This window comes from Chinchilla lanigera, unplaced genomic scaffold (genome assembly GCF_000276665.1).
Source record: "Chinchilla lanigera isolate Chin_1 unplaced genomic scaffold, ChiLan1.0 scaffold00141, whole genome shotgun sequence".
Taxonomy (NCBI): domain Eukaryota; kingdom Metazoa; phylum Chordata; class Mammalia; order Rodentia; family Chinchillidae; genus Chinchilla; species Chinchilla lanigera.
This window is the reverse complement of record NW_004955542.1, coordinates 1,440,158-1,498,892: the sequence shown is the minus strand read 5'-3', so window position 1 is coordinate 1,498,892 and position 58,735 is coordinate 1,440,158. Positions and strand designations below refer to the sequence as shown.

Here is a 58,735-nt window from a genome sequence, read left to right as displayed (position 1 = left end):
CCCCCGCCCCGGCCACACACACACACAATGGGGAGCTCAGATGTCGCTGCAGCCTCTCCAAGCTCCCCTTCCCTGAGTGCCTGCCTCAGCACCTTACACTCAGTGCAGCTCCTTCTCCTACTGCTCCAGCCGGGACCCTCACCTCCTCACCCTCATCAGATCAGTGCTTATAATGACTTCCCCCTCTCTCTCCCACAGCCACTGCAGCCTGGGGATTCTGCCGACTTTACAAATAACAAATGGGTTAATAGACTGAATTCAGGATCTCAAAGTACACATGATCCCTCTCCTTTCTTCCTTAGGCATCATGGTTTTAATGCATGAGTTATAGCAGGACAGTAACTGCCTGGTAAGAGCCCAGCACTCAGGACTCTCTGCCTATTAATTTAGGTAGTTCTAACTAGATCTCTTTCAGCCTAGTACCGCTGTTTTCATCTCCATTTACAGGTGGCAAAGCTGAGGTCCAGTGAGGATGAGTTTTGCCAAAGCTACACAAATGACGATGGTAGATGCCGGACTCTACCCTAGGTCTCTCTGAGCCTGAAGCCTGCACTCTCACCTATTACAGCATCTGTGTTAGTCGGCTTTTCCATCACTGGACACAGCCGTCAACACCCACAATTTAAAGGAGGAGAGGTTAAATGGGGCCCATGTTTTAAGGAGATTCAGTCCGTGGCCAGCTGACTCCAGGGCAGGAACATGATGGCACAGGGCATGTGGAGCAGAGCTGCTCAGCTCATGGCAGCCAGGGAGCGGAGAAGATGGGTGAGGGGCCAGGTGTATTACCCAGGGTCGCACCTTCCTGACCCTCCCAGGTACATCCAGCAGTGCACTGCAGCAATCTGGTGGCGTTTCTTAATCCAATGAAACTGACACACCAGAATTAAAGGTCACGGTGTCTGAAATGCAGCTGCGCATCTGTGTGCCCTAGACTGAGCTCCTTGGGACAGCACGTCTCCTGGCTGTCTCCTTCTCTGGGAACTTGTCCGTGGCCTTGCATCCTGTGTGCCCGAGATAGTCGGTCGCAGGAGGCTAAAGCGCTGGCACCTGTGCTGCTGTTGGGATGGTGTCTGAATCGGGCCTTGCCGGTTCCAGCCCTATACGGTACAGACCCAGGGAGCGGCCGAGCCCCAGAGCGGGGCCTGTTCCGTCTGTGACAGGCTCAGCCTGCGCAGGAGGCTTGTCCCACCGGCAGACAGACACAGCGTCTGAGGCTCTGCACCAGGGTCCACAGGCTGCGCCTCCAGAGGGCACCAGGGACCTCACGGGGCTTCTGCCGCTGTGTCCCGCCTGGAGTCCAGTGCTCCTATAGGGGCCGGGCGCCCGCGCGTGCTACAGAGGCCTGGAGACTTTCCTCTTGCCCTTGACCTGGGGGCTCGCTCAGAGGTGGGCTGCTCTGCATCTTTCATAGAAGTGAATTCCTCATTGATGGGCGCTGCGAGCACAGTAGGGTTTAGGGGAGGAAGGGATCAGGAATCCACAAGGGGCCTCCACAAGCAGGAAGCTGAGCAGGTCCTCAGTGGCCAAGAGGTGTCTTTGCTCACCAGTACCCCCGGGACCCGGTACGGCACAATATGTGGTTTTGGGCTGTGTGCTAAGGCCTCTACTACAACTGTAGTTTCTTTAAAATATACTTCTTCCCATAATTTCATCAGCTGTTGCTTTTATCTTTTGACTCTGCAGCCTTGGTACATCTGTGCTCTGTACAGCCTCCTTTGTCTCATGCTTGCTCAGTGCTGAAGCTGGGTGTGGGGCACCCTCTTTCACTCAGTGTGAGCTTTATTTCAACACATATTTTAATCTTGTATTAAGAGTTTGGCTGTTACACCTTTAATTCTTTTGCTTTTTATTTCTTATTTGTTTCATGTAAATATTAAATTACTGCTGCTGCTGCTGCTGCTACTTAAAAGTACCGATCCTGAGAGTTTTTATCACTTGATAAATGATCAGTATAACCCACTCTCATTTATTATACTTAATGCTGTATTCAGAATGACTTCATCCATATTATTTCCCAATTTTTATTATTGTATCTGATTTTAATTCCTCTTTTTCTTCTTTTTTCTAACTTGCTTTGAATGGATCATTTTTACTGCTGGTTTGAATATAATGCACCTTATCTTGATTCCTTTTCTGGTCATTCCTAACTCCTTGAGATCCATATTTATGCATAGTCTTCTGATTGTTTTTTTGAGACAGCATCTCACTATGTAGTTAAGGCCTTCAGCTTGCTTGCGTAGCTCAAGCTGGCCTCAAACTCACAACAATCCTCCTGCCTCAGCCTCCCAAATGCTGAGATTGCAGGTATGCTCACCAGGCCTGGCCTATTTATTTTTAAGTTGATCATTATCCATCTCTTCCCTATGAAGAAGGACAGTGGCTGGTGCTTCCATTCCCTACTCCTGGGCTGTCTCACTTGTACTCTGTGGGTATCACTTAGGATTTTGGCCAAAGTTTACTGTGTACCAAATTTTGTTTTAGTCCTTGTTTTAACAAGTTATTTAATTACCATGTGTCTTAGCTACTTTCTTCATTGCTTCATACCTGACACCCACAACTTAAAGAAGGAAAAGTTTATTTTGGCTCATAGTTTGTAAAGGTTTCAGTCCATGGTCACCAATTGCAAGGCAGGGCAGCATGGCAGAGGGGCTTAGCAGAGAAAGCTTGCTCATGGCAAGGAGGAGAGGAAGCACTGAGGAACCAAGGGAAGAGGAGGGACAGATACTATTCCAGGCCACACCCATGGCAACCCAGCTCTTCCACCAGGCTTCTCTCAACATCACACCCATCTATGAGCTCCTACACACTGGTGAGCACCACACACCCATGATCCAGTCACTTCCCAAAAGCCCCACCTATGAGTGCATAGGCTTTGGGGGACATCTAGATAGAAACCATACTATCACATTTTCCGTATTTATAGTATTTTTTCTTTTCTTCCTACAGGACTGTTTTTTAAGATATCTCAATAAAATTGTAATAAAATTTCCGAGGCCTAAAATGTCTGAAAAATACTCTTACTTTGCCAATGTATATAAATGATAGGTTAGCTGGGTATAAAACTCTTGGTTTAAAGATTGTTTTCCCTCAACATGGAAACTGTCACTGTACTATTTCCTGCCTCCAGTAACATTGATAAATATAATATCCTTCTGATTCATGTTTACATTAGTTCATTTTCCATTGCTATAAAAAAATGAGTCTGGGTTTTTATAAGGAAAATGAGCCAGGCATGGTAGCACACGCCTATAATCCCAGCACTCGGGAAGCTGAGGCAGAGGGATTATTGTGAGTTCAAGACCAGCCTGGGCTACAAAGTGAGCTCAAGGCCAGCCTGAACTGTGTAGTGAGACCCTGTTTCAAAGAGACCAAACAAACAAACAAACAAACAAAAAAAAACCCAGGAAAATGCATTTATTTCTTTCACAGTTTTGGAAGTTGAAGGCCAAGAGTGGGGACTCACGTGAATTCACTAGCTGCTTTTTGTGCACCATGAGGTTGCATTTGGGCCCTGGCACCAGTGGGTGCTGATGTTCATTACCATCATGTCACGAGTCAGAGTTACCCCAGGACTCTGCCCTGACACGTCGCCTGTCACCTTAACAAAGCACAGGACTCTTCCCCAGCCACCATGCGAGGTCTGACTGAGTCCTCACCCCCTCACTGGGGAGAAGTGCAAACTAGTCCCGTGAGCTGGGACGGTTCTGCTGTGCAGGGAGCCCGTAATTCTCGCTCCCTGCAGACCATGCTGCAGGGCTCTGCCCTCACCTCCCCAAGTGTCCCCGGCTGTGACTTCTCTTCCTGGCAGGCTGCGTCCTAGTTGGAAGCACAGCTTGGTGGGTCAGTGCTGCCGGGCTCCTCAGCACTTGCTCGGAGCTGAACTTTGTCCCCAACTTCACACTGCGTTGCCCGGAGGCTCGGTGCAGCTCAGCAAGCCCAGTCTCCCTGTTGGGAGGATACAGGGTGAGGTCTGGTCTTCTCTTCTTTAAATTTTTGTTAGTGCATGCTTGAGGTACCTCTTGAATACATACATCACTGGGTATGTCCACGTATTGCACCTCAGTCCTTTTTATTTCCTTCTTCTCCCTTGCCTCCCTCCCGCTCCATCCCTGTGTCCACTTCCCATCTCCAGAAAGCCTACCTCCCCTGCGTCCTGTCATCTGTATTTTATTTTGCTCTTTATTTATACTTTGGGTTTCCGATACAAGAAATCATGCTATATTTAAGCTCATGTGTCGGATTTATTTCACATATTATGATCTCAAGGTGCATCCATTTTCCTACAAATGACTTAAGTTTATCCTTCTTTATGGCAGAGTAATACTCCAATTGTGTATAAATATCACATTTTCTTTATCCATTCACCTGCAGATAGACTGATAGGCTGCTTCCAACATGTAGCTATTATGAATAGTGCTACTATAAACATGGTTATGCATACCCCACTGTAATATGATGTCTTTGACTTTCCCAGGAAGATACCTAGAAGGGGAATAGCTGGGTGGAATGGATTTTCTACTTTTAGTTTTCTGAGGCTTTCATTTGCCATGAGCCATCTCTTGCCTAACCAGGGAGAGCAGGCACTGAGCTGTAGGCATGCCTCGGGCTTGTGACTGCTACTTCTTTTCCATTTAAAGTATATTATTTGATCTTTTTATGGATTTCTTTTTCAGGAAAGCACAAGGTTTTAGCCAATTCAGTGAGAAAATACATCCCCAGGGCTCAAAAACGTGAGAAAGCTTGCACACTCACTCTGACCTGGAGACACGACTGCCACACGCAGCCACACGCAGCCACACGCAGCCACACACAGTCACGCACAGCCACACGCAGCCACACGCAGCCACACGCAGTCACGCACAGCCACACGCAGCCACACGCAGCCACACGCAGTCATGCACAGCCACACACATAGCTGCCTGCAGGAGGGGCCACCTGCTGAGGAGATGCCACGTTTGCTAAGGCTTCCCCTTGAGTTTTCTGAAGCAGGAAAGTCAGCCACAGTTCTGTGTCATGGATGGGCACACCACTTATGCCCAGCTTGCTTCTACACTATGGATGAGTGAGTGGACGAACGAACAAACGTGCGCATATCTGAAAAGAGCGCAGGTGCTCTTCCCTCTTTGAAACCTCCCTGTGGTGAAATCCCCCTTCCGACGGCCCTTCAGGACAGCCCTGAGGGTGCATCCACCTGACCCCTGGGAGGCCAGAGCTGCCTGGTCCGGGAAGGGCAGGACAAGCCCTCCCTGGGGCAGCCCACTCTCGCCAGGAGAAGTCAGGGCCATAGGACCTTGTCCACCCTCACAGTCTCTCCCTTCTTCACTTGTGTGCGGTCCCAAGGACGCAGACAGACTTCCTTCTCTGTTTCTTTCTAGTGCAAGGAAAACCTGCAGGTGGGCGACAGCGGCTGGCCCAAGGGCCCCTCCTCTCCGTGCACGTGTACTGCGTGCCTGTCTGTTCCGAGTACCACGCGGGACTCCGGGCTTGGGAACAGGGATGTGTCTGTGGCTGCCTGGGTGATCTGGTGGGGAGAGGGAGGCTGGCGTCACAGAGTGTGCACAGAAGTGTGGGGTTCGCCCTGGCAGGCTGGGGGCAGGCAGGGACAAACCCCGCTCTCCGAACAGAAGGAGAAATCCCTTGAAGGAGATGCCCCCCAGCTGGTGCTGGGAGGAGGAAGATGGGGCTGGGAGGTTGGAGCAGTGTGTTCAAAGGTCCTGAGAAACAGGACGTGGAATTTCTACAACTCACATGCTTTGTGGAAGCCTGAGGAGGTGGCACGGTGTCAGCCAAACTGGAGGTCCTGGGCGACTTGAAGATGTCCCCGGATGTGGAGTGCCAGCCATGCCTCGGCACGGTAACAAAATTCAGCTTGTTAGTTTGTGACCTTCTGTTTTGAAATCTTTCAAAAGGTGCAAGAGCAACACAGAGAATTATAGGCTTTACCCAGAGCCATCAGCTGTGCGTGCTTTCTTCACGGGCCTCATCGTGCTGTGCAGGTAGGTTAGTAACGGACAGGTGGACAGAGGCAGACAGATACCTAAGTTATGCGCGCACATATACATACACTGAAATGCCTCACCGTGCATATACTGTCCTCTAAATTGAGAGAAATGGTGGACACCACGGCTTCCCCTCATTGCGCGTCTGCCCTAAGAGCAGAGACTTGGCAGGAAACTAAACAATAATCTAACACTCTTAGCAATCCAGAGTTCATATTCGTGTTCTACCAGCTATCCAACATTTCCCTTTCCGCTATGCCTACACAGCCTGGCACTGGGCAGGGGACCACATCTGCCTCATCAGCATCTTTGCTCTGGAGCAGGTGCTGGGCACCTGCGCCCTGGACTTGACAGTGGTGAGGACGTGGTGGTCGTTGGCAGGGTGGCCCAGATTAGGGTGTAGAGATGCATTCTGGTCAGGACGGCCCACAGCAAGGTGCCGGGTCCCTCTGCCCTTGGGTGGTGCCCCAGCAGTCTTTTCCACGAGTGAGTGACGTCGTCATTCTGGTGAGCCAGTGTTTACAAAGCCAGATCCTCTTCCCTCATCCAGGGACTGCTGAGGTTCCGCGTGTGAACCTCGTGTAACTACTAAGTTGCAAAGCCTCGATCCTGACCTCCAACCTTCTCATTCACCAGTGCCCACTCTACTGCGGAGAGGAGCCCTTCGCCCCCAGGTGCAGGCTTGGTTCTCACACCAGTGTGGCCCCTGGGGTCCTGCTTTGTCTTGTGGGTTACAAGCTGTTGCTTCCATGATGAATTCTGATCCTTAACTGGCCCACGTTAGCCATCAGGGGACCCTTTGTGGACACACCTTCTGAGTGACACCCACTTAGGACCTCATGAATGTCAGCAGCGGTGAGTGTTTTTATAAAATCCCAGCACGTGGTCTCCAGCAGAGCGCCGTCCCTCCACTGAGCCTGCCCACCTCAGGGACAGCCCCTGCCAGCCGAGGCTGTCTCCCTCCCACCTGCCACATACACCCTACCCCCGTGTCTGGAGCTCTGGGTCAGAGCGACCTCCGACGTGGCCCTGTGCTCTGAATACCCTGCCACATCCTACCTGCCCGCTGCCACGTTCCCAGGCTCTGCAGAAGGAGACAAACTACTGGAAAAGCATTTGGCAGCACATAACAGGGTTCGTGAAATTGTTTGTTCCATTTGACCTCATGGTGACATTTCTGGGAAATCATTCTAAGAGAAAATTCCAAAAATGGACAAAAGCCTATGCATGAGGAGGTTTACTAGAGCATTGTGCAACTCACCGAGTAACTTAGATGCATGTCGGAGAGGAATGCTAGGTGATTTACGGTCCGCCGAGCGCACTGAGAATTACATGGCCTCTCGTCCATTTCTGGAGATTGCGGAGCAACGAGAAAACTGTTTGTAGGGCGCAAAGCCTTGTGTGTCTGAATAACATTATGAAAAAGGAAGCAGATTTTATTTTTCCTGGGTGGCTGACGTCAGAACTCCTGCTGGGAGAGGGGTGTCTTGATTGCCCAGCTCCAGGCTGTGAGGTGGCCACCTCAGCCACTACAGCCTCGATTGTCCTGAAGGTAAAGGCACACAGGCAAGAACGGTCCCTCGACCAGGCAGGTGTCAAAGGCCAGCCTGTGGGAGCTGCTTCCTCAGAGCCAGCCCTGGACCCAACATACCCAGCATACCTCGTGTGACACTCCTGGTGCAGAGGAGCGTGGCCTCCCTGGACTACTCACGGGGCTGAGTTCTCGTGTCAGTCACAGGAATGCCCCACATGGTGCGGTGGGGACAGCTGCTGCCGTTTCTTGGCACCATGGGCTGCGGTGCTGCGTCTGGGAACCGTCCGAGGGGCTGCTGTCCTCAGTGTACCTGCAGCATCGAGAGATAATCCACTTCACAGGAAAACCTCCCCTTCGATGATAAACACCTCCTGAGGGCCCCACAGCATGATGAACAGAGACGGCAGGGGAAGGTATCTGGCCAGGAATATTCAAGAATCACAGATGGAACACGTGTGTACAGGGCTATGCATGTGTGCTCAGGTGTGTGTAAAGATAAAGCTGAGCTCAAAGGAGAGGATGGGAAATATCTGAGTAGCCGACTCAGCCCCACCACAGGGAGCAGCCCTGGACCCTAGGAAGGGACCACTGAAAACATAAGTGCCCTGTAGGGCACAACGCACAGCCTCCCCTGTATCTGACTTCATGCGGGCCTCGAGCTTTGTCATCTCAAGATGAAACATGAATCCCAGTTGGGCTGTGCTCAGGCCATTCCGTGCTCTCCCGCAGAAACAGACCCTCACCCGTCCATCTCCAGGGACCAGCACCAGCCGGAGGTCAGCAGGCTGCCCCAGGCGAAGGTTCCACGGAGGGTAGAGAGTGAGGGCAGAGCGCATGCGCACGGAAATGCAAGTGGCACATAGGGAGAGGAAGCACGAAATAACCTCAGGGGCGTGGCCGCAGGGTGGCGCTTGCAGCCTGTCCACATCTATACAGAAATGTCAAAGACCCCTTCTTAGCGCATGCTTTTTTGTTAGGGAGGAAGATTTTTAAAATTAAAAATGAAGATGCGTTCTGTACATGTACCAGCTCCCCATGATGAAAGTTATCATTTTGTACTGCAAATGTGCTAATAACCATTTAAAAAATGCTAGCATGAGACTTTCCCAGGAGATACTCTGTTGGTGGATATTGCCCATCACTTTTTATATTTTTTTCAACAGGAAAAAAAATCAGTATTTTTTTAAGGAAAACAATGGAAAAGAAATAGGGCGGGTGGTGTGGGTCTTGCAGGGGTGGGGCTGGGACACCAGGCTCTGCCACTTGCCAGCCCATCCGTGATAGAGGTCGTTGAGACTCTGCCCTGGCCTGTCCTCCTGTGCCAAGTGATGGCCCTGGGAGAGCACAGCGAGGGCCTTGGGGGTCGGCGTCACCGGCACCGTCACTGTCAGTCACTGTCACAAGTGTCCAGACCTGCTCCTCCCAGGAGTGTGTTGGGATCGCACACAGCCAGAGCACTGCTGGGCACAGGGGTCAGTGCATTTCCGTTGCTCACAGGGCCGCTTGGCCAGTGCTTTGTGACCACACCATGGGGCCAGGATTGGGCTAGGTGGGAGGAGGAAGGGTGCATGAGGCCGTCGGGGTTCTGAGCCTCGGGATGCGATTGGAACACAGATAACATGGTGGAATGCACCTCCTCCCTCCAGCGCTGTGACCTGACGTGACTCCCTGCTGGCTGGCAGCTCTGGGGGGCAGGGGGAGCAGCGCCAGGGCATCTGTGAAAGATGAAGCCGCCAGCCACGGCAACCTGAGCAGCCGGAACACGTAGTTGGCAACTGGCAGCCAGGCCGACCGGGCGTCCAGGGCCTCCCAGGGGTAGACAGGACGGCAGGCGAGAGCCAGCTGGACAGGGTGGGGAGGGTGGCGGTACACAGAGCGGGGCCTTTGGCCTGAGGGGCTTTTCCTGCTTTTCTTCTTTAGAAAAGCATGTATTTCCTGCTTCCTCTGCAGAGTGCGCCCTCTCGTCTGGTCGGAGGAAGAGGCTAAAGTCATCAGGACACTGGGTCTCCAGCTCAGGGACCCTCCATGGCACCCAGGGGGCACTCATGGACTCCTGGACAGCTGGGGGTGGAGAGCCGGGGCAGCCCCCAGGAGAAGACGGTCAAGGCCGCTGCCCACCATATCCGATGTGAGATGGGCCCTTTGGAGCCTCCACTCCTGGGCCTGGGGTCCCCACATCCTGGGGGCCGCAGGCAGCACAGGCACCTGCTTGGTCTCTGGGCGAGGGGAGCCAGGGTGGGCAGAGCCCCTTCTGGAGGGACAGTTCCCTCAGCTGCCCCATGTTTTGCACTCAACTCAAAGCCAGGCTCCCACAGCCCCCCAACCTGGAGTAAACAAGGCCTGATCCCTAAGAGAGGGACCCCATCCCTGCCGCCCCGTGCAGTGCCCTGGGAAAGGGGCACAGTGAGGCCTGCAAGCCACGCAGGCAGACAGGGGTCACCTACGCTGCCTCCCTTGGCATCCAACCAAGTGGCTCCTCTTGGTCGCTGATCCCCGTCAACACAGCAGGGCCCTGGCTGGGCAGCCGTGCAGGGCCAGGAGACCTGCTTGTGTCCTCATTGGCTGACTACTCCCCTGGGCATGTCCTGGCATCACAGGGCACCATAGAGTCCGAGAGGAGGCTGCCCCAGGCAAGAGGGGCCCAGGGCCTGTCTGCGACCCGGGTCCCGTGCATTCCTGACCTGTTTGGGCTGCGCTGCTGCCTTCGTACCTGTGTGGCTCACGCAGCCAGCCAGCACCCGGCCCAAGGGGAACGGTGGGGGTAGCAGCCCCAGGCATCGAGCTGCATTGCGTTTCAATCTTCACAGAGAACCGGCACGCCATCCACACAGATGTGTTTTACGTGGGCCACTGAACAGTTTTCCACTAAGAATTCCAATAAGCCAAGGACGGGGGCTGCAGTGTCTTCCCACCAGGCCTTCCAGGACCCTGTGGCCGGGCCTCATGTCCACACCTGATGGGGCGTGACCGGCCATGGCGCCAGACACTCGGAACTCGGCCCTGGACAAGGCCGCGTGAACTGAGACACACAGAGCCAGGACAGGGCGGGGGCGGGCACACAGCACCTGTCCCCACAGCCACCCATCACTCTCTCAGGGTCCCCCCCACCGTCACCTCCACTGCCACGCTACAGCCTTCCCTGTGCACAGGCCAGGGCCAGTCCTGGGGCAGCAGCACAAGGTGCACCGCAACCAAACCGCCCAGAGGCTCCGCAGCACCAGGTGCACATCTGGTGCTGAATGCGAGGACGACCCCGCTGTCCCTCCAACTGCAAACCGTGGGATCTCCATGGAATCGGTGCAAACAGCTCAGCCACGGGGTCTGCTGAAAGCACTTCCCAAGTGCGTTCTGGGTCTGCCAAGCCACAGCACTTAAAAACCAACTCTAGACCTTGCCAAACCCCTAAATTCCGTGGGATATTTTGATTCCTATTAAAGTCGTATGAAATAATACCACTTGTGAAGGGGCTTCTGGCCCACTCGTGGGCTCCATGGTATCAAGTGTCTATTTGGCAAAGCAGTGCCTGCTCAGGAGGGCATGGGTGGCCCCATGCCAGGCCCCTTGAAATGGGCACCTGGGCCTCCTCCCCAGCCTCTCGTGGACCTGGATCTGTGACACCACAAAGAGCTGGGGGCCTAGAATCTAGGTTGGAGCCTGCATCCTGGACCGTATCTCTGTCATAGCCACGAAGCCACCATGCACCGGGGACAGCCACCCTGCCCTGTGTCCCCAGTCTCCCTGCCCTCACTGCGTGTGTCCCTTCTGTGGAGTGTATCACACTGTGAGTTCCCGTCTCCTCCCACAGATATGACACGAGACCTCCATCCCGGTCTCTCCTACTGCCCACCACAGCCCTCCTTCCTTCCCCCAGCCCCAGGCACTGCCAATCTCTCCTTTGTGTCTGTCTTCTGGTCATTTGGAGAATTTTACCCACTACTAACATTTTATGAGATGTGATTGAAAAATACAGTGGTACCTCGTTTCCCCTACCTGGACAAGAACCAATCAAATGTCCCCATCAGGTCAACCTTGAATCTACCCCCCGAATTTGATATAGTTCTTGTCCAGTTCACTGAGGGACCAGAATCATGGAAGGAACTAAATTTGTGAACTGAGGCACCATCAAATGGTGAACATTTAAATTTTTAAAAACATTATTGCACTAAAAGACGCATTGCCATTAATCTCCCTCGAATCTTCCTGAGTTTGAACACACTCATCCCATCTTCCTGCCACTTTCTGAAGCAGTCTTAGAAGTCCTTTCTCGTGTCTTTAGATGTGCTATTGTGGCTGCCTTAATGTCCTAAACTAATTCAAAACCTTTGTTTCCCTTTCATAGTCATTTAGACTTCGGGGAATGGCCAGAAGTCACACAGCGCCAGGTCCAGTGAGTAAGGCGGCTGAGGACACCATCTGATTTTACGAGCTGCCTCTTTGTTAGATGACCTTGATAGCCGCCTTCACCATATTTTTGACCACACCTCATAAAGACACTCAGGAAAGAGGATTTCAGAGCTGCTTGTTTCCCTCCTGGTGCTGCTCACTAAAGCTGTCTCATGGAGGGACAGTGTACCGTTAGATTTTCTCAGGAGAGCGAAGTTGCTGAGAAGCAAGGTGGTGTCATCTGCGGGTCCCTGAGTGCCAGGGGTGTGAGCCATTGCTCCACTGAGAGTCAAGGCCACAGGGTGCTGTCCTCGGGCCCACGGTCTCCCTGCTGGAGTAGTTGGGGAAGGTCGGGGCCCCGGACCAGGGCACCTCTGCTTGAACATCTCAAGGCCTTGCAGGCCAAGCCCAATTCCTCTTCCCTGCATGGACTGAGAACAAGGGCAGGAACCTTTCTACTCAGGCTTCAGCATGAGCCCGGTAAGACCGGTATTTCCAACGCACAGATTTTGAATACAAAGCACTATTGGTGTTTTTTTTTTCTACCAGAAATAAAACCTTGGCTGTTGACACCCTCTCTAGAACTTTCCATCTGACTAATGCTATTCCACACAATGAAACACACATTTCTACACCCACAGGGCCTCTGATCCAACGTGGATGCATGCGTGGCCACTTTGCACTCTTGGGTCCGTGCCTGTGAGCCCGCATCCCCTCTGTGGGATGGGGTGAGGAAGGGTGCTTCCTCTGGGGTCGCAGCTGTGCACCTCCAGGGCTCCAAAGTGCCGTGAAAATGCCTGACCCCCAGCCTGGGCCTGTGGTTCAGATGGGTTACATTCTTCAGTGTATACTGTATCATAACACTGGGCATCTGAAGTATTTATTCAGCAAGAATAAGAGCAAACATCATATGCTAGCATAAATCACAGGCTTATGGAAAACACTTCACTTTCCATTTTAAAGATCAGTGAAAATAATGATATTGCTTTACAAGTTTACCACCTCTGGATTCTCACACCTGCATCCGCAGCCACCAGTTGAACGTGTTCTTTTGGTTTTGATACGTGATGAAAGTGAGATGCATAGATTTCGGGAGGGGCACATTTTAGTAGTGTTTTACTAACTGTGGATAGTAATCTTTGATGCTACGCTAGGCAGGACAATGGGCTGTTTCTTTTCTTCCTATTCCATTGTATTGCTGTAAGAAGGCACAACACGTAGTCGGCCCTCCTGAGGGATTTGTAAGTGCGTGACCCCGCGTGTGAGCCATGGCACATGTTGTGCAGCAGGGCTCCAGGACTTGCTCGTCTCCCGTGACCATGATGTTACATCTCCCAACAGCTCCGCACAGCCTCCGCCTCAGCCTCGGCAACCTACCCCATTCCCTGCGAGTCTGAGTCCGACTCCTCTGAGGACCGCGCACAAGTGGGGTCATGCAGAATGTGTCTTCCTGTCAGTGCAACATCCCCAGGCCCATCCATGCTGGAGCAGCATCAGAACGCCCTTCCTTCTCAAGGCTAACGACACCTCTCTGTATGTGTACACTGCATCTGCACGACCCCTTCACCCAACGGGACGAGTAGGGAGTTCACATCTTTATCGGAGGGAACAATGCTGCAGGGCCTTTAGGGGTGCACTAATCCCTCCCTAGATCCTGCTTTCAAATCCTTTGGACAAACACTCGCAGGGCCAGGTGGCCGTTCTACTTTCCATTTTTTGAAGACCCTTCATACTGTTCTCCATAGCAGCTGCACATCTTACATTTATCCTGACAATGCACAGGACTCTGATTTCTCTGAATCCTCACTAATACTTGCGTTTCACTGTCTCTTTTTAAACTGGTAACAGCCATCCTGACAGGCACGAGGTGGTCTCTTGTGGTAGTTTTGATATGCATTTCCTGGATGATCAATGACATTGAGTATCTTTTCAAATACCTGTTCATTCCTGTGTTTTTGGAGAAAGCTTGGTTCAAATCCTTTGTTTATTTTAAAGTGGTTGCTAGGGTGTTTCTTTTTTGCTGTGAACTGTAGAATTCCTTCTATATTCTGATAATTAGCCTCTTAATCAGGTCTGTGCTTATTTTTTCCCATTCTGTAGATTGTCTTTTCATGTGGTTGATTGTTTGCTGTGCAGCACTAGTTCCATGTGTCCCCACAAGTCTACTTTTGCTTTTGTTGCCTTGCTTTTGGTGTTACACACACGTTTATTTCCAACACCAAAGGCACAAAGCTCTGTGCCTTTGCTTTCTTCCCGGAGCTCTACCGGTTCTGGTCCTATGTGTAAGAGCCCAGAAATACACCCACACATAAACGGTCAGCAGATCCCCAAGAACAGTGCCAGGAATTCACAACGGGGAAAGGACAGTCTGTCTTTCCAACAAATGATGTTGGGAAAACTGGATACCTACAAGGGAAAGAATGAAACCGAACCCTTATCTTACACAATACACAAACACTGATAGCTTCTTGAAGATGAGTTGTAATGTGTAACCTGAGCTTTTTCTTCTCAGTTACATTCACACATTGGCCTGTCTTTCACTTTGGGTGTGTCCCTTACCTTTGGTGAAGTTAGATCATGAAGTCTTGGTCATGTGGAAAATAACGGGTCCCTCAGCATTTCAGATGTAGAAACCACTCATTCTACAACACGAGATGCTCATACCACTAATACCTCCACTCACTGCACTGGCAAAGGCTTTAAGTCATGGGAAGTGATGAGGATTTTGGTGGTGGTGATTTCCAGCATTTTAAATTTCATGTGAAAGTTCACCTTTATCACTGGCAACCAACACCACTAGTGGTTTTCTCTGGACTGACCAGAGCACTTCATTCACGTTGAAGAAAATATCTGCTAAGCACTAAGCTCTGAGCTGTTTTTAGGTCATTCTTTCAAGTAAAATTGAGCTCCATCAACGCAGTGGCTGGCCCAGCTCTGACCCTGGCCATGGAGCATTTCCATGGGCAACACCAAAGGGATTTCAGGCACTTTCCATTCTGGAAGAACGTCAGGAGGATCTGTGCTTGAGCATTAAGGTTTAGTAAAATAAACACTCCGCTAGCTCATCCAGAACACTCTCAAGTGGAACTATTTCCCTTGTCTTTTTCCCCAGTGCCGTCAGCATGGGCCGCTTGCCCCAGAGCTGTTTTGACGCCATTAATCTGAGTGGCTGCACAGGCAACAATGAAAGTGGCCTCTTCGCATCGTGAATATCAACTTGACCTCAGGAACGCCTGAGAAAGTCTTAGGAAAGCCCCGGGGGCCTAGACCACACTTCAAAACTTACTGCGTTAGCAGAAAGATCGTGGGAGGAGCCTAGATTATTTTTCTCCCTTGTGAGAATGCAGCATAAAACATTTTTAAACACAACACCTATTTAAGAGAAGCCCACTGAGCTTTCTGACAACTCCAGCAGCAAATGTTGCAGGCTGAAAATCAGTGGTCTTCCACATTATCAATGCTTTTGCTGTAGATGTATTATACAGCAAAACCAAATTTCAGAGCATTTGAAACAACTAAAATATATGCAAATTTTTGGGCCTATGAAAATAAATAGCTAACACTATCATGTGCACCATGAACCAACAATCTGCTTAAGAAATGGAGCATTCAGTCCATGGCTGAAGCCACCACATGCCTTGGCCTGTTCCTGAGAGCTCACCTTCATCCTAGTGAGATGATTACCATCACCTGAATTTCTATGTCCCAAAACAAAACGTAATATTTCTAGCAAAAATATTTCCTGTGCACTTGACATTTTTGTAGGCCTCTGCCAGATGCCGGGAGTGGGGCTTCTTATCACTGGGTGCATATGTCTTCAAATCCACAAGCTATTGGCAATTTGATGCCCAAAGTGGTTATATCAAGCTGTATTCCCTCCAGCAGTGTACAGAACTCTCTTTTCTCCACATTCTCAGCAGCATGTGGGACAATGGGAATTTTAAATTCCTGGTTGTTATTTTGGGTGTAAAGTGCAATTTTATTATAGATTAATTTGCCTATCTCTGATTATCTCTGATCACATTTGTAAGTTTATCCACCATTGGAGAGTTTTTCCATAAATCATCTTGTCAAATTTGTTACAATTTTTGCTGTTGTTTATCGTTTAGTATTTTTGTAGGACTTCTTGGAATAAGTTGGATTTTAACCCTTTGGTCCTTCTGTGGGGTAGAGATACAGTCTACGTGATGATGAGTTTTCAGTTTTTTACAATGTCCCTTGATGGACCATTTGAACTTCGTTACGATCCCTTTTACCATTTGTGTCCTGTGTGGCTCATGTCTTTTAAGACTTCCCCAGTGCATACTCCCTTCTCTAGAGCCACAAATCATGTCTGTATTTTTAAATAAAACTTTGCCTTCCATGATTAAACTCAACTCACCCAGATTTTGTCTCCGGGGATCCTATGAGTAGGGGGTAGAGTTTTATTTTATTTTTTCGATGTGGACAGAAATGTCCCAGCATGATTTGTTGAATTCTTTCTCCACCGACCCACAGAGCTCCCTCCACCCTGTATCAGGGCTTGTGTGTTTGTAGAAAGCTTCCTAAAAGTGTGGCACCTGCTGCATTGCAATGGTGCTTGTTAAATTGCAAGGGTCAGATGGTTTGTAGGGCTGCTTCTATTCTCCATATCTCCACTGGCTTTGTTGGCTGGTGTGCTTGTTCTGTTAGGACAGAGGTCTGTGATCTCCAACTGCACTTGTGAATTTGTTCCTTTGACTTTCCAGTCCTGCAGGGTTTCCTTCCTGTGTTTAGGTTTATTATGTCCTCTGCATAAACTAACACTTTTATCATTATAAAACATCCTCTGCATCCCTGGTAATCTCTTTTCCTGAAGTCAACTTTTCCTGATGTTAATAGACCCACTCCAGCCCTCTTATCCTTTTAGGTCTACTTTGGGTTTTTATGTTTGTTTCTTCTTTGTTTCCTGAGACAAGGTCTCACTATGTGGTTCAGACCAATCATAAACTCATTATGTACCCCAGGATGGCCTCACGCTCTTGGCATCCCCTTGCCCAAGTCTCCTGAGTGCTAGGATTAAAGATGCGCACCACCACGCCTGAACTAGATCCTTCTGCTTCTGACCTGTGTCTTCATATTTAAAGTGCATTTCTTGTACTATGTATGGTTGGGTAGTTGTTATAGTTTAAATGTAAAAAATCCCCCAGAAGTTTCATGTGTTCAAAGGCAGGGCTTTTAGAAGGTTACTGGGCCACTGCTGGACCCCTAGGGAGTGGAATGACAGAAAGTGGCCCAGCCAGAGCATGCAGGTCCCTGGAGCCATGTCTTTGAAGGATACATCTGTTCCTCCGTCACGTCACTTCCTGTCTGGCTCTTGCCCTGCTGTCTGCTTCCCAAGCGCTGCGTTTCCTTGTCACGCCCTTCTGCCATGATGTCCTCCAGGGAGCCAGCTCACCATGGACTGAAGTCTCTAAAACTGTGAACCAAAACAAGCCTCTTCTTCAAGTGTGTGTGCTAGGTATTTTGTCTCAGCAATAGAGAGGTGACTAATGCAGTCATGTTCATTTATGCAATCCAATAATCTTTGCCTTTTATCTGTTTAGATCATGTATAGTTATGGTATTATTAAATTCATTTCTACTTTTAGCCCCTAAGATACATTGTATAATTTTAGTGCTAAACAGCCAATTATCTTTTTCCTCCAGTACTGGGAGCTGAACACAGGCCTTTCACACTGAGCTACATCTCTAGCCCCTTTTTTTACTTTGAAATAGGGTTTTGCTAAGTCTCTACGTTACCTAATCTGAGCTCAAACTTGCAATCTTCCTCACTCAACCTACCACAGTACCCAATTATCTGTTAAAGAATTTCAAAAGTGCCATTTCCTTGTTTTGGTTTCTTCTGGTACCGGGAATCAAACTCTCGACCTCACGCTTGCCAGGCAGGCACTGTGCCACTGAGCTAAATCCCTAGCCCCAAGAATTTCAAAAGTGAAAGAAGAAAAGTTTTAAATTTACCTACAATTAGCCATTTCTGGTGCTCATCGTCTCCTTGTGCAGATCCAAGTGTGTACACTTGTGTCCGAATGTGACAGGTACTGCCTCAGGGACATCTCATGCGGTCCTTGTGTTACCCCACTTATCAAGAGGAAATCGCAGGGCTCCAGAGTGATTTTAGAGTTGCCTGGCTCCACAAGGCAGGTCCAGCGTTGGTGACAGCTCACTGGTCTGTGCAGCTGGTAGTGAGGCTGGCAGGGGTGGGTGGGCCGAGGGCACTCCCACCTGCCTGTGGGTGGGCAGGGTCACTGCACAGAAGAGTGTGCAGGGGAGGAGGGGTGAGGCTGCAGCATGAGCTGTGTGTCTGCGAGCTGCAGGGAGGGGCAGGGAAGATCAGATGGCCCAGGTCAGGCAGGCTGGACAGCAAAGGACAGCCAGAAGGAGATCCTGTCCCTCACCCAGACCTCGGAGCTGGCAAGGCACGAGAAAACCACGCAGCAGGCAGAGATGGAGGGAGAAAGCATGGTTGCCAAGGGAACGAGTTGGATGCTCCCACCTGACCCAGACCAAGAAGCCACCTGGCTGGGTCCTGGCTGGGCCTTTTCCTCAGTTTCCTTCTGCACCCATGTGCCACCTGCTCAGGGCCCTACAAGGCAGCCCCAGGACCTGGCATCTGACCAGCACCCTCCTCCCGTGTGCCGCAGCTTCTTCCTCCTACACAGGCCCTTCCTGTCTCGAGGGGAGCTCAGGTCATTGACACCTCTGGGATCTGTGTGGTGCAGACTCCTAGGGGTCCAGAAGTCAAAAGAGCAGCCCTGTACCCTCTGCTCAGCAGCAGGCTGTGCGGGTCTCCGGTGTCTCCTTTGCCCCATCCTCATCCCTGTGTTCATTCACAGAAAGACGAAATCTACATGGGAGCTTCCTGAAGGCTTTTGGACATCGTTAGAGTCCAGATAGAGTCGTGGTGTCCAACCCTAACAGAAAATAAGTGATAAATAGATACACTGGGCAGACGGGAAGGAGGGGCCCTGTGCTCGTGCCTGATGCCAGAACCGATCACAGAAGACCCTGCCAGGCCTACAGCCTCCACACAGGCCATGGGATGGTGTAGTAAATACTTCTGCAAAGACGTCAGCCTGCGCCAGCTCTGCCCAGCCTTGGACAGGAGCCACCCTTGCTGCTCATCCTTGAGCACCTTTGCTCTTACTCCTGCAGCAAGGACTGTGGCTTCGGAACCGCTTATGTCAGCCTTTGAAACTGCCTGCCTCCCTCCCGAGCACGCACAGCTCACTGTGCTCTGCGTTCACGTGGGGCTGCCCCAGAGAAAGCCACCCTGCCGGCCTGCTGTTCTGGCTGATGGGAGACAGCAAGCCCCTTTCCCAGCTATACTCTGTCTTTTGATCCTCGCTTCAATGGGGTCATGTATCAGTCAGCGTTTCATTGCTGGAATAAAATGCACAGCACCTGCAGCTTAAAAAGGAGAAGCTTAATTTGGCTCTCAGTGTCAGAGGTCTCAGTCCGTGGACTAAGGTGGGAACAGCATCGTGGATCAAAGATGTTCAGTTCCTGGTGGCCGGAGCAGGGCACAGGGACAGAGGGCCAGCCAGAGACACGCCTCCCGAGGCCCATGTCCAACGTCCTGCCTTCTCCAACCAGCTGCCTCCTGACAGCACGTTCAGCCTGACCTGCCGTGGATCAATCCAGCGAGGAGCACAGCAGCCGTGACTGAGGGCCGCTCCAGGAGTGTCTGAACCCATCAGGTCAACGATGAAGGTTAACTGGCACAAGTGCTGTGCAAGGTCAAGGCGAGTCCCTCGATCTGTGGTTTGAAGCATGGAGAGGGAAGGGGACCCAGCCCCCGACGGTATGTGGGGTAAGAATTAGGAAAACAGAGGAAGCAGGGTCACACACATGACCTTGTGTGCCCGCTTCCCGTACTCTCACGTGAGCATGAGGCACAGTCCTCCTGGTAGGATCTAATGGGCCAGAGGAAGACGTGACCAAGAAAGCAATCTTGGGAAGGGCTCGGGGTGGGGAAGGGGAACAGGGGATTCCAGTCTGCATGGGCTGCAGGGTGGAGCTGAGACCCTGCCCCCAGTCACCTCGGCAGAGGACAGGGCCCTGTGCATGGGGTGCGGCACAGCTGAGACTGGGCGACCTCTCCCTTGCAGAAGGACTCCCCATGCAGACTGTGAGGCCGGCCCCGCAGGTGGAAAAGAGTGGTGCTCCGGGAGGGAGCACTCTGCAGGAAAGGCACTCTGTCCCGGCGCGGCCCAGCCCTTGTCCTCCTCCCTGACCAGAGACTCTCAGGAGCAGAACCGGCCCGCACCCATGTGGCTCGCTGAGCCTCTAGGTGCTTCTGCCCAGAGCGCTTCCCCCCAGAATCTGCTGGAGGCCCGTGGCAGTGCTGCCCCTCCCCCTTTGCAGTGCCTGGACCTCTCCCGCCCCGCCCCCACCACACTCACCTGTGCCCGGGCTGCCTAACCTCACCCAGTCTACTCTCCTGAGCCACAGCGGCTGCGCCTGCCTGCATGGCCTCCTGTCTCCAGCTGGTTTCCCAGCCTGCCGGACCCCGCTGTCAGAAGGGCCGTGCCTCTTTTCTGCCACCACCCTGCCCAGGCCAGCGAGTTCTGTTACAGATGCCGGGAACAGTCTATCAGTCCTGGGTCCCTGCCGTGCATGCCAGCCAGCTGGCAAGGGGCACAGGGATGGTCTCACGATATTCCGGCCGCAGACCAAGACAGGGAGAGTCCAGGGGGCAGGGAGAGGCGGTGTCGGAACAGATGCTAAATCTGTCACCAGGTTCCAGGTGCGAGGGCCTGGCCAGGTCTCAGCCTGGGCAATGCAGACGAGAACAGAATCTTGCCCGCCTGTGTGTCTCTGCAGTTTCTCCCATTTCAGAGCTGGTGAGAGAGCCGGGCCTGTCCCAGGGCAGCTACCCGGACCGGGATCCCTGTCACCAGAGCACACCCACGTCAGCGCCATGATGGCACCATGTGGGCACCATGTGTTCCACTAGGCCACAAAGACGCTACCTCTCCTGGGACATTTCCCTCTGAGGCCCCGGGACCTGTGCTCACTCGGCTTCATGACGCCCACCAGGAAGGTCTCTCTCTGGACACCAAGGGGGTCATGGTCTGCAGGGCTGGCTGCACTGCAGGCCAGGTCAGTGTGTCCCAGTACTGGCTTCTTTTGGGGGAACTCTCATTATTCCTGGCCCATCAGAGCAGAGTCTTTTTCAGTTCCCCACCCAGTGGTCAGCATGGGGTCATTCACATGGGCTGAGCTGGCCACATCTGCCTCTCCTGATGAACCCCACCCCACCCCACCCCACAGAGTGACCCACATGCCTGGCACCCTGTCTCACTTCCCGGGTCTCTGGCATCTTACGATGTCAAGGGCCAAGGATATCTCGTGAGACTCTTGCCTGGTCCTCCTGGTCTCTGTCATAGTGAGAAGCACACATCCTCCCGGCCAGCCTGGGCCCACGGCCCAGGACACCTGCAGCCCAGCTCCCACGTTTGGCTCTGTCCCCCATCAGCCTCCCCTGGCCCTCCTGCAGTGTGGGGAATTTGAGCTTCTGGGACTGGACCCTTCTGCTTGGCATAGTGATTTTCAGTTTATCACTCTTCAACAGTGTCACCATTTGGGCAAATGTCCCCGAAGTTCTACACGTTAATGGCTGGGTCCCTGGGGCGGTGCTATGGGAGGTGCTGTGAGGTTTGGGCACAGGGCCCTGGGGGAGGTCCAGGCCACGGGGGTGTCTGCAGAGTCCATGGGAACTTCCACCGTCTGCTCCCTGGCTCAGGAAGGCAGAAGTTTCTCTACCATGTGCTCCTGCCATGCCCTGCGGCCCTAACCACAGGCCTAAGCAACGTGGCCACTTGATCATGGATTGGAACCAGGAGCTGAGTTCACCTTTTCTTTTTATAAGTTACCTGCCTCAGGTGTGTCATCAGAGTCACAGGACGCTGGTGCGCAAGCGGAATCAGACTTCGTTTCTTCTTGTGTGTGGCCCGCGTCTCATCCCTCCATTCCTGCGTTGACAGGCATTGGAGTTCTTCCCTTTCAGCTGCTCTCGACAGTGTGCTATACACTTTCACGTGCAGGTTTGTGCGGACTTCGTCTCTGTTTTCTTGTGTGTACATCTAGGAGAGGAATTGCTGTGTCACCCAGTAACAATATAGGTAACCCTGGAGGAACAGCTAGACTATTGCTCAATGTGGAGGAGCCACCCAACAGCTCCAGTAGCGGTGTGCTGGTTCTGTTCCAGTTGTCCACATCCGTCCCGCAGCCCAGATGGTCCCTTCATGGCCATCCTAGTGGGGATGAAGTGACGTTTTTGGGGTTTTATTTGTGCTTCTCCGGTGGTTCATGATATCCAATATCTTTCAGGTGAGTACTGGGCATTTTTGTATCTTCTTTGGAGAAATGCATATCAGCTACTTTATTTTTAAATTGAGTTGTCTTTTTATCATTGAGTAGTAAGAGTGCTTTATGGATTCTATATACATATCTTTGATGCAATGTACAATTTGCAAGTACTTTTTCCTCTTCTATAGAATGTATTTTATTTTTTTATAGTACCCTGTGAAGCACAAACAGTTTAAGTTTTGTTGAAGTCCAATTAAGCTATTTTTCTTTTATTAGTTAAGCTCTTTGGTTCCCTAAGTGTGTTAGTCAGCTTTGTAGTCCTGTGACAAAATAGTTGAATTTGACACTTGAAAGGACAAGAGCTTTATTTTGACTCACAGTTTCCGAGGGCTCAGTCCTTGGTCAGCGGGGTCCATTGCATGGGGCTGAGGTGATGTGTGACGTCACGGTAGGGAGGGCAGGGAGGACAGAGCTACTCACCTTATGGCAGCCAGGAAGCAGCCAGGGACTAGATACCATCCCTAGGTCAGAGCCCCATGACCTTCTCCCTTTAGCTCCACCTCTTGTTTCTGCCTCCCAATAACGCCATCACCTTGTGGTCTCATAGTGGACGAATTCACTGAAGAAATGACAGCCCTTGCCTAAAGTCCACCAGCACCCCAGCCTTCAGCACCTGAAACCTTTTGGGGGCCATATCATACTACTCTTACCTACTACCATGCAAGAAACCATTGCCCAGCCCAAAATAACGTGGATGTACACGTATGTTCACGTCTAAGGGTTTTAGGCCTTACCTTTCCGTCTTTGATTCATTTCTGAGGTTTTTACATCGTCTTGTGGAGTAGCAGGTCCACCTTCATTCTTTGGCATGCCATCATTCACTTGTCCCAGCGCTGTCTGTTCAGAAAGCGTACTCTTTCTCTGCTGAGCTGTCTTAGCACTCTTGCTGAAAATCAGTTAATTACTCTGGACTCTCCATTCTATTTCACGGATGGACAATTTTAGCCTCACGCCGGTGCCACGCTGTCCTGCTTCCTGTAGATTTGTAGTGGATTTTTAAATGAGGAAGTGTGAGTCTGCCAGCTTTGTTCCCCTTTTCCAAGGCTTTTTTTTTTTCTTGGTTGGCCTATCAGAGTTTCTATGTAAATTTCAGGATCAGAGGGGTAAGGCTCTGCAGGAGAGCCAGTTGGGATTTTGGCAAAAATCGGTTTAAAGAATGTTGCCATTTATCCATCTGAGGTCCGCTGAGAAAGTAAGCCATAGAATAGTCGTAGAATAGTCAAGAGATTGAAACCCACGGGGCAGGCAGGCCTCAGGGACACAGGCTGGACCTGGGGCACACGTTGAAGCTGCCGTCCCCAGCCGAATTTCTGCTCAGAGAAGGTTCAGCTTTGCTCTTGATGTCTTTCAGCTGATGGAATCAGGTTCCCCACAACCCTGTGGACTCGTCTTCCTTACTTAGAGTCAGCTGACTGCGGACTTGATTAAAGCCAAATGCCTTCACAGAAACACCTGGCTAGACCTTGGCTGAGTACTACTTATCACAGGCTAGCCAAGGGGAAGTGTAAAACTACCATGTTACCAATATTACGTTTTCTAATCCGTGAAGACAGGATGTCTTTCCAGTTTCTTAAGTCTTCTTTAATCTCTTTAAAAAATGTTCTATAGTGTTCAGAGTGTAAGTTTTGTATGTCTCTGAAAAATCCGAGTTTTATACTTCTTTGATAAACTCTTAAGTATGTATTCTTTTTTGATGTTATTATAAGTGGACTTGTTAATTCTGTTTTCATATAGTTTATTGCTGGTATATACAAAGAGAATTGATCATTATATGCTTTTGTGTCCTGTTCTTGATATTAGTTCTCCATTTATTAGTAATTTCCTTAGAAATTGCTGCATATTGTATCATTTTTGAGTTCGTGTAACATTAGTGACTTTGGAGGAAAAATGAATATGACCCAAATCATTACACTTTTCTCTTAAAAGTTGACAGCTCATTATTTTAGAAACTCAAGTAATTTATTCTTAACTAATAGCTTCATTTTGTTTTAAAAGAAAGCTCACAATATGGTAAAATTTGAGGAAATCTAAACACCTAGGCATATGGTAGATACGTTACGAATCAAGTGTCAGCATCTCTTAGTTACTGCTCGTCCATTCGCCTCCCCATTTCTTCTGTTAGGAGCTGTAATTATTAAAAGCTTCCCCAGTGGAGGCCGCTGTCCCGGACCCAGCCGTGGGGATGTCCCCTGCTGATGGAACTGACCAGTCTTGCAATGCCCTCTGTGAAAGTCCTTCGATGGCTGCCCTTCCTCTTCAAGAAGAGGGAACCCCACACAGCACGTTGGTTTCTGAGGGCCTGCTTTTCTGAATTGCGTGGATTTCCTTGCAGTCCTGGCACCACTGTGGATGAGTCATCCCCTGTCCCACATGGGCAGCACTCCGTGGAGGTGTCTCCTGTAATGTCATGGCCCTTTGCTGTGCTCCCAGCTCCCTCCCCAGGCTCCCAGGGCTCACATCTGGGTCCCCTCGGCTCCGCCGTTTTCCTTGGCTGTCTCACACACAGCCTCACCTGTAGGTGATGCCCACATGCTACCATGCACCTTTTGGTGCAGGTGATGCTCACAGGTTATGTACCTGTGGATGGTGCTCTCGGAAACTGCCCCTGCTCACAGCAGGTGGTATCAAGGGATACAGCCTTCTGCTCTTTGTCTCCTCACTTTACACCACTGCCCCAGGCCCAGCCGCGGCCTCTGCCCAGATGATGACACCGGCATCCTCATCCGGGCCCTGGCTGCTTTGCCTCCCTGGAATCTGCTCCACACACCAGAGAGGTCTTTCAACCCACAGTGGACAGGGCCTCAGCTCCAATACCACCCACAGGAATCCCTCTGTTCTCCAAATGGAGCAAATGGCCACCCACGGCTTCCTGGAGTGTCCCGGACCCTGCTCGGCTCCCCTCAGACCTTCCTGTCCACCCTCTGGTCTCCTACCTTCTCTGCAGATCCTGCACACACAACGTGGAGGAGCTCCTGATCCTGCGCTTCCCCCAAACCCAGGCTCGTTCCGCCCAGGCAGGCCTAGCAGCCTCCACTTTGAGAACCTTCTCCCCAGCATGGCTGCCGCAGGTGGATACATTGGACGATGACCCGGTACGCGTCAGAGGAGTTGGAGACCTCAAAGGCCACCTTTGTGAGTAGGCCTTGGCTTCTGCTCTGGGGTGGGTGAGGGCCACCTTCCTCCTAGACCAGCACAGCTGCTGGCATGTCCCCTGGGTGATGGGCACAGGAAGTTGTTGGTAAGAACTTACTGGGGTGCACTCAGGGTCCGTGGCGGACTCCACACGTGGGAGGTGCATGTGGGGTTTTACCTGCGTGTGAGCCTTCTCAGGTGCTTGAAGGCTGCTGGACCTGAGCGGGGGGCACAGCAGAACCCTGGAGTCCAGTCCAGCGGGATGCAGCCAGGCCACGAGCCTCGGCTGGGCCACAGCTAGCATCCGAGAGCGGAGGTGAGAAGTGGAGGCAGCAGAGCCCACTTCCTTCACTGCCCCTGCTGTGGCAAACGAGCTGAACCCCGGGGGGTAAACAGTGCTGCTGTCCAGGGCCCAGGGACCCTGGCTCAAACCCAGGCAGCCCTGGGTGGGCTCTCTAAGGCAGGCGCCCCGCTCGCCTCTCCTGCTCTCTGGAGCCTGCTGCGCTCTGGGCTGCGGCCGCCTCACACTGGTCCTCGAGTAGCCTCCCCTTGCCGTCCTCAGCTCAGCCCATCTGGATAACCCGGCACCACCTCCTCGTCGCAAGGTTCTTGCTGTAGTCCTGTCTGCCAAGGCCCTCTGCCAGACAGGCTGCGCATTCATGGGGCTTAGGACATGGAGCTCGCTGCGGGGCTGGGGCCTCCTCTGCCTGCCACAGCTCCCCTGCTAGGCGGCTGACGGTGCACCGTCCTGGGTAGTATCTGTGGAATACACGACTCTGCCCTCTCTCCAGCCATCTGAGCTGAAGCTAATATGAAATTTCATTCTTGCAAGACTGCCCCAAAAATCATTGTCCAACAATTCCTGCAGATTTCTGATGCCCTGCGGGTAGCACAATAACAAAATCAGCGAGGCCTGTTCTTAGCCTGGGGTCTTCATCTTTCAGCAAAGTGATGCAGAGCACCCGCCGAGGCACGGTTTTATCTCCTAAAGCCCGAAGGTAGCTGGGCTTGGACTTTTACAACATTTACCGAATACTGAAGGATATAGTGGAGTAAGGAGTACCTCTCCAAAGGCCCCACAGCTGGAACCTGAGAACACGGCCTCATTTAGAACAGGGTCATGGGTGCAGTTAAGTTAATGATCTCACCTAGAGACTATCCTGGGGTTTAGGTGTAGCTGAAAAACCTCGTGTCCTTGGAGGAGCTCGATTGCTCCTGGAAGCAGCTCAGAGGGGGCCTGTGGAAATCAAGCAGCCACCACCCCCCAGCCTGGGAAAGTTCTGTTTCCTAAGCCACCCTGTGAGAGACGACCTGTTACAGCTGCCTGGGACACTAGCTCGGTGGACAAAGACTGAAGCGCTGTGAGAAGTGGCTGCTACCGCTTCCCGTGACCCCGAGGAAAGGAGGCCCATGAGAGGGAGAGGACGCTGTGGAGCCTGGGCTCGTGGTCCTAGTGGACGCTGACTGGACGCCGTGGCCAGTGCCCCATAAGTGTGCTTGGTGTCCTGCTGCCCAACTTCCTCCCCTGGCCAGTGAAGTGTCTGCTCGTCCTGCTTGCTTCTGAAAACACATCATATCCGGGAGGAACCACTTGTAGATTTTTTAAAGTGAGCTCCTATTTAGAGTAGTTTTGGTGTGCAGAAGACTCAGAGTCACACTGGCTTCCCTTGGGCACACATTCTGGAAGGACACCTTCGCCACCTGAGGAGCCATCGCCGGTGCAGGTGTTCACATCTCCCGGCCTGCAGGGCACCCACACTTCCTCAGCTTTCCCTGGGGCCCTCCTCTGCCGCAGTGTCCCACGGGGCACCCCGCATGGCGCAGCGCTGTTGGGTCTATTTAGGGTCACGGCGGTCCTTGCTCTTCCTGAGCGAGGCCGCTGACGGCCTTCACAGGTTGTCCTCTCACGCTGAGTGTCTGATGTGTTTCTGGCAGTGAGACAGGCGCTGGGTGCTGAGTGCTTGCAGGTGAGTGCCACTTCCCGCAGTTCCAGGACGCAGGCGGTCAGCAGAGCCCACCGGGCGATGCTGGCCTTGACCTCCTGGCTGAGGCAGGGTTGCAGGCTTCTCCACTCTGCCCTCCCTCCCTTGTCTCTCCCTTTCCATGTCGGACCTTTGGGAGGGGGTCCCTGGGCTTGGCCCAGCTCAGAGCGCGGCCCCGCACCTCCCGCTGCGAGGTGGGAGCACAGGCTCTGTGGATTCCACGCAGGAGGCTGGCTGCTCCCCACAGGGCTCGTTGTCCAATCACCTGTCTACTGGCTGTGACTCCCGTGTCCGCTCACCCTCCAGGTTGAGAGCTGCCCTGCGTTACGCATTGTTTGCGCGGTTCACCGTGGCCATTGCAGCCCTTCCAGGGCTCCACACCCTCCAGCGCACCTCGAACGGATCGTGTCTGTCTGTCTGCGTGGGGCACTCCTTACTTTCTGGGGCTGCAGGAAGCTCCGGGCTCATCCTGCGCCTTCCCTGCCCCAGCCCAGCCTCAGCCACTTCTCCAGGAGCCCTGGTTCCTCCAGCTGAGAGCAGCACTGGGCGCCAGACCTGGCACCAGGCCCCCTATCCCTGCTGCAGCGTCCTTGCTACTTGGCCCTGGGCCTCACACAGCACTGCTGGGGACAATGCAGCCACCCCAGGAGGGAGATAAACGACGTGTGATAAAGACCCCCACACCTGGGCGTGAACAGGGGTGACGGTGGCAAGGGGATGATTGGGGACGATCTCCGGGAATAATCGAGTAAAATGGTGGAGTTCATGTCTCTGTCAGCCCTGAGGAATGGAACAGAAGAGTCAGAAAACATTCTGAGTGAACAAAAATCAAGAGAGTGGATTCTCCCCACTTTGCTTCTGTGGGCAGCAGTGTGTGTGTGACTGCACCACAGCACCATTTACTACATGTTAATATGTGAAGAACATTTGTCCAAGTTGTGAGCCTTGAGGTGATTGTTAGCGGCTATATAGTACTCCACTGAGATGTCACAGCCTGACTGATGTGTGTCCTTATACACTTCACTCTCCCCGGCTTTTTCAATAGTTGTGGTTGTGTGTCCTGCCATTCTACCCTGCACCCTGAAGACTTGATTATACTAAAGCTACATCTGTTCCTTTCGGTTGTTTTCTTAGAATATATTCCTAAAAATAGCACATGAGGAAGCAGGTGCGTTGCCTGTGATGTGTGAAGCCGGCTCCAGCCCTCCCCAGTGGCCAGGCTCCCGATGGCCACTGGCCCTGGGCACAGTGGAGAGGGAGGGCTGTAGATGCAGTGGACAGTGCCGTGGGCCATCTACGCAGGCTTACTGTGGAGACACTGAGAATGGGGAGGGCAGGCAGAGGCTGGCCGGGGCCCATGCTGCAAACAGAAGGCAGAATTCCTGCTGGAAGCTGCTGGGACAGCTGGTCCACCCAACCCGTGTCCTCCACATCATTTCCCAGCTCCTTCCAGGAGAACAGAGAGCAGGTGGACAGGGGTAAGTGTCTCCGGAGGGGACCATAGGGGCTATCATCTCACGAGGAAGGCTCTCCAAACTCGACGGTGTGGGAAAGACCACGCAAGGGCCAGCACGTTTGACTACATGGACGTAAAGCACCTGCATAGCACAGCTGGAAGGAGGGCAATCAGCTGCGAAGGACCAGCTCCCACCAGACGTCCCAAGACTCGGCCCGCACCCTATGGGCCACCACCCTATTGGCATCCCACTCATGGCAGAGTGGGAGTTTCAGCGGGCCATGGAAAGATACAGGGAAGTTTTACTTTACAAAAACTTCTTATAGTAAAAGAGACGTTCCCAAGAATGATAGGACACATGTACTTGAAGTGGAGAGTATTCGAGTGTGTTCACGGCAATGTGTCTTTTACCGTAATAAATTTAATTTAAACATTCAGTGTAGGTTTTGAATGCCACTTGTTGATCAAATATTTATGGCTAGTTCTGTGAAATACAAACAGCACGGTGTGGCGTCATTGTCCTCATTCACCGGATCGGGCACCCGGTGGTTCCTGGCTCTTCCCCAAAGTCAAGATGACCTTGAAAGGTAAATGTTCTGAATCTACTCAGGACATGGAGGCAGCCTCGGCAGCTGGCAAGAGGACTCCAGAGCTGCTCCAGGAAGCGGCAAGAATGATGGGATGAGTGTGTTAGAAGAGAGGGAGGTGTTTTTATGGGGATTAGTGGCATTGTGTCTTTCACTGTAACACGTTTTCAAATGTGGACATTCTCCACAGATGTTGATCATGCCGCATGCAGTTGACCCACAAGGCAGAGCCTCACCCAGGCATGCACTTCTTGGCAGCCACTCGGGCGAGCTCGGATACCCCCCCCCCACATGCTCCCCAGGTGGCCGCCTGCCCGACACACAGAAGGCCATCCCTCCTGCCTTGTCCCGTAGCACAGCTGTCTCGCTCCTGGCTCTGTTTCCCTTCTCTCCAGCACTTGCTAAGCTCTTGCCCAGGAAGAGCCCCATCCTCAGGCAGCCTGCGTGTGCTTGGTCCCTGGTGCTCAGATCTGTTTCTCTGACCCTCAGGGTGCCAGGAGCCGAGGCTGTTTGTGGGTGACCAAAGTGGCCCGTGTCACACAGTCTGTTGGGTCAGAGCCAGGTCAGAGGATCCTTGATCATGCTGCAGGCAGTCCACTCTGAATGGGGCAGGACCAGGCTGTGGGCATCATGGGGCTGGGAAACGTGGCCTCCTTAGTGCCAGCCTGCCTTGCCGCGCTGTGCCTGCAGCTCACCCATGGGACACGGACCCCAGCAATCCTCGGACAGAGTTTTCATCGGGGCTTCCAGCCCTAGGAATAGATCCAGGAAGCCAACAGCAGACCAGGTGCCCTGGGGATGGTCCTGGACCCAGGCCCAAGACTCTGCAGAGATGGCTTTGTGAGTACAGCTCTCTTGGAAAGGAGAGAAAGCATCTCCTCTCGTCCAAGGCCAGTCCCTGCCATCTTGCCCTGCAGAGTGTGGTGCCCGCCAGCCAGGCCGTCTTCAGCAGGGACTGCGTCACAGAGCTGCTGCTAGGACCTGTGGCTGGGCCAGGATGCCACTGTGCCACCCAAGGTGGAGTGAGTGTGTGAGTGTGTGTGTGTGAGTGTGTGTGCATGTGTGTGCATGGCTGACTGAGGAAACATTTGGAAAGTGAAGGAAAATCTTGCAGAATGGAAACAGTTGTCCTGAAAGCCAGGCCAGCATAGGCACCAGGGCTGGGAGAAGGTGGGTCCTGCTGAGGATCATGGGTAAAATGCGGATCTGTCTGGTGCTCCTCCCTGTGCTGTGGGGCCTGGACCACGGCATCCTGGCTCCTCGGTGCTGCTGGGCCTTGTCCCCTCCTGCCCCACCACATTGGAAGTTAAGGGCAGGTCCAGTGAGAAGCAGGCACCCATTCTCAGATATCAAAGCCTCTCAGCTGGGCACCCTCCTCGTGCGAGCTCAATGCAGGAGGAAGTGACTCCCACCCAAGGCTTCCCAGCAGACCCTGTGAACCGAGGAGCACCGCGGCCCATAACTGGTTTTCCCTAAAGCCTCACGGTTTCGTGCGTCAGAAGCTGGCGCTTGCAGCCAGGCCCCATCGCTGCCCTTGCTTGGAAAGTTTATGGCCAACTCCTTGATCTCGCATGCGTGAGGTTTTGACCTGGGCCGGTGGCCCGTGGTGAGGCTGCACCTCCGCAGATGCACGGCGACAGACTTCCCTGCAAGTGCGTCCTTGTCAAATGCCACCACTCCTTTTTCACTTGGTAATTCTGTTTTTGACTTGTGGATCTCATTTGACTTTCAGATGAATTTAATCCTTGCTTTAAAAGGAGAACTTGGTACCGTTACACAGAGCAGCTTTATCGAGCCCCTGGCCATCCCGGAGCTACACTGGCGTCATCCTCTCTGACGCCACGGCTGTGTTTTGGATCAAAAACACCTGCCTGGCCTGCCAAGAAGTGGGTGCGGAGCTGATCTGCTCTTATTTTTCTGGATGCCACAGAAGTGGGGGGTTCTGCTGGTGGGGGGGACCCAGCCATTCAAGAGCAGGCCACAGTGTCAATGCTGATAGGCGCCGGGCCAGGGTCCTGCCTTCTGCAGTGTTTTTCCTTACTGGGAGAAAGAGATGCACACACAGGCCGTTCTCGGGTCCACACTCCATGCCTCATACCGGGCGTTGATACTATGCACACGCACGCAAGGCCCGCCTGGATCAGGGCCCTGGGTCAGATCGCCTGGGTTCTCACCTGCACCCTACCCACCCAGGCACCCCAGATTTGTCTGAACCTGTTTCATCATCCAGAAAGCTGGGAAGGGCGGGGACAGTCCGCGGGGGCGGGGTGGCAGTACAGGGCAGCTCATAAGCTTTCATCAGTGTCTGCCACAACGCTGATAACAGTCGTCCACACGGATGTACCAGGATGTCGCCAACACGGTTCTGCACACTTGACTTCTCTAGCACAACAGGCTCTTGGGGACGTGGTGGGGGCAGGCCGGTGGCATTCCACTCCACCCAGGGAACTGGGCTGGGCCGGGCTGGAGAGGTGTCCCCAGGTGAGTGACTGCAGACCCGGCTCAATTCTGGATCCCGCCAGCCAGGCCAGGCTGACCGGCAGCTGTGGACCACCAGGCTGCTTTTCCTGGCTCTGTGAGGCCACCTAGAGGTCCCCAAGGCCTAAGGTGTGTGACCCCAGGCAGTTAAGGGCCCAGGGGATCCAACCAGGGCCAAGCTGTCTCACCAGGCCAGCTGCCAAGCAGCAGGGTGCTGGGACCTGGCCAGGGAGCTGTTGTGGCAGGAATGACGGCCTTTCGGGGCAACGAGTGCTGTTTCCCACCTGAATTAACAATGGGTGTTGCTGAGGTCAGGTGGGCTGGTTTGCTGAGGTCACACAGCGTGAATAGCAGAGCTGGGTTGAGTGGGATCCTCGTAGCCCTGAAGCACATAGCCAGGACTGTAAGGCGCTCACAGTAAAGACAGATTGCTGAGCCAGTCCCAGACAGAAAGGTGATGATACGAACTCTCCGCACTGTTCTCCACTCGCCCAAAGAGCTGAGCTAGGGAAGAAAAGAATGGTCACTGGAGCTGAGGAAGTGGAGCTTTGGTGGGGTGGAGGTTCTACACTGGACCACTTCCGGGTCATGACCTTGCCTAGGACAGGCACAGGCACACCCGGGCCCAACAGGGGCAGAGTCACGAGAGTGGACGTGGGCAAGTGGGCAGGCAGGAAGGCAGTGGCCTTGGGGCTGGGACGCGGGCGGGCCAGCAGCAGCCTTCATCCTCTGCATCTCTGTAGACGATAGTGGCCACCTCGTGGGTGCCCCCAGGACACATGAAGTGAGGGTCCTGGGGGTGTCAAGCCTGTGGGCCCCTGCAGGGTGTGTTCCTTAGGGAACAAACAGAGCAAAGGCTGCGCACCCCACGCTGGGCTGGAGCGTGGACTCTTCATGTGGGCCGCATGGGGACAGGAGAAAGCAGAAAGAAGAGCGAGGAGCCGCCCGCCTGCAGCCATCCCTGCTGCTCTTGGGCCGTGGCCTCCGCAGCGGTCAAGCTCGGCACCGTGGCGGGGACACGCATCTTCTCCTTGCCCTTCCCACTCAAGGCCTTTCAAGTGGTTCCAGGCCGGAGTCTGCCTTGAAACCACAGAAACCCAAGCCCGGGTCTCACGGGGCCAGCACCTCCCCAGGGAGCTCACGGCGTCCAGGTTGGACCCCTGCCTGGCCCTGCCTGACCCAGGACTCCGAGAGAGGAATCTGCCCCCACGGAGCCTCAGGCAGACCTTTTCCGGGCAAGGCCACCCACAGTGCGACGGCGCCTGGGAGGTTTGGGGGAGACACATGAGCGGACAGGGCCCTCTGACAACTTGCCGCACTCAGAGTCAGGGAGGCCCTGCGGGCGGGGTGCATGGCCTCCGAGCCAGGCTCAGCCAGGGGACTTAGGTTATCAAAGATGGGGGGGAGAGAGGAGGAGCTGGCCCAGCAGGTGGCAACTGTGGGCGTGGGTGGCTGAGGACGGGGCTGAGGAAGGTTGGAAAATCCCAGGAGCAGCATAGCACAGTGTGTCGCAAGCCCAGGGCCCAGCGAGGATGGATCGCTCGTGTCTCAGTGCGCAGGGCTGGGTGGCGCTGGGTGCTGCCCTGTCCCCCTCAAGAGCCAGGCCCTCCATCCCTGGCCACTGGACATGGCAGCCTCCTGCTTCTCAGAGCTGGTTTCTGCTGGAATCAGCCTTGCCACGTGCAGCAATCTGCTCCAGCTCCGCCCCGCCCAGGACTGCCCATGGCCCACGCCTGGTCACAGCACCCGCACCTCCACGGGGCGACCCGAGGATGCACTCAGGATCCAGAGCCCCAGGACTGCAGCCCCTGCAGCCACTACATCCTGCACGGCTGCCCCTCAGCCTGGCTCAGCTCCGTGCCTCTTCGAGGGTGCGAAAGTCACCAGGCTTCTCCAGTCTCTGAGTTGGATCTGGGATGGGGCTCACCTCTGCCCTCCCCTCGGTTTGTCACTGGATTTCCTGTCTGCTTGGATGCAAGCCGTGGCTGTGTCCCAGCAGTGTGACTTCCATGTCCTCCCCAGGGTCCACACAGGGAACTGAGCCCTGACTTGGGCCAAGTCCTGATGCTGCAGATGGGGAAACTGAGGCCAAGAGTGGGCCAGTGGATGCTGGACCCCTGGATCTCAGGCCTGCTCTTGCATATGGGGCAGGAGAGTGTCATGAGGGTGGCGCTGAGGGACACAGTTGTCTGACAGGATGGGCATGGGCAGCGGGGGCGCTGGGCACAGGGCAGCCCTCGGGTGGAGATGGGTGGTCCTCACGTCAGCCAGCGATGTCCCGCAGATGGCACAGCACTGTGAACAGAGAGCGGCCGCAGGGTGGGGCAGCAGGAGGGTGAGCGGCCGCACAGCAAAGCCACTGCGAATGTGTGAACTCACCAGCAGTGCAGAGGATGGGCTCAGCTCCAGCCTGTCGGGGAGACAAGCGTCAGAGGGGAGGCATCACCCGGTCACTGGGGTCCCACAGCTGGGCCTGGGGTGGCCCAGGGCTGGCCTGGGATTCCTGCTCCCTTGGAAGGCCATACCCCGTGCAGTCAGGCAGAGCTCCCGGCTCTGACAGGCTCTTCTGCTGTGCACTGGTCCCCACAGCCCCATCCTCTCAGAGGCGGGTTGGGAGGTACAGGCCTGACCCCCAGAGCTGAAGGGCGGGCGACCGCATTGCACGCTCCTGGTGATGAATCTCAGTGGGCATGTGATCCCTCCCCACTGGGGTGGCGCTGCCCGGCAGTGCTGTGGCTGGGAGGTGGCTGAGCCACCCACTGCCTTAGGGGGCGCTGGAGAGGGGAAACCTAAATAGCGCTAGGCCCAGCTGGCGGCCTGAGGTCCCCAAGCCAGCTGTGAGCCTCGGGCCGGGCACGGCTGGGATAGGGTGTGTGAGGAGGCTCCAGATCTGTGTCCTGGAGCCTGTCCTGTCACCCTGTCACAGCACCTTCGAGGACATGCCCTGCTCTCTGCCATAACGGTAAAGACTTCTCTTAGAGGACACGGAGGTGGCAGAGAATGCACCATGTCCCTGGGGCTGGACCCTGGGGATCCCAGACTCGGGAACTACAGGAATACACTTGAGGAGCACCTGCTGTGGATGCAGAGCTGGGGCTCCCCTTGCGGCTCTCCCCACAGCCCCGGGGCTGCTGCCCGGTCAGCTGACAGCTCGGTCTGGTCAGCTGGGCTGGCTAGTGCGGGTGTGAGCATGTGTGAGCACATGTGTCCCGGAGGCCGCATGAGTGTGGGCCCACTCGCTGCTGTGCTCGCTCCTCCCCCGCACACATGGGCCTGGCCCCGGCTGGCTGTGGCCTCTTCACTGGCTTCTTGCTGCCCGGCTCTGCCATGCAAGGGCTGGGCCCAGCAGCTGCATCTCTCCGTGCCTGAGGAGGTCACGAGGTGGTGCGTGCTCCTGCCTGCCTGCCTGGCAGGGCCTGGCATTTCCTTGGGCCGAGAGTGAACCCAAGAGGCTGAGCTTGCAAGGATGGCGCTTGGCAGGAAATTTCCTCCCAAGGAGCCAGGTGGGCACCGGCAGGTGTTTGCCCTCAGGGCTGGGATGAAAGGAGCCAGGGAGGGGTTTAGCTAATTGGAGTCTTCCCTTTACCAGCTGGAGCCTTCAGGAGCTGGAGCCCTGCAGGAGGTCACAACTCTCCTTAGTGTCCTTGCCCTGAGGCTGGGAAGCTGCATGCACCCCGCGGGGTGCCCAGAGCTTGAGCTTCCTTCTCTGGGAATACTGATCTGCACTTTCTGCCCCTAGAGCGCTCCCCCTGCCAATCATGTGGGTGCCCGTGCCTGCCCGTCCCCTCCAGGGAAGGCTGGGCTGGTAGAGCCAGGCAGTGACGTCATGGGCCTCAGAGGTCATCCGGGTCACGCCCCACAGCCCACACCTTAAAAGAGTGTGCTGCTGTCCACCTAGACCACAGCGCAACTGAAGGACACCTCCAAGGATAGGCATCCGCATACCAAGGTGGTCGCTGCTGGATGTGGGCTGGGTCACCGTGGGCCTGGGGGTTGTGATATGCCCAGGGTTAAGGGGGTCTTGGAGGGGTGCTCAGCCCACCCTGGGCTGGCAGGCTTCCCAGGGTGCAACCTCCCCCCTAGGCCCTGCCCACGATCTGCCCTAGTTCTGCCCTTGCACCAGTCCCACAGCCTCCTGTGCTCACGTCCACCCCCAGGACCTGAGATGTGAGTCTCCCCGAAAGGCAGGCCTGGCCTCCCCGCATGGGACTCAGCCAGCCTCTGTGACTGCAAGACTGAGCCCTCGGTGCTGAGACCTTCATGAAACTGACCACGTGATGAAGATGGCCGGAGAACAGGGGCGAGAGTCCCGGGGTGCATCAGAGACCAAGGATCTGCTGTGCCCCTGGAAGTCCCCACCGCCCCACCAGTCTATACCTGTGCCCGCCCTGCTCCTTCGGAGGTGGGCTGCAGCAGGCCAGGGGCAACACCAAGCTAGGGCTAACCTCCTCCACCAGCCCCTAGTCAGCTGACCAGCTCCCGTGTGCAGCAAGGAGATGGCCGAGGCCAGGCAGCCCTGGGTGCAGCTCCGGGCTGGACCGACCACCCACTCTGCCTCCCCTGTGCATGCCGTGTGAGCCCCAAGACAGGTGCTCGTCCCACTGGTGCTGGCCAAGGCCTAGACTGGGGCTTAGAGTCCTCTGACTGACCTGGTTTTGTCAGGGACAGGTTCAACGCAGAGATGGAGGGCTCCATAAAACCTGGAGGGCTTGGCCTTCCCTCACCTACCTGGATCCCCGCCACCTTCCTACCAAATCCCGGGGGCCGCCCAGGCGTGCGAGGGCAGGAGTTCGTTGCTGGGAGGCTGAGTGATTTGGCACCCAGAACCATGGTGTCGGCAGGAGCTAACACCCAGCCTGTACCTGCCTGCACCCGGAGAGGGGCACCCACTTCCGGAGAGCACCCTCCTCCAGGTGGGCACAGCTCTAGGTGGGAGATGCGGCAAGAACAAGGAGGGTTGAACAAGCAGCCATGGCGGCTACCAGGGTGGAGGACCCCAGAGGTCTTGTCAGCCGCCTGTGTGTGCATGAACAAGCAGTGGCCCTAGTGAGCCCTGCTGTGCCCCAGACCTACACACCTGGCTTCCGCCCAGCTGCTCTTTTTGACTGATCAGCTCTCACTTAGTAATGGGGTGGACGGTGCCGGTCATGGCCACCTCTCACGGGTCATCCATGCCGTCCCTGTGCTCACTGCCCGCTGTGCCCGCAGGCAGCTGGGACTCATGCAGCTGAGCTCTCCACCCACTGTGGCCTTCCAAGTAAGGTTGTGGCACTCACTCAGAGGGAGGGTCCAGAGCTCCCCGCCACTGCACACCCGCAGAGAAGCCTGACATCTGGACCTCGAAGGGGAAGCTCCCTGTGGTGGGGTCCCAGGCACCTCTGTACCCTGAGACCAGGCACAGAGGAGAGGTCCACGCGGGCCTCGGTCCATTCTGCCACACCCTAGTAAGCATGGACGAGGACTGGTGGCTCACACCCTGCTCTTCCTGGAAGAGCAAGCCACCCTCACCTCTCCTCTCCTCCAGCACAGGGCCTTGGTTGATGTGGCATCTCAGAGCAAAAACCTGGCGTGCCCCAGTGAGGGCCTCAGCTCCCAGCTGGGAAGCTTCTGGAGGAGCTGACAGGAGGAACGAGGTGCTCTTGGGTCGGGATGTCTTGCTGCTCAGCAGCCTTGGGCTCTGGGTGAGGGAGGCTCTGGCGTGGGCTCCAGGCCCCTCACTGTGTCCCGCCTGTGCCGGCCCTTCCTGGCTGGGTAATCATGTTAGGGGCGGGTGGCAGATCACTGTAACTAACCACCAGCTCTGCTGGCCTCATGTGGGTCTAGGCTTGCTGTCTGCCAGGGCTGGAAGCAGGGACACAGGGGACCCGAATCCAGCCGGCGGAGGAGCATCTGAGCCTGCAGAAGGCTTTGGATGTGGCCCAGGCCCAGTGAGCGCCCTACCTCTCTGAGGCTCAGCAGGACCCCCAGCTCCTTCAGGAGGAGGCCTCTGCAGGTAGAAGAAGCAAAGAGGAAAGGACGGCCATGAGAGCGTGTCGCTGTGGGTGTGGGGTGAGCTACTGTGACCTGAGCACAGCCTGACCTCTCCGGACACTGGCTCCTCCCATAGTGGGATGAGCATTTGAACACAGAGCACCGCTCCTCGGGACGCCATGCTCACCCGGATGGGTCCTGCAGGCTCTGAGATGCAGCCACTGTGGCAAACCCCTCCATTGCACCTGTGGGGACTTCACGAGGCCACTCTCGGGGTGTGGGGGAACAGGCCTGGCCCAGGGGCAGATCCCAGAGGGGACAGCAGGTGCAGAGAGGGTGGCCAGCAGGCATGGTGGGAGAGCCGTGCCACTGGCCTGGCCAAGCCCCACTGAGGTTCATCACAGGGAGAGCGCATGGTGAGGTTAGCGCCCGGCATGTTTCCTCCGGGCATCCGGAGGACTGTCCAGTGTCCTGCCGTCAAGGACCCTCACCCGCATGGCCTGCATTGCTCAGGCCCAGAAACGAGGCCACTGATCGGCTGTCCGGTGCGCAGCACGTGCACTGACCCTCCCTTCTCCAGCGGGCCTGGCCCAAGATCTGCAGATGGGGCCAAGTGAGGCCTGGCCGGGGACAGCCATGGGGTCAGGGTCAGCGACAGCGAGGGTGAGTCCATCCTTCGGGGCTTCCACTTCTTACATTCACCCTCAGTTTCCAAACCTTGAGTCCTCAGCCTCCCAGCACCCTGGGGCCCTGCCAGGAGGGCTGAGTGCTGGAGACAGTGCTGAGGGCCGTGGTCCTCTACGGGTCCGGAGAGAGTGTCCTTGGGCTGTGTGGGGTCTAGGAGGGGAAGTACTGGGAGCCCCAGTGGTCACTGAGCCACCGTGTGTCCCTGCCTCAGGGTCCCCTGATGAGCATACACCCCAGATCAGGCCAGGCGCAGCAACCCCAGGCCAAGCCTCGGTACTCTCCAGGTCCTGCTCCAAGTAGCACAGTTTTGGACAAGGGGCCTGGCCTCTCTGGGCCCCAGTCCTGGCCCACAGTGTCCGTAGAGACCTCTACAGTGCTGAGAGGCCAGGCCTGGCGGCCTCTCGGAGAAAGGTGTCTGGTGCGTGAGGTTTTCAGCTTGGGCTGGATGTGCGAGGACGTGGCCCGGCCCTGAGGTGCAGCTGTAGGGACCCTGTCCGGCTGAGGGCACTGACTCCTGCCAGAAGCATCCCTCATGGAGTGAAGGAGAGCTGGGGACAGGGAAGATTGGCAGGTGGTCGGCCAGCCCCAGGGACGGTGACATTGCAATCACATTGAAACGATGCCAAACTTGTCTGCAGCTACTGTCCATGCCCCAGGTGCCCCTCGCTGCCCCGGCTTCTCCATGACCCTGGGACTCACTAACACCCAGCCACCGAGGACTCACCCTTGACCCTGCCCCTGAGCCTGGGGAAGAGCTCCACACCCTGCGTCCGAGCCCTGGCCTGGCTACCTGCTGCCCATGCGGCCCACAGAGCAGGGTGGGCATGAGGCACCTGCTCTGTGTCCTGTGTCGGCCTGGACCTGTGCAGTTGGCATAAGGCCCAGAGTCCCTAGGGACCCAGCACCAGGTGGCGCGGCCGGGCTGTGAGGGCTGTGAAGTGCCAGCACCTTTCCGACCTTTCCGTCTGTCAGGTAGTGGGCTCAGTGCCCCTGAGGACGCCGTCAGCACGCTGGAGGAATGCTCCTGGCTGCCTTCTGCCCTGGCAGCCCTTCCCCAGCCCCCAGAGCACAAGGTCACCCTGACACCCGCAGGTGGGCAGCCAGGCCAGGGTCCTCCCCATGTGCTCTGCTGTCCCCACACCCCGCCTCAGCTTTACCCAGTTTTCTGTCCCCAGGCAGCGGCCTCTTCTGCCCCGCTCTGGCTGGCCTCTGCAGGAAACCTCCACCCCAAACCCGTGTCCCTGTCTGGCCCTCCCTGGTGGGGCCTGGGGCGCGGGAAGGGGAGGCTGGGCCCGGGAGGCTCCCGGCCTCGTGTGGTGTCTGAGTCACCCCGTCTCGGGCCTGGGGGAGGGAGCACCCCCTCCCAGTGTGCTCCGCTCCAGGGCCAGGGGCTCTTGCCTGGAACTGCAGTGGCTGTGCCCCTCTGATCTTTAGTTTCTTGCCTGGCGGCAGTTAGCACGGGGCACAGGGACGTCAGATGATGTGTCTGGCACTGGAAGGCACAGTGGCTGCTTGGTGTCCTTCGCCAAGACCCTGGGGGGCCACTGAGAGGGTCAGGCCTAGCTCTGGTTCCCACTGGTGACAGAGCCACTTGAGGCTGGGGTGGGCAGGGAAGGCCAGAAACTGCCCGGGGGCCATCATGAGCTGAGTGAGTGTCCGCTAGGAGGGGTCCCGGCTTTGGGATGCCCAGGACAGGACTCCAGTTCCCTCACCCACTGGGGAGGGCGGAGTGCGGCTGGGTGGTGAGATCAGGAAGCCACGTGTGGGGGGGGCAGCCAAGGAAGAGGGAGACGGAGGGTGAGCCCTGGGGCCCTGCCTGTCCTCCTCCTCTGGGGCTTCAGATCCTGGCAGGGAGATGCCGGTGTAGCCCACTGTGCAGATGAGGAAACTGAGGCTGGGTGGGAGCTGACCCCCCCCAAGAGGGGTCCTGAGGCCCATAGTCCCCCTCAGCTGTCCCACCCCAGCTCCCTGGGACCTGAGGCGCAGACACAGGCTGGACACTGGCATCTCATCTCGACTCCACCCCCGCCGCGGAGCTCCTGCCTTGGGACGCTGGATCTGCACGGCTCCTGAGGTCACAGCTGAAGCGGCTGCTGCTCCCAGCTGCGACGCCCCACGCTGCGTGGCTGGAGCTCACACAGGGCCCCTCTGGGGCCACAGTGGGACTGCCGGGTATGAGGCCTGGAGCAGACACCGCCCCGCCAGTGACTGCAAAGCTGGGTGCCCGTGGAAGCAGAGCCCGAGGCTGGCCAGTGTCACCCTTCCTGCCAAGCAGGCCGACAGCCAGACAGCAGCCCCCGCGGCTGCTTGCCTCCTTCAGTAAATGAAACGCACCCTCAGGGATAGGGCAGTGAAAGCACGGGTGGGAGGGTGAGCTTGCCTCACGGCGTTGCTCTTGACCTTTGGGACAGGCCGGAAGGGCAGCTGCTCCTGGCTGGAGTGGAGCATGGCTTACAGGACAGCTCCAGGCACGACCGGAGCCCAGCGCCCCTCTTCAGGCTGGGAACCCCTGTACTTCCTCCCTGCCTGTGCCCTGGGCTCTGGGGCTCCAGGTCGTCTTCAGATGGGACGTGGTGTGGACAGTGGCACCCGCAAACCCCTGCCTCTGCTTTCCTTGGCCTTGAGCCGAGGGTCAGAGTGCGCCCCAGGTCTGTGGCGATGACCAAGCCCTGGTGGTCAGCGGGCTTTTGTCCGTGGTCTAACGCCTGGGTTCCCACTGTGCGGGCAGAGGAAGTGGGGCGCACCTTGGATCGAGGGGAATGCTGACTGCATCCTGGCTTGGCCAGGTTTCTTGCTGAATGTGCGCCCAAGCAGGGACATGTGTGAACACCACAGGGATGTGGTGCACCCACTGTGGCCCTCTAATGCCCACCTGGAGGTACCTTGGGCATGGCTGGTGAGTTTCCAGGGCAACTCACAATTCTCAGGGGATCCCTCGTTAGCCACCTTGTGTTTGGGGTCAATGCGCCCCCTTGTGCTAACACCTGGAAACTGCACCTGCCCCAGAGTGGGCTGCCCCCAGGGACTCCTTACCCCAGTGTGATACCTGCGGACACCCGCAAGCTTCAGAGAATCCTGTCTTCAAAAGCACGAGTCGTAACATCACCCAGGCAGGCAAATGTGGCCCTCCATCTTCTGAAAAGCGGACGTCGAAGCCAACCCTGGAGGACTCTGGACCCCTCCCAGACCCTCTCTAGCAAAGCAGCAGGGAAAGGAGGTGCAGGCCCCGGGCAGCAGCTCTCGTGTCCCCTTCTTGCGCGCTGCTTGGCTGCCCCTCCAGCTGCAGCACATGGGGTCTGGGGGGCGTGGCTCCTCCTCAGCACGGCTCAGCACCCCTCTCTGCTCGCCTCCGCCTGTCCCCTCCGTGCTGCACGGGGGCTGGGGGATGAGCCCTCACCCCTTCCGGCTGCCTCCCCAGGCCTAAGGAGCCCAGGTGAGGAAGAAGCAGAGGAGAGGGGTCCCTTCCTGCTGAGGTGTGCTGCCCACCCTGCCCCCCACATCCAGGACTCTGGCCTTGCCCCTAAGGGAACCCCCGAGGGCTGCCTGGGTCCCTTCGGTGCTGCACTGCCCTGTCCTGCTGTTCACGGTGGGGCCAGGGCCACGCCCACTGCATGACTAAGGACAAGTGGCCCTGAGGACAGGGCATCGGCCGAGGTCTCAGTGAGGTGCACCAGGGAGGGAGGTCTGAGCACCCCGGGACCCAGGGAGCCCACCGCGGGGGCTAGGCAGTCCTCGGATCCACCCAGGCAACAGCTCTGTTCCCTGGGCGTTCTGGGGGTGCTTGTGGGGCCCTGCCCTGCCTAGGCGGCCTGTCCTCAGTTGGCCGAAGGTGCAGCCTGCTCCTGTCTCTGTCACTCTGGGGCCCCGAGAAGCCAGCTCCGGTCCCTCTAAATGGGCGTCTCCAGCCAGTGACGCAGGCCCAACCCTTTCTGTCCCCAAGGCGGCAAAGGCCAGCAGCTATAGCAGCCTCACTTGACTGGGGGGCTCCCGGCAGCAGAGGGGCAGTGGAGGCCCTGTGCCCCCTCTCCGAGCCCCTCTGGTGCCCTGGGGTCTCTCCCTAGTCCAGGACCGCAGCCCACCCCTTCCCCAAGACAGTGCTCCTGCATGTTCTAGAAAAGCCCAGCTCAGGATCTCTTATTGTCCCAGATTTACTTTTCCAAAATGATTCGAACATGAGAAAATTGACTGGGGATGGGCCATCCACTCCAATGGGCTGCCTGCCCGGGGCTCACTGCAGGCCAGGCCAGGGGTGCACAAGGACCTGCTGCAGGGGCACCAGGCAGTGTTGGAAGGCCAGCAGTCACTCTGCAGGATATCCTATGGTCCAGCCCTCCAGGGCCTCTTCCAGCTGAAGGGGCTCAGCCTGCCCTCCTCTCCTGCTCAAACAGGGACACACACACACACAGGCACACACCATGCACACTTTCACACACACACATGCAGCACACACGTGCACACATGCATCTCATGCTCACTTGCACACATACTCTCATGCACCCAGGCACACATCACACACATGGAGATGGACCCCTCCTGCTCACAGACAGGCACATTCACGTATAATATATGCACACACACACCATCATGTGTGCAGACAGGTTTACATGCACACTCCCTCACATGCACACTTACATTCTCACACACTCACACACACTCTCCTGGGTTCACACACACTCTCCGAGGTGCACACACTCTGCTACACTTGAATTACTCACACTCATACATGCACATGTCACACCCCCACTCCCGTATGATCACACACATGCACACTCTCAGTTTTGCACACTCACCTACTCACACACATGCAACCACATGTGCACCATCGCCTCACAACTTCTTGGAATAAACAGCATCTCCAGGAACAGCTCAGATTAAATCCATATTTAGGAGAAATTTCCCACAGAAAATGTAATCAACAAAGATACAGCTCCACCCAAGGGAGACAGCCGCTTATCTCGTTACGCAGAGCAATTTAGCGCCTCGCTGACTAGAACTTTCTGTTGCAGAATATAATATTTGCTTTCCCTTTGGATAAGCAAAAGGCCCATTAAAGTTATTTCTTAAAACAAAGAACCACATGTCTTCTAAAGGTGAATTTAAGCTGCTTCCAGAAACTCAGAAAGCCTGCCTGAGGTGTTGTGGTTCCAGCGCTGATTCTGCAGAAGCGTGGGTGGGACCCCACCTCAGTGTCCTGGGTGTGGCTCTTCCCTGTGCTGGACCAGAGAGCAAGGACAGCTAGCTCTCATCTCGGACACAGCCCGGGAGCTGGGCTGCCAGAGAGATGCTCCCTGATACTGATGGGGTGTGTGGGTTTTGTAATCATTCCCACAACCATTTCTAGCTGACACCTCAGGAACTGGGGTCAAGGAAACTAAGAACAAAGAGATGATAGGATTTCCTTACAAGGGTTTCAGGAGAACATATTACATAGCCTCTGCTATCAACCGAGATTACCTTATAACTAAGGCTCCCTACTCCACCCTGAACTCCACCATGAAGCCTGGTGAGAGTGTTCCAGAAACCATGCTCATAAAAGACGAAGGTTGGCCACAGCCCAGGTCAACAGGTATTCCGTTCATGACCTGCAGTGAGGAGCTGCTCCGAGACAGGGCGTCCTGACTCCGCAGAATCCTGGGTGGACCTGGGCAGTACCTCCTGAAGGACAGCGGCACTGCACCACTTAAGGGCCCACACAGGACAGTCCACTCCACCGTGAGAAAGCCAGAGGCGGGGTGCTCTGGGGGTGCAGCCAGGCTGGGCTGGCACGGGGCCCAAAGGTGCCAGGGGGGCGGGCGTGCTCCGAATGGTTCTAGGGCGGGCGTGGATTGGTGAGAACTCATCAGAGGATGCACCTGTGGGAACAGAAAAGCCCAGCTCGGAGGAAAGTTCCAGCAGTAAACGCCCAGATGGCAAAAGAAGACCGATCTCAGATCAGTAACCCTCCTCTCCGCCTGCAGGAGCTGGAAAGGAAGCGCGAACTCGACCCAGTGCCCTCACAAAGGGAAGGACGGTGAGCACAGTAGGGAAGCCAAGCCCAGAACAGTGCTCGGGGCTGACGTCCCGACACACCAAGGCACTCGCTGGACCGACACAGAAAAGGGGGCTTTCCGGCTGGCAGAGTGTAGAAGACGTGCAGCCCGCGGCCACCGCTGAGCTCCGGCGGTGTCCTCACACACAGGTGGGGACGAAGGCCCCAGCTTGTTACCTGGAGCTGCGTCAAGCAGACGTCAAGAGCCGCATGGATGGAGACAGAGGGTGGGTTGACGGTGATGGAGCAGAACACGGAGCATCTGGGCGATGCCTCGGGCTCATCCCCGAGGTCCCTGCAGTGAGGAGAGGAGGAAAGCCTTTGGAGGAGAGCCTGTCAGAGCGCGGCACCTTCCAGCCACAGAGTGCGCTTCCTGCTGGGTGGAACCAGCTGGCTCCGCCCCGCCGCCACCCACCCCGATGAGCGGGCTCTGGCCCAGGTGCTGAGCGGTGGCATCCGCACCGTCCCTGCACATGGGCCGCCGTGGTTCAGAGGGCACCGGAGAGCCAGACTGACTGTCACAGGCCAGGCGGTGGATGGTCTTGAGACGCGCACAAGCACCTCGGCTATTCCGCTCTTCCAAGGCGGAGGGAACTGTGCGCGTGATGGATGAGCACTTGCTCGGTCCCCAGCAGGCTGTGCAGCCTCCCTGCTGTGCCAGTGCACCTGGCATCATGGCTGGCCTGGCAGGGAGCGACCTGCCACACGCCTGCAGCACGCGGTTGTCGCCGCTGCTAGGCGGGGGCTTGTGGCTCTTGAGTGAAGTGGTGTGGGCACGGGGAAGGTCCCCAGGCCTCTTGAGATGCCCTGGCACTTGGGGTAATGGAAGGGGAGCCCCAGGCCTGCTTCACTGTGCCAGAGAGGCCCCACGGCAGCAGAGGTGCTTGGCGGGAAAGCAGTCCCCAGCCTGCATCCTGCAGGGGCAGCACCAGCCAGCAAGCCCTCGGCACAGCCCTGGGGCAGCGGGGTGACCTCCCGTGCGGATGAGCGGAGCCCCACAAGCCCCATCCACTGTGTCTGGCTGGCCTCCTCCGCCTTCTGCTCAAGCCCAGCATGGAGGTAGCAGGTTCAGGGATTTGATCCTTCGTGTGCCCAAGTACTTTCCCCTGGACTGGACAAGATACAGAACCAGGTCCATCTGCCAGTCACCCAGGATGCCACTGAGGTGGTGCGTTCTGCAGAACAGAAAGAGTAGGCTCATGAGGTGGCCAGGCGTGGACCAGGCCCACAGGAGGGCATCAGAAGTTAGGAGGACTCTGTGGTCCGTGCAGGAGATCAAGTGCCGTTGGCAGCCCCATCATGACCTGAGTGTCAGAGGTGTTCTCTATACCTCTGACACTGAGAGTTGTGACGCTCCTGCTCGGGATGGTGGTGACAGAGTCAGGTGTTCACCAGGTCTCCTCTGCCCCTTGCAGGGCTTCTGTGCCTGCTAATAACACACTGGATCTGCCCACAGCCCCGGGCACCAGCCAGCCCCTGCCCACCGTTCTGATCAGGTGTGTTGCAGGGAGCCGCTCTGGGGGGTCTCAAGGTGGGGGCCACAGAGACACCATCTCTGAGCCGGGTCTGAGAGGAGGAGCGGGCGGCTTCTCTTCTGAGAAAACAGACGGACAAGTCTCCCCGCCACCGCGGAGTTGACTGGTCTGTTTCACAACTGTCAGGCAGCGGCTGTGTGGTGAATGCAGATCTGGGACAAGGACCCAGCGTTCTGCAGATGCTGCGACCGCCCTCAGCTGGGCGTCTGTCCCTCCTCTTCCGGGTGTGTGCTACCTCACTCCCCGCCTTTGGGACAGCGCGAAGCACACAGAGACGCAGGGGGGAAGCGGGGAGGCTGAGGTGCGAAGGCCTTGGAGGATCCCACAGGAGCAGTGGCAGGAGGGAGTGTGGAGGCCAGCAGGTGCCTCAGCTCCAGCACCCCATCCCCTCCCCTTCCCCTGCCCGTGCCTGTCCTGGCTCCCCTGGCCCCAGTAGCCTTGGTTCCGCAGGTCCCCCAGCCGTGTCTCTCCTTCCCTGACGTCCACTTGGTGGTGTGGGACGAGGCTGGCCTTTCCACGGCGTCCAGGGCTTTGGGGCCCGGCCTGGCTATGCCCTTTCCCTCCAGTGCCTCTGGGTCGTCTCTCGTCCCCAGGTCCCTCGCTCACTCGCTCTTGGTCCTCCTCCCGGGAGCTCTGTGAGGCTTCTTTCTGCCTATGGATGATACGTTTCTTCCCAGAGACACTGCCCAGCCTCGCCTCCGAGCCTACACCAGGACCCCAGGTGAGCCTGGGTGCCCACCTTCCCTCTGGGATGGACCCTTCAGCCCTGAGGTGATGCTGCATGTGGGTCCCAGCATTCCCAGGGCCTGGCCAGGCCTGTGCTGGGCACCTCGCCAGTGCGGGAGGTGTCCTTACAGACAGGAGAGGGGCCCCAGGGAGGGACCCAGCCTCAGACACAGCTGGGGCTCAAAACGGTCTGCAATTCCCCGAAGCGGCCTTGGGGCGCAGGGAGGAGCTCAGCCCCAGGCCCTGAGTTACCATGTGGCCTTGTCCTTAGGAGCTGCTCTGGCCCCCTCTGCTGTCTCGTGCCATGCCTGCCCTGGGCTCCCCCAGGCCTGGGGTCACCGCCTGCAGAACCCTGCCTGCCCTGGGCGATCGGCTGGGCCTAGTGCTCAGGTCCAGAACCACACCACAGGGGCTTGCTCTGCTGTCCCCGAGCCCCTGAGGCTCCCCAAAGCCTACATGCATTCCCTCCTCTGTTTCCTCCTTGCAGCCGGGCTAGCTGGAGAGAGGTGGTCCACTGTGGTTCAGTCTCTGGCGTGGCCCAGGCTGCCCTCGCCCTGGATGGAGGCTGGGATCTTGAGGTCCGGAGCAGAAACCAAGAATAAAGACCAGGGCTCCCGTGTCTGCTGCTGCCTGGGGACATGCACTCCTTCGTCTCCTGGTGCTTCTCACCGGCCAGGACTCCCTAGCACCAGGCCTGGAGAGGGCACCTCACTATGACCCCAGAAATCCTCACCTCCGCCATGCAGGAGGGGTCTTTTCCAGAGGAGGAAACTAGGCCCAGTCCAGCAACAAACCCGCCACGAGGGAGCGGGATCTGAACTGCTGAGACGCGGCCCCCAGTGCGGCACACGGGGCGCGGGGCCGTGGTGCGGGAGCCATCAGGCTGACTCCCAGAGCAAGGCGCGGGGACCCAGGGCTGGAGCCTCCGTGGCACAGAGCAGCAGCCTGCCGGCCCCGTGCGCTCAAGCTGTCAGGTCTGCTCCAGACAAGGAGGGGTCCTGAGGGCAAGGACCCTGATGGCCGTGGGCAGAGCTCACCGCATCTATGCACGGTCCCATATCCTGATGCAGAAACACCAGTGACCACAGCCTGACGGGTCCATCCTCACCTCAAAGGAGCAAGCAAGGCCAGCCACGCTGACCCGGTCCTCACTCGACAGAATACGCATCCTTACACGTCTCCAGGGAACACGGCTGACGACAGCCTGGGGCTCTGGCTGGGAGCAGGCGGTGGGTGGAGGCCTGCATTCAGGGCCTTCATGGAGCTGGCCCTGCCTGGAGCCCAGCTCCTCCCAGGCTTCGGCCCACTTGTTCTGTCCCGGCCTCCACCTGTGCTGTTTCTGGGTGCTGGGACGGGGTCCCGGGATAAGCCGACACACCCTCGTCATCATGCAGGAGGCCTCCGTCTGCCTTTCTCAGTTCTCCTGCCACTACATTGGCCACACTAAAAGGGATGATCAAAATATTCAGTGAGTGTTTAAATGGAGAAAATTTATTGCAGTAAAGACACACTGCATGACTCCCCCTCAGATCTTCCCCTTCACTTCAGACACTTCTCCCACTGCTCTTGCTGCTTCCTGCCGCAGATGTGGACGTCCTCCTTCCTGCGTGTCTTTGTGAGGTGTGATTAAAACACACAGTGACTGCTGCCGAGCACCATCCAACAGAAAGGCAAGCTCACAAAAGCATGGCGCTGCGTCCTCACCCACTTGTTCACCAGATCTGGCACGGTGGGATTTCTGGCTCTTCCTCAAAGTCAAAATGACCGTGAAAAGTCAACATTTTTTTTATTTTTTATTTTTTTTCCAGTCCCATGAATCAAACTCACGACCTCGCGCTAGCCGGGGAGGCACTGTGCCACTGAGCTAAATCCCCCGCCCCAACTAAGGTCAACACTTTGGATCTTTTCAGAACTTTGATTTATCCAGGACAGTGCGACTAAAGACACTGAAGAAAGAGGACTCCAGAGCTGCTGCGGAATTATGAGATACAAGTGTCTGAAAGTACTTTGAGGAGATTAATGCACTGTCTTATACTGTCATAATTTTTAAAAAGGTATTTTCCAGTCATGCGCAGTGACAGACTGTGTATCTGTATCTCCGCCCACTAATGCCGTTCAGCCCTTGCTGGTGCTCGGTGACGTCTGTGGAATGAGCCACCCAATGAGGCTCCAAGCAGCGGGCCAGCACGGGTCCGCTTGGTCTTCTATCTTCGCGACAGCGTTCCCTAAATAACAGCAGCTGGCTTGCCTCATAGATAAGAGAAATTAGGTTCAGGGAAACAAATAGCCTGAAGCTAGAATTTCAAGTCCAAACATTGCTGGTCTGAGGCGTTGTATCACTAGATGTGGCACAAGCAGAGAATGTTCTCGGAGAGCACCCCACCAGCCTGAAGGCCACACACCCTGCACAGGGCCCTGAGGCTAGAAGCAATGAAGCCCCTCTTCCACGAAATCCCTCCACACCAGGTCTGCACTCACCTTCAAGCTTTCCCAATGCAGCTGCTCACTGGCTTGTGTTCTCCTGACCAGTGATGGTCCTTTAGGTCTCCTGCTGAGCTCAGTCCACAGCGGGCAGCAGCCTCTTCCAGTCAGGCCCATGTTCCCCAGCCAGAAGCACTTTCTCCACCCCATACAACTGTGCCCCAAGATAATTACATGTGACAGGGGCACATCTATCCCCCCGGCAGGATGTGAGTCCTTGGTGATTCAAAAAAAAATTGTGTCTCACTCAATTATGCTTCTTCTGAATTTAGCATAGGGTTGACCTGTAGGAAAGGTTTGATAAGTACAGGATAGGTGGATGGGTGGACGGGTAAGTGGGTAGAGGGGTGGAATCAGTGGGTGGATGATGGATGGATGGATGGATGGGTGGAGGCTGAGTGGAGGAGTACATAGATGACAGGATAGATGAATAGACAAAAGGATGGAAGAAGGGCATGCTCACATTTATGATTATACTCAAGGATGTTTTTGTGAAAGATACTTAGGGGCCTAAGTGTTGGTGAATGTAGCTGCTTGCCATAATTAACACATGGAGAAACTTCATCTGTGGTCAGAGAGAGATGTGGCAGTGGAGTAATGTTCAAAATGATGTGACATTGTTGGCTTTGATGATGGAGGATGGGGCCACCAGCCAAGGAATGTGAGCTGCTTCTAAAACTTGAAAAGCTAAAAAAAGTGGTTGTCCCTTAGGGTATCTGGAAGGAATGCAGTCCTGCTGACACCCTTATTATAGCCTAAGGAGTCTTGTGTTGGACTTACGACCAACAGAGTTATGAGATAACAAATGTGTACTGTCTAAGCCACTAAATTTGTGACAGATTTTATTTAATCTCTCAAAGAATAAACTCTGATGTATTGATTCTTTGTATTGTTTTCTTAGTCTCCATTGCATGAATTTCTGCTCTGATCTTTATAATTGCCTCCCTCATACAAGCTTTGGGCTTGGGTTGCTCTTCTTTTTCTAGGAGCTTGAGATTCAACATTAAGTTGTTCATTTGAGCTCATTCTGTTTTGCTGATATAGGTACTCACCACTATAAATTTCCCTCATAGGACTGCTTTCACTGTGTCTCATAAGTTCAAGTATGTTGTATTGGCTTTATCATTTAATTGTAGAAACTAATTTCTTCTTTAATTTCACCTGAGACCCCATGGTTTTTTCAGGAGGGTGCTATTTAATTTCCATGTATTTATGAAGTTTTTGTGGCTTCTTTTGCCACTGATTTCCAATGTCATTGCACTATGGTCTGATAATATACATGGGGTAATTTCAGTTCCTTTGCATTTGCTTAAGCATGTTCTGTGAGCTAGTATGTGCTCTATCTTGGAGAACATCCCATGTGCACCTGAGAAGAATGTTTATTCTGATATTGTGAGGTGGAACACTCTGTAGACATCTACTAAGTCCATTTGTTCAAAAGTTTGGTTCAGTTCTGATATTTCTTTGTTGATTTTTTTGTCTAGTTGATTTGTCTATTTGTAACAATGGGGTATTGAGGTCCCCCATTACAGCTGTATTAACGATCAGTGATTTTTCATGTCCGTTAATGTTTGTTTTATATAGTTGGGTGCACTGGTATTTGGTGCATATATATTTATGATTGTTATCTCTTCCTCTTGGATTGTTCCTTTTACAAGGATGTAGTGACCTTCTTTGTCCCTCTTAACCAGTCTTGGCTTGGAATCCAATTTGTCTGAAAATAGAATAGCTACCCCTATTTTTTTCTGGGATTCTGTCACACATTGTTTTCCATATTTGACTTTCAGTCCATTGATTTCTTTTTAAATTAAAAGTGTTTCTTGTATGCAGCATATTGCTGGATCTTGCTTCTTGATCCATTCTATGAGTCTGGTTTTGTTGGTTTTTTTTTGATTGGTGAATTGATACCATTAACATTGATGGCTATGTATTGACTTATCCTTGGCACATTATTTTCCTGTTGTTGGCTCCCCTGCTTTTTTTCCCTCCCTCTGTTTGTTTACCTTGCCTGGTGGATTCCTTCTGTTGGGGTTCATGGAGTAGTAGTCCTTGTTATCTCTTTCTAGAATGTCCTTCAAAGAACAGTTGGAAGCACTGCTTTGGTGGTCATGAATTTTCTCAGGTGTTCTTTGTTGTGGAAGTATCTCATTTCTCCATCAGTTTTGAAAGATAGTTTTGTGGAGTGCATCGATCTGTGTTGGAAGTTGTTTTCTTTTAGGGCTTAAAATATTTCACTCCAAGCTCTCCTTGACTTGAGGGTTTGTGTTGAGAAGTCTTCTGTGATTTTGATGGGCTTTCCTTTATAAGTGATTTGTTTCTTTTCTCTAACAGCTTTTAATATTCTGTTCTTGTGTTGAATTTCTGGAGTCTTGACTATTACATGCCCTGCTATAGATTTTTTTATCATGGCTAATTGGAGTTCTATATGCCTCACTTAGATGTCAAATTCTTTTTCCCTGCCAGGGAAGTTTTTTGCCATGATGTCTGTGAACAGGTTTATTTTTATGTCATTTGTGCTGGCTCCTGCTTTTTCATTGACTATCATCAATCTTATGTTATTCTTTTTTACATCATCTAGCAGCTGCTGAATTGATTTCTCATGGTCCCTTGCTTTTTTAAAGAAATTTTTCTTTTCATAGTCATTAACTGCAGTGCTGTTTTCTACATCTGAGATCCTCACATAGGCTCTTTCTGCTGTGTATAATTTCAATGGACTTTTTAATCTCCTGGATATCTGCCTGAATCTGTTTTATGGATTTAATTTCTTTCCTACATTGGGCATTCATAGCTTCTATCATTTTCCCAAGCTCTTTTGTTTTTTATCTGTATCTTCTCTAGAGTGACTAAGCATGTCTTTCATCATGGTCATCATCTCTGTGGTTATCTGAGAAATTATTTCTGATTTGATTTTTTCTAGAGCTTTTTTCATTTGCTTTGTTACTTCCACTGACACCACCCCAGAAAGGCCAGGTGGGTGGCTTTTGGATTGTTTACCTCATTGCCCCCTGGATTTGCCTTAGGTGAGCTGGACATCTGGAGTTGTATGTCGTTCAAGCATCTTCTCATTTTCTATTTTTTTTTTTAAGTTTAGTTCCTGAGTTGATTCTTGTTAATTGCCTGTAGTGGGTAGCTTTGTTGCTAGTATTTAGAGCCCTTAGGAAATGACTACTTCTCAGAGGTGCATTCCAGGGGTTGTTGGCTTCTGGGCCCCAAGTCTGTTGCAAGAGCTTACCACTTCAATTTATTGGGGATGAGAAGTTGCTGCTCACTTGGCCCAGCCCCTGGTTCTTTGGCAGTGGCCTATAGTATTTTTATGACCCTTAGGCAATCTCAGTGTTGGTATACCAGGAAGAACAACTGGTTAGAACAATTATGTCACTTTGGCTAAAGTGGTACAATCAACAATAACAATAGCATCAAACACAACCTAGAAAATGAAAGACTGAGGTAATTATTAATTTACCATTGTTAACCATATGAACTGAATTTGTGGTTACATAACAAAATCTAAAACAAACCAGTAAATTGTATGCAGTAAGTAAGCCCTCATATGGCAATTTTACCGTCAGGGGAGAAAATTTAAAAGGAGTTGGGGGGGAAAATAGAGAAATAGAAGAAGAGGCAGAGATTAGAAGCAAGGCTAGGGGATGAAGGAGGAACAAGAAAACTTTGGAAACTGGTGCAGCAAATGGGGGAATAGAGAAAGAAGAAGTAGAAACAAGAACAGAACACAACAACAACATCACTAGAAATCATGTGCCTACTCACATAAAAAGAAGAACAATGAAGAAGAAAGAAAATTTAAAAAAAAAAGAAAAGAAGTAAAGAAAGAAAGGAAGAAATGTTTTATATTTAAAAAGAGAGAAAAGAAAAACAAATCCACTTCAGCGTGTGTCTCTGCTGTCACTGGTAGACAGTGTGTGGAGACGGAGTCCAGATCCATGTTGATTTATCCCAGCAAGCCAGCCGTAGCTTTATGGCAGGGTAGTGGGTAATCCCAGAGAGTCTGTGCCTTTATTTCCCTGGGAGTTGGGCTGGTTTCTGGCTGTGAGGGTGACCCAGACCCATGCAGCCTGCAGCAGTGTGTGTGCCTCCTGCAGGCTTGAAGGCAGCTGGGAGCCATTAGGTAGCAACAGTTGCCGAGTTTTGAGCTCAGTTGGCCCCTCTGTAAGATGGCCCCAGCCAGTTGCCCTCTCCTGGGGGCATCTGAGCCTGAATAACTCACCAGACACCACGCTCCACTATGTCCACTGCTCCATTCCACTGGTGTGTTTCTCTGTGGAGGCCTCTGGAGGTCGCCAATAATCACCATGTATCTGCAGGTTCCCCTCCAGCTGCCCCTCCCAAGCAGTGAGTCCGGGCTCGGGGAGAAAGCTCCGCTTGCCGCCTCCTTCCCCTTTGTTGAGGTTTCTTTCTTTGTTCTTCCCAGGGGCTTCAATTCTCGCTTCAGATCCTTCCTGGGTCCCACGGGCCCACTTTCCTCCTCCTTCTCTGCCTCGTGTTGCTATATTCCAGTGTCTGGACACCAAATCTTGGCGAGGCTCTTTCTCTGTTGCTCATCGCTCCACCATCTTCCTGGAAGTCTCCTGTGACAATTTATTACAGCAGAAACTAATACCAGGGATTCGCCATTCGACAGAGAGGTGGACAAAGTGCAAGGAGAATATTTCTGCACAGGAGCAAGGAGGTGGGTTTTTTCCCTGCCAGAAGGGCATTTTGCAAACTGGGAACTGCAATCATCAAGGTGGGGATTCTCTTTAAGCATCTGAAGAACTAGACCTGTAACCCTTCTTACGGGGACAGGTCATCACACCTTTCCAAGCACGCCTGCATTTTCTGCTGTTCATTGGAGCCTCGTGGCCCTCCTGGAGGTGTGGCCATGTCCCATGCAGGATGTCATGGCGTGAGCAGGGTGTGTGGCCCATGCATGGCTGTTGTGCTTCCCCTCAGCCAGGTGCAGGCCATGTGGTCTCCTCCTCCTCCTCCTCCCCCTCCTTCTCTGTGCCTCTGCTTCTTCTGCATGTCTCTGGGCAAGTTTGTTGTCCCGACACCTGGATTCAATCTTTGTAAAAGTTGAGTTGTAGTTGTTTCTTACAAAAAACCAAAGCAGAACAGGAGAAAGAAACAAAACAGGGTTTTCTATGGCACCCATCAGGACCCCAGGTCCCAGAGGAAGTAAGTGGAAGGCATTTCACAAGGTCAGTGTCTGCCGGGACAGCAGAGTGAGAGACCCAGGGAGCCCATTTTTACCGGCAGTGTGCAGCCTTGTGCGCCCCCGTGGGTCCTGTGAGGACTCAGGCCCTTGGTGGGCTTGTGCTGGGCTCTTGTAGTGCCCATGTTTCTGCCCTGAGCCCTGCCCTGTGCCCGTGGTCACAATGGGCCACCATGGACAGAGGCCATCTCTGTAGTCCATCCCCTGAGGGACTGAGACGGCTACTTCCTGTCAAACCCAAAGAGAATGGGCCAGGCCCAGCTCACTCAGCAGCAGTTCCCCCCAGACATGCCTGAGCGTGGCCATGGTTCCCTCTGCAGGGAAACACAAGGTGAGGAAGACGTGTGTCCTGTGCTCCTGGCCACCCCTACACCTTTCTGCTCAGTGGAGACAGTGCTGTCAGTCGTGAAGTGGCCCAGAGGAGCCGCTGCCTGGGGTCTGCTACGGCCGGGGAGATAGGAGCTGGCACGCTTCCCATCCTGTGGGCAACCATGCTTGCCACAGGCACCCAAGGGCAGAGGAGCCAGGCCAAGGCAGGTCCAAGGCCGGGTGTCCTGCATGTGGCTGGAGTGGCTCCCCTGGGCCCTTGGGGTCGCTGCGCTTCAGCCTGGCTTCCGAAGGCCTCCCTGCGATGCATGGCTCACACACAGAGTCCTGGGAGCTCTCCAGGCAAAACTACACTCCTGTCCATGGGCCAGCGAAAAGGAAACAGCTGCTATATTTAACAACAACAAAAACACATCTGTTGTCATGACAACCTGTGTTCTAAAATTGGAGACATGGAGTACCCTGGGGTGGATGCCTTGCAGGCCTGCTGCAAAGCCTGAGTGCTTCCCCAGAGTACAGCAAGATCAGGGCCCGCCTGGGTGGCCAGCCCTGCGCACAGGCTGGGGGGCCCGGATGCTCGGCTCGGGCAGCCCTGTGGAACTGGCAGAGCCCTCCTTCAGCAAGAGGCACCAAGCCATCCCAAACTGGGCCAGCTCTGCTTCCTGGACCCCAAAGATGTGTCCTCCCTGGAGGCCTGAGCAGGGAGCCGGAAGCAACCTGGGTCACCTTCCCAAGTGTCCCCTCGCTGTCAGACAGGCCTGTCCCCGCCTCCCGGCAGCCGACCACCCAGCCCGACCACCACCTGCCAAACAGGAAGTTGGGGTCCTGGACGCTCCTGGTCTCCCCACCCGCCTCGCAAGGCAGACCTGGGGCAAGAGTTGTGCCTTTCAGACACACAGTGTTCCCGCCCTTCTGCCAGGCCCTCGACATTTTGCCTAACTGTGTCTGCTGGTCCCCTAGATCTGGCCCTGCCCCCGATGAGGTTGCCCAGGTTGGTGCCCCATGCCCAGCTCCACCAGCTCCTACACGAGCCCAGCAGAGAAGTGAGTGACCTGCCCTGCTCTGCCCCCAGATCTGCGCCCTTAGCTCCTGGTGGGACAGGTTGTGGTCCACGCTCTTTCCTGCCATTATCATATAGTCCAGCTACTTCCTATGTGTGCTGTTCCTATGACCACCCCAGCTAGGGATCAGACTACCCCTCGAGTGACCCCATAGGGTCATCCTTCTGTCTGAGCTTGGAGACCCTGAGTTGCCCCCACCCCAAGCTATGTCCACGCTGGCATAGCCATGGAGCCCGGCAGTGCCGCACCCTCAAGCCCACCCTGGCCAGCAGTGGCCTGCTCCACAGCAGCTCCCTCTGTGGTCAGAGGTTGCTCAGCTCTTGGCCACTAAAGGACTTTGGTCTTTCCCTGCGGGATGACCAGGGCTGGAGGTCCTCGTAGCACCAAGTACAGGCGTTGGGTGGGATGAAGTTCTCAAGTCTGCAGAGATGGACTGCTGGGCCCAAAGTACGGCTGGGTCCCAAGTCGGGGGAGAGGAAGCTCAGCGGCTTCACCCCCCAGCCCTGTGCATTGTGACACGCCTGACTCGAAGGAGCGCGTTTACTGGGCGCGTGGGGCCTGCCATGTGTAAAGGCCATGCTGCCTCCCCACCTCCAGGGTGGTTCCTGTCCTGCCTTCCAGTGCTGCCCGAGCCCCAGGTCTGTGCTGTCCTCACAGGACTCCCTGGCACACACTGCTGTGTATACTTCTGGGTGTGGGGGGTCTTGTCATTTTCCTAGTGGCTGGGACACAATACCCGGTGCCCACAACTCAAAGGAGGAGTGGTGTATTTTGGCTCAGTCTGTCGAGGTTTCAGTCCACAGTCTCCGGCTCCAAGGCAGGGTGGTGTGGTGAGGGGACACAGTGGAGCAGAGATGCCCATGGCATGGCGAACAGGAAGTGGAAGAGAAATCAGGGGAAGAGGGAGGGAGACAGACCCTTCCGGGCCACACCCACAGTGCCACCTCCTCCCACCAGGCTCCGCCTTCCAACCTCCCATTTAGCTATGAAGTCATCAGTGGACCAGTCCAACAGGATGAGTGTCACAGCCCCATGATTCGGTCGCCTCCGCAAGGCCCCACCTGTGAGTATGAGGTTTGGGAGGGACATTTAGAAATAAACCATAACATGGAACAGACCACACCAGAGTAGTATCAACCACAGGCAATAATACCACTAGAGCTGATGTTCACCCACTGTGGGAGGGGGCTGCCAGCCATGTGGCTGCTCCCACCCCTGGGCCCCATGAAGCAGTGTCGCCAAGGACCTCCTTGTGCCCGAGCAGTCAGGACACGTGGCTCAGACATGACTTTACTCAAAGACGACGAAGCTTAAATTGTGGGGCTTCCAACCACCAAGGGTCACTCTAACAAGGAAAAGAGTGCCTACGAAAACGCGATCTGGCCACCCAGGAGCCTCTTCAGCCGGGTGAAGCAGGTTCAGAACACATCCGTGTCGAGCTTTCCCTACCCGGAAACTGCGAAGCACACTGACATTTCACAGCTAACATGTGAGAGAACTGTGAGAGAGTTTCCTGAATCTGACAAGCATCCTAACATTCCCCGTGTTCCCAAGCACAAGTTGCTAAGTTCAAACAAACTTCCCTAAACTTGCAACAATTTTTCAAGCAGTTGGTTCAGTCACACTGGAAGAGATGGAATTATCTCTATATTTTCTTTATAGAAAGTAATGCTATGGAATGATATGAAGAGACCATCAGAAATTATGCAGGCAAAAAGATGTAGAGAGAGGTGTGACAGCTGGTAATTATCCATGATGGATGATATTATTCTGGCTTCTCTGATACCTGTCAGTTTTTAAACTGTTGCAATTGGTTACAATTGTTAACATTCCAAATAAATATCCACTTCTGTGCCTGGCTTTGTATCTGTGAGTTTTCTGTCTCTCCTGTGGCCTCTCAAGGTTGGGGAGCCTCCCAGGCCCCGCTCCTGTGCCCACGAAGTCAGGATGGAAGCTTCTGCGGCTACTCCTGAGGAGGAAATGGGGTGCGTAGCTTGGCTAGGCTCACGTGCTGGGTCAGAGTCCTAGCAGCTCCCAGATCTGGGAGCTGTAACCTGCAGATGGGGCGAGCGTTTCCACTTCTGGACCCCCTACAAACTTGGCTTTTACTTCACTCTATCACCTTTTGATGCCTTTGCGCCATGGTTGCTGAGCTGGGTACAAATGCTCCACCCACGGCACTGCAGCAGGGGTTCACATGGATCTGAGGTCTCCACTGCCCTCCCTGAACACGAACCTCAGCCCCACCCTCGCTCCTGGGCCGTGGCTTAACCATAGTGTCCAGGCACCGCCCGCCTGGCGTGGCTCCCAAGGGGCCCTGGGCGATGACTCCACAGGAGTCTGCCTGTGTGCATTCACTGGTTTATTGTCACCAGTTCTGCAGCCGGCGGCTCTGCCCCGCCCCAACCCAAGCTACGTGTCCCCCACCACACACCGCCCCACGTGGCTGTCCGTGTGTGTGCCCCGCACTCAGAGCACTTTCGGGACCACAGTCGGCTCCTGCAGTCCCCTGGGCCCCCAGGGCCGCCTGAGCTTTGCTCCCTCTCAGCTCTGTCCTCTCACCTAAGTGTCCATCACTTGTGAACAAATACCAGGCTGTTCATTGGCAGGAATGTCCTGCCAGTGCTGCGATCCTCCGTCCCCAGCCTAGAACAGAAAATAACTGGGCAAATGACCACAGTTTTCCGGCGGCCAGCATCCGGAAGTCCCCAAATCCAGGTTTCTATCCTGAGGCTGTTCTCAGGAACTCGGGCAGGAGGCGGGGGC

General features: G+C 54.7%; 1 long non-coding RNA gene across 4 annotated transcripts; it reads right to left on the bottom strand.

Annotated features, from left to right (window-relative positions):
* Positions 1–3,400: 3,400 nt before the first annotated feature.
* On the bottom strand, positions 3,401–20,323 carry LOC102021391. Of its 4 annotated transcripts, none has more exons than XR_264854.1 (3): positions 17,899–20,323; positions 5,749–7,843; positions 3,401–3,945 (listed from the first exon to the last, which is right to left on the bottom strand). It is a non-coding gene; the product is annotated as an uncharacterized LOC102021391 (long non-coding RNA). The 4 variants fall into 4 exon arrangements; XR_001232169.1 differs by lacking the exon at positions 3,401–3,945 and adding an exon at positions 4,875–5,521; XR_001232170.1 differs by lacking the exon at positions 3,401–3,945 and having other exon boundaries at positions 4,875–5,899; positions 7,261–7,843.
* Positions 20,324–58,735: the final 38,412 nt, after the last annotated feature.